The 69,341-nt window shown below is 39.6% G+C and overlaps 1 protein-coding gene across 1 annotated transcript; it reads right to left on the bottom strand.

Moving 5' to 3' along the window:
• Positions 1-14,066: 14,066 nt before the first annotated feature.
• On the bottom strand, positions 14,067-52,124 carry SMC3 (structural maintenance of chromosomes 3). Its single transcript, XM_065923304.1, has 29 exons — positions 51,982-52,124; positions 50,926-51,001; positions 45,137-45,175; positions 43,568-43,635; positions 39,215-39,286; positions 38,539-38,618; positions 38,199-38,277; positions 36,942-37,059; positions 35,779-35,954; positions 35,198-35,278; positions 34,808-34,972; positions 34,385-34,506; positions 33,045-33,258; positions 26,889-26,992; positions 26,324-26,423; positions 25,542-25,702; positions 25,075-25,216; positions 23,345-23,495; positions 21,442-21,594; positions 20,053-20,204; positions 19,160-19,318; positions 18,439-18,546; positions 17,820-17,928; positions 16,932-17,179; positions 16,634-16,846; positions 16,165-16,356; positions 15,833-16,010; positions 15,111-15,217; positions 14,067-14,474 (listed from the first exon to the last, which is right to left on the bottom strand). The coding sequence occupies exons 1-29, from the start codon at positions 51,994-51,996 to the stop codon at positions 14,403-14,405; spliced, it is 3,654 nt and encodes a 1,217-aa protein (XP_065779376.1). The 5' UTR covers positions 51,997-52,124; the 3' UTR covers positions 14,067-14,402.
• Positions 52,125-69,341: the final 17,217 nt, after the last annotated feature.

Here is a 69,341-nt window from a genome sequence, read left to right as displayed (position 1 = left end):
CCTGCTCAAAAGTCCAATGAACATCTCTGTGGACTACTCAAAATGAGCCTGAAAACCAAAAATTTTAAGCACATCAAGAAATCTAACACTAAAAAAGCTAATAAAATCAAATAATAGAAATGAAATTTTCATACAGATTAAATGAAAATAATAGGCTTTTCTGACATAAAATTTCAAATGATACATTTAGATTGTATTTTTCTCATTGCATCTTAACAAGTGGTGTGTGGTTTCATTTTGCCTTATTAACAATGATGTTCACTTTGGTCACTTCATTCTCCAGGCTTCTCTACTGTACAGCGGATGTGAAGAAGAGGGAACTATTGTATAGGGTTGGTGGGAATGTAAATTGGTGCAGCCACTAAAGAAGACAATATGAGGATTCCTCAAAAAATTGAAACAAACTACCATATGATCCAGCACTTCCACTCGTGGGTACTTATCCAAAGAAAACAAAAACACTAATTAGAAGACATATACACCCCTGTGTTCACTGCGGCATTGTTTACAATAGCCAAGCTATGGAAGCAGCCTAAGTTCCTATCAATAGATGAATAAATAAAACAGCCTTAAACTGAACCTGGGAAGGGCTTGAGCTGGTGGGGAGCAGACAGGGACTCAAATCCTTTCTCTGCTGCTTAGCTGTGGATTCTCAGGCTAGCTACCTTCCCTGGCCTTGGCTCAGCCAGTTCACTTCTCTGCTAAATGGGAATACATGAGGTCCAGCTTAAAGAGTTGTCAGAATTAAGTAAGAGAGCATGCAAAGCGCCTGGCACCTGCCTAGCACAGAGGACAAACCCTCCATTCAAGGTACTTCTGCTCTCTCTCCAAATGACGTGTGTGCAGGTGTGCGTGTAACAGGTGTTAATACATGTGTGTGCGTGTGAGTGGGAGGAGGCAGGGCCGGCTGGGGGATACAGCACACAGTTGGCTCAATTACTCATGGCCTCGAAATAAAAAAGCTGCTCCAAGCAATTATAGGCCCCAGGATGATTGTAAATCCTACAGCCCTGGCCCCAGGCCAGAATAGTGCTAGCCCCCGCTCCCCCACCTCCTCCACTGGTGGCCAGAGCTCTGCTGCCTTCCTCTCTCTCCAGATGGCCTGGTCCATGCGTGCCCAAGGCCCCGGGAAGCCATGGGGCATCAGAGGTGCCATCCAGGGTGGTCCTGAAGGGTCCGGGACTTTTTGGAGACCCTGGACTCTCCAGGGACCTCTCCAGGTGAGGAGATCCATCTAGAACCAGGGAAGGGAGCGATGCACAGCCTGGACCTCTCCCCCTTACAATTTGGCTCCGCCAGGGGTGCGAGTCCTCAGTCCCTCCCGCCTGGGAGTTGGCCAAGCAGGTGGGGCATGCTGGCCTCCATGTCTCTGAGCAGGAACCAGGAATCCCTTTCCTGTTCTGGAGCTTCGGGGGAGCTAGCCATCGAAGGACTCCTGCTGGGACTCTTTGTAAACCGAAGGCTGCCTCCTCCCTGTTGAACTCCATAAAGCTGTTTTTCTGTGACTTTGCAGAAGGTCGAGAGGCACACAGGTGGCTCTGGAAGGTCAGTGTGAAGCCAGCAGCCCTGTCCCCCCCCCCCCCGACCTGTCATTCCAGTTAGCCCTGGGAGTGTTGGTGGGAGTTGGGGCTCTGGGGAAGTGTTCAGTCAGTGGGCAGAAAGACCAGCCTCCTTCGCATTCCCCTGGACAGGAAGGTCGGGGACAGGACTGGCCTGAGATCACCCACAGTACAAGCAGGTGCAGGCTGAGCGCTAGAACCCAGGAGTACTCTCCCATCCACCTCTGTGCTCCCAGAGCCAGATCTGAGGTCCCATGAGTAACAGGGGTTCAAAGTGATGGTGGGCTGGACTCCAGCCTAGGGTTCCTGGTGGCGAGACTCTGCCTGCTCCCCCAAGTGGCTACTGCTAGAGTTCCACATAAAGAAACATTCTGTAAGCGCCTACTTAGAAAAGGGTAACTGCAGCAGATTAGAGATGGCCACAAAAGCTTGGTGATCCCTCCATGGAGAGGTGGGGCCCAATTCCCCTCACCTTGGAACTGAGCTGGGCTTCGTGGATTCATGACTTGCTTGACAAATGAATGATGTGAGAGTGACGCTCTGGGACATCCATGGCTAGTTTCTCTCAACCTCCTACCGGATACAGGAATGAAGCAGCCTTGAAGTCACCCAGGTGAGCCCATCTTCCAGCTGAATCCTATTCAGGTGACCGCCAATGATGTTATGTGGAGCAAAGAATCACCTCGCTGAGCCCTGCCGGGATTCTTAACCCACAAAACCATGAGATATAATAAAATGGTGGTTGTTTTCATCTACTGAGTTTTGCTGTCATCTCTTAACACAGCAATAGATCACTATGCGGTAACTTTCCATCTTGAACATACCAGAGAACAGAGCAGCTGGCTGCAGACTCCTTTCTAAAGCAAGTACACACACCCCTGAATTGTATACACCATTTAAGCTCGGATGTCTTTTGAGATTTCATAAAGCTGATCTGGGCCCCAAATATTATAAATGTAACTTGGAAACCAACCGGCATAAAAAAATTAAACCGAATTCTTCTGGTGCAATGACTGTGTGCACAGTCCTCTGTTCTCATTTAATTCAAGAGCCGCCTTTTAGGGTAGTTTCATGCAGTATCGCCATTTTTACCAGAGAGGACGTGGAAACAGAGGTTAAGGAGCTTGCCTAAGACCATACAACTCGCAAATGCCAGGGCTGGGATTCAGATAGCCTCTCTCCACGGAGGGTGCTTCCCAGGGGCCCTCCCGACGTCTGAGAGGACACACCTGATACGCCGTGTTGGTGACACGAGGGGCCGCGGGCGGACGCTGGAGCGGGGGTCCCGGGGCCCCAGGAAAGCTGCCTCCAGGCTGACGAAGGAGCACAAACCCCAGGCCCAGCCTCGCGCCACCTGCCCACGCCCCCTCCTCAGGCCCCTGGCGCAGCTGTCACCATCACGGGCCTCCGATCCGGTTACAGACCCCAGAACCCCTCCTCCTCCTGCCCGTGCGCAGGACGGAAGGCAGAGCCCCGTCCGGCCTGGGAACAGCGCTGACGGCGGAGGACCAAACCGGCCAAGGCGCTGCCAGCTGCCGTCACCGCCGCGCCCCCGCCCGCTGAGCTCATTCTCCGGGGTCTTCGGCTGCTGGTGCTGAAGGCGGACAGGAGTGCGCGCCCTGCGGTGGGCTGTGAGGAACCCTGCAGTTGGCTTTGTTGAGACGGGTGATGCCGCACGGGGCCGGGCTCCGCACCTGCTGCCGGAGGAGGTCCCCTCCTACCTTGCCCCAGAGTGTGTGCAAGCGCACACGCACGCACACAGGGGAAGCCGCCTCCCACCCAGGGGCTCCCACAGAAGGCCCAGGCCTGGATTAACTCTGGGCTGCACCGGTTGCTCATCTAAGCTTCAGTTTCCTCACCTGTAAAATGGGTTCATTTAGCACCTACCTTATAGGTTTTATATCTCAGGTCCTCACCAAAGTCTTGTTGAGTAAAACCAACAAGCAACCAACAAAACCAACAACCCCACATCCATGCAACCATCCATTCCCTGTGGAGCAGGTCCCAGACTCTCCCCTCCTCCTCGCTGCCTGCCTTCCTGTCAGCCCCACCCTTGCTCAACCGGGCTTGACCCAAGGCTCTTAACTAGGCCTCCCCCTGCCAACCCTGCAAGACGGTGAGCTCCTCTCCTCTGGGTCACACCTCTGAGGGCTGGAGTGTGTATTCTGAGAAGCTTCAGGCCTTTAGCAAATGTATCCAGTTCTTGGGGATACTGCGACAAGCCTACTAAATGCCCTTTCAAAGTCACACTAGAGCAGTGGCCAGCAGGCCCCCCTCGGGCCATCCGACTTTCTAAGGGAAGTCATTTGTTTGACGCACTGTCTTCCACGGATCAGGGCATAGATTCTAAGTTAGATGTTAACTTACAGAGAAATGGAGGAAGTTAACGTACAAAGAAATAGATTCTGCTAAGTTAGATGTTAACTTACAGAGAAATGAAGCTTCCCCCAATCGGGAAGTTGGAAGGGATTCTTGTCAGCTAGAAAAATAACCCCAAAAGATTATGGTTTTATTGACCTATCAAGTTTCTGTCATCCTGCAGGTTCTGTCATTAATGAGATAATGGTGCTCGTGGTAAACAACCCACCTGCCAGTGCAGGAGATTCAGGAGACCTGAATTCGATCCCAGGTCAGGAAGATCCCCTGGGGAGGGCATAGCAACCCACTCCAGGGTTGTTGCCTGAAGAATCCATGGACAGTGGCACGGAGGGAAGTGGTCCCTCTTCCTAAGCCTGAAAGAGGAGGTAGATGAGAAAATCCCTCTCCATCAAAATTACTTCAACAGTGAGAGACCTCAGCGGGAATCATCAGGAGGTAATGGAAGGTTTCAGGTGTTAAGACTGAGGCTGAAGGTTTCAGAAGCCTTCGTGATATAAGAGGGTGGGGAGAAGGTGGGGCAGGTATGGAAGGAAGATGGCCGGCTGGCCCAGCAACGAGCGCAGCGGGAGGTTCCGTCTGGAAGGAAGCAGGGTCATAGTGATGCCCGTGACGGGCTGGGCAGGCCGGGGGCTTCAACCAGAGCAGGGCCTGGTGCAGCTCTGGGGTCAGAAATGTCCCAAGTTTTGGGGGTTTTCCCCTTGGCCAGACTCACTGACTGGGCACGAGGAAACCCTGAGCTGGTCACACTGAGCTCTTAGCTTCCAACAGAAGCCTCCGAGAAACTTCAGGTGTGCAAGGGAGGTATTGGGGTGACAGGGAGCCGCTGTCAGGCTCTTCAGTTGCCCACACTGTGACACTGGGCCTGTGATTATGCTCCGAATCTCTGCTCAGAGCTGCTGGCGGCAGGCACAGACCCTCAGCTGGCAGCTGCCAGGTCCCGTCTACCGAGGAGGCCCCGAAGTCAAGCTGGTGAGTTTGAACTACTCTCCCCTCAAGATAAGAATTAGCTTGAAGCCCCCAAGCCAAACGGGGGAGTGGCCCAGTCCTCTGGCTGGTGGGACGGGGGTAGTTCTGGTTGGCTCACTTCTGTCATCCCAACTCTCCAGTCCGGAGGCCTTGGGAAAGTTCTGCCAGTCACAGGGACCACCCTCCCTCCCACCCCACTGCATCCAGCTGCCGCCCACTGTTTACCTCGGTTCAAGCGAAAGTTTCACTGTCTCCTTCAGATAAAGCAAACCAAAAAAGCCTGCTTCTTTTCTTTGCCTAGATATCTCAGAAAGGATTCCTCCCAAGTTCATGGGCCACTCTTTGTTCCAAAGGTGAAGAGTTTCAACAGCCTGAGCCTTCTCTTTAAGGCCCATAGATTTTCCCAGTTAACAGGCAGGGCCTGTGACCTTCCTGGGCCTTGCCTCAGACCTGCTGATTTAGAATCTCCAGGGGGAAAGACTGGTGAAACGGCAGCTTTAAAAATGACTTCAGGGGCTTCTTTGGAGGTCTAGTAGTTAAGACTCCGCCTTGCAGTGCAGAGGACATGGGTTCAGTCCCTGGTCTGGGAAGATCCCACATGCCACGGAACAACTACGCCCGTGTGCCACACTATTGAGCCCTGGCTCTGGATGCCTCGAGCCACAACTACTGAGCCCATGTGCCCTAGAGCCCGTGCTCTGCAACACGAGAGGCCGCCGCAGTGAGAAGCCCGCACACCACTGCTAGAGAGTAGCCCCCGCTGGCCTTAACTAGAGAAAGCCTGTTAAGGCTTTGAAACAATGAAGACCCAGCAAGTCCAAAAATAAATAAATATGAAAACCATTCCAGGGCACCTCCCTGGTGGTCCAGTGGTTAAGAATCTGCCCTGCAACACAAGGGACATGGGTTTGATCCCTGGTCAGGGAACTAAGATCCCACATGCCTCAGGGCAACTAAGCCCATGTGCCACAACTACTGAGCCTGCACACCTAAGCCCCGACATAGCTAAATAAGTAAATAAATACTTAAACACCACTCCAAGTGGGGAGTTCCCTGATGGTCTAGTGGTTAGGATGACGGGCTTTCACTGCCGTGGCCCAGGTTCAGTCCTTGGCCAGGGAACTGAGATCTGCAAGCTGAGCAGCATGGCATGGCCCCCAAAGAGGACTAAAAACAAAATAAACAACACTCCAAGTGAATATGATGGTGAGACAAGGCTGGGTGACACAGGTTTAGATTAGAACTCCTCCAGGATATGGGGTATTTGTACATTTCTCACCAAACTTCTAGCTGAATTATTCCTGATTCTTCCCTAGCTACCAAGTTCAGCCCTAGAGTGGGCCAGGGTGGCCGCACAGAACATAGCTATCTCAAGCATCCACGGCCCCTTCTGTATGGGGGAACCCAGTCAAAGGGAATCATGGCAACGATAGAAATAGACCATGGGAGAATTCAGAGGGGAGCAGCAGCCTGGGATGTCCCAGGTCACTGCCCGTGGGCAGGTGGAAGGTTCATGGACAGGGAGGCACCACACGGGCATGTGGACCTCAGAGGAGGACTGACCTGAGCTGGGTCTGCCAACCCCACTTAGAGCTGTGTGGCTGGGGGTTGAGGTGGGGAAATAACCCATTTGAGGTTCAGTCACGTTTTTTGGACAACAGTTCCCTTCTCAGAGTGGTGGTGAGGCTTGTCTGCCCTTGTCATAGAGAATATAAGTCGCTGAGCACAGAGCCTGGCACGTAGTAAATGATCAGTAAGTGCCAGCTGCTATTATTGATTATTCATTCATTCCACAAACACTTTCTGGATAAAAATGGCAAAAATAAACAGCAAAACAGAAAATTAGATGTGGTGTCAATGCTCATAGTGCATACGGGATGGAGGGCTTTAAAGGGATTTTACTCTAAATTCATACAAACAAAAGGTTACTGTTTTTCAAGTGACAGAAGAGAAGAACTTGGGGGAAAAGCACAGGTTCAACTCAGATGAGAGTTCCGCCCTGGCTGCTGCTTCAGATTCAGTCTATTGGTGCAAGAGTAGATTGTGGAGATCCCAGAAAGGTGGCCCGACTTCCTGAGACTAGAGAATCTTTTCAGCCTTGAAGAACAAATAAAACTGTTACCCCCGTACCCTGCCCTTGCACTAGTGAGTGTAAAATCTTGGTGATCTAGAACTATTCTTAGTTCCCTCCACTTCCAAGACCTCCTCTACCTCAAATGTCTCATATTACTGCTTTAAAAACCCTCTTATACCTACAAACTACAAAGTAAAGAATAACTAGGTGGATTTGAGAACCAAGAGAAAAGGGACAGTGTGGGGAGGGGCGTGGAATCAGTCCTACTCTTTGAGATGCACAAGGTTGAACCCAGGCTCTCCTCCAGGAAAGCTGAGCTCTCAGAGGCATGGGCAGTGAAGAGGGCTAGTGGTGGTGGCAGAACTCAATGTGCAATCTTTGCCTTTTTAGTACTGGGAGCTGAGAATAGGGTTGGGGGACTTGAGAGGAATTGACAGTTAACTGCTAGAGAATTCCAGAATCAAAAGCACTCAGCCAGTATGCTCCTCTGCAAAAGATGCATGTGTGATACAGATCGGCGGGGGGGGGGGGGCGGGGGGAAGAGTTTTGGATCTGGTTTTGGATCTGCAATTGCTTGCCGGGGACCATCTGAAGCTAGGGCCTGCAGAACCCAGGACTGCGTTTCAACAAAGCTTTTTGCTTTTGTGACCTGGCCTCCCTGGGGGATGGGTTGGGGGTGCGGAACGTAGCTGCAGAAAAAAAAAGAAAAGCTCCAGGAATACACCTCAGATTTGTAGACAGTTCAGAAACCAACTGGTCCAGAGGTGCTTTCACACTGCTTTGTGGCAGGTCATTCTGCCAGTGTTGGTACCAACTTTGAGTTTTAAAAAGGGAGTCAGAGAGATCTAGTGAAATAGGAGACAGCAGGGCTCTCTACTCTCAGCCTCACCACTTTCTTTCTCTTTTTTTAAATATTTATTTATTTGGCTGCATCAGGTCTTAGTTGCAGCTTGCAAACTCTTAATTGCGGCATGTGGTATCTAGTTCCCTGACCACAGATTGAACCCAGGCCCCCTGCTTTGAAAGCACAGTCTTGGCCGCTAGACCACCAGAGAACTCACCCCACCTCTTTCTAACAGGAATTTCTCAACAAGTTATTTCACCCTCATGGAAGCTTCCTTTTGTGCAGACTAGTTAACACCACCCACCTCAAATTTGTTGCCCTTAAGTGAGATGATAAAAGGGTCTGTCTGGTATTTGTTGTTATTTAGTCGCTAAGTCGTGTCTGCCTCTTTTTTGCAACCTCATGAACTGTAGCCCACCAGGCTCCTCTGTCCATGCGACTTCCCAGGCAAGAATACTGGGGTGTTCTTGTATTTCTTCCTCCCGGGGATCTTCCAGACCTAGGGATTGAACCTGTGTCTCCTGCATTAGTAGGTGAATTCTTTACCACTGAGCCACCAGGGAAACCCCTGTCTAGTATTTAGTAGGAATTAGTTACTATTAACTCACACAAAGTTAAACTGTATAAATTCGATACATGGCAAAGATGCCTCTGTCCCAAGGGATCAAGATGACCACCTGAAATCACTTTTACCTCCCCCCCACTGCATTGCTTGCAGGATCTTAGTTCCCTGACCAGAGATTGAACCCAGGGCCCCGGCAGTGAAAGTACCGAGTCCTAACTACTGGACCTCCTGGTAAGTCCCCAAACATTTCTTTTTAATATCCAGCCAAGGACAGAGGTTAGACAACAGACACTCCAGGAGTGTGCCCACAAAAAAAAAAAAAAAAAATGCAAAAGGTCACTGGAAAGATCTTGTTGGCATGCAGCTTCAGTAGCTTCTCTTTCTTGAAGCTTCCAGAGCTTTAATCTCACATCTAAGATGAAAGGCATTCTTACCTCAGAATTGAAAGACCATGTTGCTTATTTCTCTACATATACCTTAAAAACTCCAGGCCAAGAAAAAAAAAAAAACAAAAAAACACTCCAGGCCATTGTAAGGCCACACTCGGTGCTGGTTATTTGCATCAGGGGCATAGATGTAGCTTTAGGGGGGCCAAGATTAAGGTCCCTGACTCCAGCTGAGGAACAGAAGGCAGGGCCGTGCGTGTCACAAGCAGGCACACATGCTCCTTCACACCTGCTTCCCAAGAGGATGAACACTTTATTCTTCAGCAGTATGGAAACTGGACTTCTGGGAAAATCCTTAAGAGGGATAACAGTACTTTCTCCAAGGCTACCGGAGTGCTAAGAAGGTTTCTTAGGAAACCAACCAGCAAGTATTGTCATCGTTCTGTGAGAGAATGTAAGAGGCCCTGACTCTGACCCAGAGTTGTGTTGGAGAGATGATGAAATGGCGAGCTAAAATGCAATGTCACAGGTGAAGCTGTTTACATTCAGGGGTGCAAGGTAAAAAGTCAGGAAGAGAAAACAGGGAAAACGAAGACCATCTCTTCTGGGTCCACAGGATTCAGAAGTCACAGGCAGAAAAAAAAAAAAAAAAAAAAGCTGCTCTGAGGAGAAACAAGGAGGGCTATTGCAAGAAGGAGTTGCCGTTTTAACAAGATTCTATTAAACAGCTGCAGCATAGCTTTCTAAATAGCAACAATACAACCTGTTGCAAGCACTGGCCACCTTGGCTGAAAGCATCCAATTTATGACTGACCTGCAAGTAGTTAACACTTAGCTTGAACTTCTGCAACAGGGAAATCTTAAAAATATCACACCTCAACCTTCTCATTGCTCCTGAAACTCTACTAATAAGGAACTAGAGAGGAAACTAGTTGGAAAACTATAGACTGAAAATAGGAGGGGTTGGCATGTGGGAAGGGCCCCCTCTAGTGGGTCTGGAAATAAAGGAACTAATTTGGGATTTAGTATATCAGGAGCAAGGCACAGCTGCAGCAAACCTCAATCTTACCAAAATCTTACGCAATCATTTATTTCTAATTCTGAGGTGGCATGACAGATTCCTATTTTAAAAAGAAAACCTCTCCTAGCAGGTTTCTGCCTTAGAAGCAACATGATTCTTTCACAATGTTACACAATAACCGCTTCTGTGGCCTTCAGTTCAGTTCAGTCGCTCAGTCGTGTCCGACTCTCTGTGACCCCATGAACTGCAGCATGCCAGGTCTCCCTGTCCATCACCAACTGCCGGAGCCTACCCAAACTCATGTCCATTGAGTTGGTGATGCCATCCAACCATCTCATCCTCTGTTGTCCCCTTCTCCTCCTGCCCTCAATCTTTCCCAGCATCAGGGTGTTTTCCAATGAGTCAGCTCCTTGCATCAGGTGGCCTTAGTTCCAAATGATTTGGTCTCACATCCATATTCTTCACATTCAACTCTCTAATGTTCTTTTTTTCTCTCTCACCTATATGTACTTCTCTTTAACCAGTCTATATAACCATTGTTCTTAATGAACGAAAAATTTCATACTTAGGAGACTAGGGCTGGATTTGATATCACCACACACTTGACTGTGTATTACATAAGCAACATGCCAGGCACTGGTCTGAACCATACAGAATCCATAAAAGATAACGTTCAAATGCTAACAGACTTATACCAGCCAGTGTGATGACTTGGGAGAGTAAATATATCCACGTTCTCCTTGAAAACCTAATCTCTGTGCCGCCTCATGTCCCTGTGCAGTTACTGGCTGCTACAAGGGCTGTTACACCCAGGAGACTCTGTCTCTAGGAAGGGGAGACCAAGTGCCACAAGGTGGCAGATTTATGGAGCAACGCTGGCATCTTCAATGCAGAAGACTGGCAGCCAGGAGTAACCCAGCCCCCTAGGACATTCGGGGAGACAGAGATCAGAGTGTACCCAAATAGGTGAGGGCTAAAGAAAAGGGGAGAAGGGTAGGGAGGGAAAAGGTTTTGATTAAACAAAAGATGGTGGTGACTCACCCTTTGAAATCTGTTAGTGGGTGTAATGTGGAGGACCAACAAACACTGTATAAAATAGCTCCCCTATTTTCAGTTAACCAGGGAGCACAAAGAGCTAATCATTCCATAGTTCATGTATTTAAAAAAAGGTGCAAAAATTAAACAAAAAGCTTTCTCTCTTGAGAAAATTAATTTGCAGGGTTCTGGGTAAAAATGCTCATTTTGGGGGTTTTGTTTATGGCACTGTTGCTGAAACAATCTAAGCATCCAATAGGAGATATTTAAGTAAATTAGGCTACTTCTGACAGAATTTTGTGGCTATTTAAATTTTGTTTCTGAAGAGATTCAAGAGGAATATTTCATATTGTATTACTAACTGAAAAGTTCAGGATATAAAATTATATACCCAGTATAAACCTAACTGTAAAATTTTGCATGAAAATTTGAAGGAAATGCCTGAAACTGTTAATTGTGGAAGTCTGGCTGGTAAGGTGACCTTCTGCTGTTAGTATCCTATAATAATGTAACCTATAATAAGAATACGAGTTAACAGAATTTAAACACGGGCAAAAGATGTGAATAGACATTTCACCAAAGATGACACATAAATGACCAGTAAGTACATAAAAAGGTGCTTAACATCACTAGTCATCAGGAAAATGCAAATTAAAACCACAGTAAGATACCACTTCACACAAGAATGGCTATAACAAAAAGAGATTAAGTGTTGGTGAGGATATGGAAAAATCAGAACCCTCATAAATTACTGGTAGAAATATAAAATGGTACAGTTCCTTTGGAAAAGTTTGGAAGTTCCTCAAAATATTAAACATACCACATGACCCAACAATTCCAATCCTAGGTAAATACCCAAAATGAAAACACATAAAAACTTGTTCATAGATGTTCGAAGAGGCATTATTTACAATAGCCAAAATGTAGAAACCCAAATGTCCAACTAATGATTAAACAACACAGTATACAGTTGACCTCTGAAAAACATAAAGGTTAGGGGTGCTGACTTCCCCTTAGAGCTGAAAATTCAAGTAATGCTATCTTTGCCTCAAAAACAAAGGAAATGATAAATGACTCACTCAAGAGCAGGAAACTGAAACAGTTTGGATAGAATGAGGACTCAAACTCTAGATCTTTTGATTCCATATATTATGAACACAAACTTTATCCTCATACTTAAAGATCCATAAAGTGAAAATACAGGTAACTATATTGAAAAAATACCCAAGTATAAGTGGACCTGACCAGTTCAAACAAATGTTCATGAGTCAAACTGTATAATCATACAATGGGATATTATTCAGCAATAAAATGGAATCAAATACTGGTATGTGCTACACCATAAATGAACCTTGAAAACATGCTAAATAAAGGAAGCTAGTCACAAAAGGTCCTATATTGTATAATTCCATTTACATGAAATGTCCAGAATAGGCAAATCCATAGTATGAAACATAAATCTGTGGTTGCCAGGGGAATAAGAGGAAAGGGAGACGTAGAGTGACTGCTGATTGGTACAGTGCTACTTTTGGGGTAACTGAAATGCTCTAAATTTTTTTTTTCATCCAAAGCAATAATTTACTTTATAAAAGTACAAAGTACCAACCAAGAAAGCAGATCTTCCTCATTAGAGTTTTTAATCTAATAAATTTTGCCTCCTTCCTCACTGCAAAAACATTAAATTTCACTCCATTTTCCCAAGTAATAGTAATTAGTAACTAAGTCAAAGTTTTTTTTTTTTTTTTCATTTATTTTTATTAGTTGGAGGCTAATTACTTTACAAAATTGTAGTGGTTTTTGCCATACATTGACATGAATCAGCCATGGATTTACATGTGTTCCCCATCCTGAACCCCCTCCCACTTCTCTCCCCATCCCATCCAAGTCATCCCAGTGCACCAGCCCTGAGCACTTGTCTCAAGCATCCAACCTGGACTGGCGATCTGTTTCACACTTGATAGCATACATGTTTCGATGCTGTTCTCTCAGATCATCCCACCCTCACCTTCTCCCAGAGTCCAAAAGTCTGTTCTATACATCTGTGTCTCTTTTTGTCTTGCAAATAGGGTTATCATTACCATCTTTCTAAATTCCATATATATGCATTAGTATACTGTATTTGTGTTTTATCTTTCTGGCTTACTTCACTCTGTATAATGGGCTCCAGTTTCATCCATCTCATTAGAAATGATTCAAATATATTCTTTTTAATGGCTGAGTAATATTGCATTGTGTATATGTACCACAGCTTTCCTATCCATTCGTCTGCCGATGGACATCTAGGTTGCTTCCATGTCCTGGCTATTATAAACAGTGCTGCGATGAACATTGGGGTGCACGTGTCTCTTTCAGATCTGTTTTCCTCAGTGTGTATGCCCAGCAGTGGGAATGCTGGGTCGTATGGTAGTTCTATTTCCAGTTTTTTAAGGAATCTCCACACTGTTCTCCATAGTGTCTGTACTAGTTTGCACTCCCATCAACAGTGTAAGAGGGTTCCCTTTTCTCCACCCCCTCTCCAGCATTTATTGCTTGTAGACTTTTGGATAGCAGCCATCCTGACTGGCATGTAATGGTACCTCGTTGTGGTTTTGATTTGAAATGCTCTAAAATTTGATTGTACAGATGGCTGCACAATTCTGTGAATAAACTAAAATGCACTGAATTGCTCTATACTACTTTGAAGGCTGAATGTTATGGTGTGTGAATTACCTCAATAAGCAATTTAAAAACACAATAAACAACAAAGCTCTCCTTTGGAAAAGACTGATGTTTCAATAACAAGGTTTTCCAAACTATTTACTTATCTGGAGGAACAACTTTTACAGGTCAATTTCTTGGATACTCTTCCTAACTTCTATTAAACACACTGCCATTTTAAATTAAAAATACTTTTTAAAGGACAGTTACATTGAGTTATAGCAGGGTTTCTAATCCTCACTGAGGGTCAGGATCACCTTATAAAACTTTAGAATTAACATTGACCAAGACTCTATTCCTTAGAGATTTGGATTCAAGTGGTCTAGGAAAAGACTCAAGCAGTGTTACATTTTTAAAAGTTCCCTCCATGGATTTAAAGCCAGGATTGGGAATCATGTTGCAATTCAACAGAATATTAAACCATATTTTAAAAATCTTTTAGGTGAAGGCAGACCTTTTCTTAAGCAAAACAAAAAGCAGATATTTAAGAAAAATTTGTTTCCAATCATACAACTATAAATAAAAAGCCACATAAAACAGTTAGTCATAAAACCAATTTAATTGAAGCTATAAAAAGAGGCAATACACTTGATAAAATAATTAGGAAAGAACATTTAGCACATTTTAAAAGATTTAAAACAGGAGAACACTTTACAAAAAGTTCTGTGGGAAATAAAATCCTTAAACTATGAATAGAAATGTAACATTACAGAGTATGTTATAAAATACAATGACAGAAATATAAAAGGACTATGTATACTCTAAGTCTGAAAACTATTAATAACGACCAGATATTTAGGCTTAAATTTACAGTTCCTGGGTAAAAGGATCATATTACTATACACATCTTCCAGACCAATGGGCAGTATTTTCCAATTAACCATGAGTGGTATCATCTTCTACAAAGTCTTTGGCCATCTCTGCTGTGATCACATCAATATGACTAACCTGAAGAATATACATTAAAAACAATCTGTTAAATTGTAAAGAAATTTATCAGTGTTTCCACTGGATATGGTAATATTTTAAAAATACAGCCAATTACCTATAAATTTCATATTTCAAGTCAACTGACTAAAACAGTGACTGATAAAACCCATATTTTAATGCTGTTTGTTCAACACATGAGTTTAAAAAATATTCTGCATTTTAATGCTCTGAAATACAGATAAGTACTAACATCTAAATATCTGAACCACATTTTTGTTCAGTTTTTATTACTTTGCTATTTCAAAGAATTTTAAGGCTGAAAACATCTGGAAGAGCTGTGTGGTCTAACCAAATATAAATCAATGTATGTAAATGTTAAAGACTGTGCATTAAATAAGCACTAAATAGACTAGAGAGGAGGATAATGTCTCTTAATGCCAATGAAAATAAAACTGCAATAAATGCAAAAAAAAAAAAACACCCTGATAAGCTTCATAAACATTTTAAGTTTTTCTTCACAAAGACATCATCATCAGATAAGCAATAAGTTTCTGAATTTTTTTCTCATGACTTAAGTAACAACAAAAAAAGAATTCAACAGATACAATGGATTAAATACTATATGAACTTAAACTTCATGTAAAAAAATCTTACCTTATTTCTGAACTTCACACCATAGAATTTGTCAGCTGACTCAAGCAGCTCAGGCCTAAAAGTAGTTGTAATGAATTGAGCATGTACAGCAAGCTCCATAATCATATCTGTAAAAAGAAAGATTAATTTAATAAAACCATTTTCTCAGCAGAACTAAAAAGTTTAAAAACAACGATCTTTACTCTTACCTAAAATTTAAAACTGCCTGTTTGCATACATCTACAGAAAGCATCAACTTGTTTCTTAAGGGATAAATCTTTAACACTGATATCTTAGTTATAGAATATAAAAGCAGCATTTTCTAACATAGGATTAGAAATAATGTCAGAGCAAAGTAAATTTTTCTCATCCAGAAAAACCAAAAGCAACCTTTTCCTGGCTACCCACTCCCCCAAGATCTTTTGAACTACTAAAGATCAGGTATAGATTATTTAAACACAGAATCAAATCTGTTTATGACAAACAAGTTTTAAAAGGATAGACGTTTGTATAAAAGCTTAACTGGGGTTGGATTTTCAATTATTTCATGTTTCTCATAAAACCAAACTTTGTAGTCTAATTATTAAATTTAAAAAACTTTGTTGAAAGAGAAATTATTTTGTTTATTGAATAACACCCTGTCTAGTCTCCCCAGGTACCTCAGGCAGAAAGAAATAAATGGTAAAAGAGGCAAGCTATCATTTCTAGTAAGTTACTATGAAGCTATGAAACCAAAACTGTACCTGACACAGCCTTTCTGTGCTGAGCATCCAGAGCCTGGTCAATCTCATCAAACAAGTAAAAAGGAGCTGGGTCACATTTCTGAATGGCAAAAATCAGAGCAAGAGCTACCAAGGATTTCTGTCCACCCGAAAGCTGTTGCATTTCTCTCATTTCACCTTGTTTTCCTGTAAATGACACCTGAGAAAATATTTAATTAGAGTTAATATTTCAAAGGGGTAAAATCACCATCGTCTCTTAAAATTAAATTGCATACAGTGCACCAATTTAAGATTTGCAAAATATTCCACTATGACAATGTTCTCGGGAAAATCTGGATATAAAATTATTTTACCCTAATTCCAACTCCAGTGAACTGGTCAACTGATGGAACGCTGCTTTGTGATCCAGAGCCCCTCTCACTTTCACCGCTCCCTTCTCCTTCATCCTGAGACTGACTGCCTTCCACATCTCCTTTCTTCATCACCAAAGTAGCTTTGCCACCAGGGACCAACTTCTGGAATACTTCACTAAAGTTTTTGGATACCTTAAAATGAATAATATATAAACAGGTGTCAAATGGAATATGTACTTTTTAAAACAAAGACAAAAATTATTTAAAAGCCATCAAAAATATTTTTATTTTTTAATCAAAGAACAAGAATAACAGATTGGATCCTTTTAAGAGTTGTGTATACACTGGATATCTGTAAGTATCAGAATAATTATCAGTGGAAAAAAAGCTTTAAAACCTTTACAAATTGAATGATAAACTGAGTATCTGAATATTTTAGCTTGTGTATTAACTACAAACAGAAACATACCTGTTTGAAAGTTAACTGAATAGCTTCGTATTTTCGAAGTTCAAGTACATTCATCAGTTCCATGATTGATTTGTACCCCCTGTCCAACTCTTCTTGTCGCTTTATTAACTTTTCTTTCTGTTCTGAGAAATTTACAAACTGATCTAAAGCTTTTTTGTTAACATGGCTGTACTTCTTCAATTCTGTGTTGCACTGTTCAAGTTTTCGAAACAACTATAAAGAGAAAAAAAAACATAAATAAACTCACATGTAGGGAAATTTGCAATGAGATTTCATACTTAAAATCAACTAGATTTACCTGTTTGAGGCTCAGTGTTTGGTATTTTTCAAATGCTTCCTGAGGAAGTGATCCAAGTTCTCGAATTTTCTTCATACACTCTTCTTTCTTCTTCAGCAGCATGCCTTGTCTATTTGTCATCTTTTCTAGTTCTTTAGTATCATGATTTATAGCATCCATGTGTTCTTTTTCCATATTTTTCCAGCGCTCCATACTCTTTTGCAACTCCTTAATCCCAGCTTCCGTTTTATCGATGGAATTGTCCAAATCTAAAATGGGGGGAACACCAAATCAGGTCATAATACTTATTTTATTTTGGCTGAGCCATGCGGCTTGCTGGATCTTAGTTCCCCGATCAGGGATTGAACCTAGATCCTTGGCATGAAAGCAGGGAGTCCTAACCACTGGATCGCCAGGGAATTCTCCATAACACCTATTTTTAAGGCCAGACTGTTATCTGATCAATGATTTAATGGTCAAATCTATCAAAATAAACAGGTTTAAATTTTCCTGTGAAAATTTATGAAAGAATTCAGAATAAAATTGGGAGTGTACACAAACAATTCGATTCATATATAAAGTTTTTATTATTCAATGTTTATAAAAACCTAAAATAATTTTCTTCTCAGCAATTAAGTGTCATTTATTTGATTCAGCTAGTCCATGTTTTTGTCAATGAAACTAATAATGTATGGTCTCTTAAAAACTGTCACAAACATTTCAATAAAATGAAGGCGACTATTTATAATCAACACCCTAAACTGTTCACTAGAAACTGTTTATGACAAAAACGTCTGGTACATGCTTTTGTCTATTTGGGTATTTCATTTTTTAATACACAGTCTTATAAAATGAATAAGCTAGATTTAACTAGATACCAAAAAACATTTTTACAAAGTAAAAATTTACCTTCTGATCGTGCCATGGTATCTTTCACCCTTTTATTGATGGCTTCAAGTTCTGAGGTTGTAGCGGTGAGAACAGTACCCCCTTCTGTCTCTCTCAGTTCATTGAGTTCCTATAACACAAAAGGAATACAGGAGCATTAAGCCATAAAAATATAAATTTTGTTAGTTTCAAAATGTTATGACTGCCAATGTTTACATAGCTGTTGATATATTTGAATAAACACTTAAGGAAACCAAAAAAATACTTCAAGTAGTTGCAAATACTTAAGGCACCCATTAAGCAGGAAAAAAATGATTAATGACTAAAAAATTTCTTAGCATCTGACCACTACTGAGAAAATATTCGTAATTAATATTTACTGAGTACCTAGAATGTGCCCGATAATCACACAAAACATACTGCTAAGCTTATTTTACAGAAGAGGAAACTGGAGCTTAGAAACATCACATGACTTGACCAACACAGCACACTAGGTGGCAGTGTGAGGTCTCCGAGCCACGGCAGGTAGTCAGGCTGCTCGTCTCTCTGTGCCCAGAGTCCATACTCTTAAATCAGAGCCTCTCACATTAGCATTTTCAAAAGGCTATGCTCATCAAGAAACCATCCAAAGAGAACATACCTGTTCTACTTGGTCCAAGCGTTTTCTCAAATTCTCATTGAGGTAAGTCTCTACTCGAGTAATAATACCTTCTAATTTAATTCTTTCATTCAGTAGTTGTCTGTTTTCCTAGAAGAAAAAAGAAAAAAAATTGTTCGTCTACATAGGCATGCACATTTCACATACAGGAATGCAGTTAATCTGTTGTTGTCTTCATTACTTGTGTTCAAATAAGCTGAAACAAGAGTTTTATACCTTTCCAAAAAGACCTTTATTTTCTTCATCTACTCTCTTATCTATCCAGAAGGCTATTTTTGTGCCTGATTCTTTTCATAAGGCATACTACCAAAAATATTTTTCTTTTCTGCTTTTCATGTTTTGAATTTCGTGTTAATTATTTACATCTATATTTAAGAATCAAATGTTATTAAAATATTTAATCAAAACAATATTTTTAAATATGTAAAGGTGGTCAGATCAATAAATACAGCAAAGTTAACAAGATCAATTTTACTAATGACAAACACGCATTAAATAAGATGAAAGAAAATAAAGATTTCTTATACAATTCTATCATAAGGTTTAGAAAAACTTACTAAAATCTCATTTACTTTAATGGATACTGGAAGTCTAATAAGTCTTATATTATCTCAATTATCTCTTTCACACTCCTTTACTAGCAAGAAAGACCCTCTGCACAACAGCTGATTACCACATTTTTTCTTCTGTCAACTGTACTTGCCTGCTGAAGCTGACGAATTTCATCATTCAGTGCATCTACTCTCTTCTGATCTTCCAGACTAAGTTGAGAAAGCAAATCAGTTCCCAGTTCTGCTTTCAGTGATTCTCTGGTGGACTCCATAGCATGCAAACTTGCCTCCAAACTTTGTAAGCTACGTTGCTATATGACAGATTTTCCATTTATTAGTAACGGTATTAGTGTATCACTTAGAGTAGTGAAAAATTAAAGACCATCTTTATTTGATATTAAAGTGAGCTTAAATAATATTATCTCAATTAAATAGATGCCCATTACATTTGATAATTAGAACTATGCAGCAACAAGAAAAACGTTTATGATGCAATGTTAAGCAGGATGTGTGGAATACATCATATTCCATGGTCAAACTATATAGAAGTTGCTAGAATGTTAGGGTGGTCTAATTGTGGGTATATATACTACATTTTTAACTTTGTTGTTTTAGTATAGTTGATGTATAAAATTAGTAGTTTTCGTCAAAACTCATGTTTATGAGACCAATGGATATTATCATTTGTAATAGCAGTAACAGTTCACTTTCTAACTCATTTCAATATAATCTGGACAAAATGCAGTCAAATAAATCCTTAAGTAGCATTTACAGACACAAATGGTACCTGACTGACTATTGGACAATACTCTTATGCCATGGTTCAAAATGCCTACTTGCTTAATGAAGTTGGAAAATCTGAATTTGGCCTACCAAAATAGACTCTTGAGTACTCATGAATAAAAGTGTGATAAAGATACATGCAGATACCCAAAGTATGGGCCTAAATGAAAATGGAACATAATGTATATATTATATAACGTACACAATATATAGTCTACCCCAAATCTATATAATTATATTTTAAAAAAGCATACTTACGAACCTTGGGCATAAAGGTTTTCTCTGACTGCTGCCTCTTCTCTTTTAACATCTTCATTTCTGATAATATGCTATCTCGAGATGCTTTAAATTTCCTTTGCTGAGTCTCTATTTGCTGCATTTGGTTCATCAGCTGATCAATTTCATTATTAATCCATATACAAGGCTAAGGAAAATTCTCTTCAGTGCCTATTAACTTGTATCCCCTTCCTTTTCTTTATCCCTAGATTAAGCTATTTCCCCAAATTTAAGTACCATAACAACACAGAATTAAATAATATGTCAAGTCTGTTTAGTCATAAAAGAAGCTTTAAACATTTTAACCCACTTCTCTCTCAAAATAACATACAATTTTACCAACTGCTATACCAAATAAGTAAATAAACAGAACCAGGGGAAAGTCCTAAAGGAAGCTAAATGATACACATATATTTTTTTCATTCAACAAGTATTTACTATATAAGCTATTATGCTTAAAGCACTACATAAGAGTCAGACGTGAAGAGGAGGCTTCATGTATTTTCCCAGGCTCTGTGCTCAAATCTTGCCAAATTTGGGCAGATCTCAAAGTATGCAAAGTCAAAGCTAAGATGTTTATTTGCCTTCTTCTCTGTGCTCTTGCTTCCAACTGATGACAAAGAAGCTATATACTCACGATTTTTTAAATGCCAGTTTCACTAAAAATATCCTAACGAAGCAGTAAAAATAATTACTTTCACTGCTTGAGCACCTGTATTTAATACTGTGTGACATGATGCAAGGTATATACACAAAGCCCTTTCGCCTCATACCGTGGGTATTTTAAGAAAATGGACATGCACAACTGTTTTAGTTGTGAGCCGAACTAGTCACTTTTCACAGAACACCATTTTTATATGAAAGAACGGAAAGAACCATGGTTACTAAGACTTGCATTTTGATGGACATTACCTCCACTAATACTAAATCTGAAACTCAAGATAATAACCCCTAATAGACATTTTTCAATCCTTATATATTTAACTTCTATGTAATATGTGGCATTCCTGATACTGCCCACTCTTCTTCCACTGAAACCCTATCCTGGTTTTCTTCCTATAATTGTCGGACAAACCCTCCTCAGCTTCCTTTACGATCTTAAATTTCCGTGTTCCTCAGGTTCTTTTCTCTCAGAAATACATTCATTGCCATTAACTATGTAACAGCTAAGCAAAGGCTATTACTATGGTTTTTAGTTTTCTCCCTGTTTTCGGAAGTTAAACAGACATACTACACAAGCTTAAATAAAAGTCAAACTAAAGCACATGGGATATTTTCCCCCACTATATATGAAAATACATCTCACACTCAAAAGATTCTATATTCCAAACAAAACACAGTTCTTTCTCTACAGCAACAAAAGACTAAAAGATATTTTCAATATTTCTGCGCAGATTTTCATTGAGCTTCGCTTCAAGCTCACCAAGTTCTTCTTCTGCTTTTCTAACATCTTTTTGTAATTCAAGTCTAGACTTCCTTGTATCATAATAGCCTCCAGTCAAAGCACCTCGATGACTAACTTGGTCACCTGTTAATAAAACATAAGAAAATTAGTAATTCTGTATTCAACAATAAATTGATTCATAATCAAACAACTAGATTAATCTAAAGGTTTTACCTATTTAATAAGAACTTAAAAGTTGAGTTTAAGCCACCTCGGAAAAAATGCTGTTTTACAATATTAACACTTGCACTTAAAAAATATACCTTCCAGGTAAACCTGAACATTTGCCAGAAAGGAAAGAAGTGTTAAAGACTAACAGGAACATGTCAACAGGACACAGAACCTAGCTTGAAATTCCCAATGGCCATAACTGGGGACATATGAAAATCAAAAATAGCAATGGCAATTTGGTTACACAATGAATAAAAAAAAATCCTTGAATCACAGCAATACACAAAAAGGAAAAAAGGAAGGGGCTTTTCTTTACAGAAAAGTGACAGCTAATAAATATAGAAGCAATCATGGAATTTTAGAATGATCATTTTGAAACCCTCAATGTATTAAACCAAGTCAGGCAAGGGTCCCCAAAGGACGCTAAGCCACTGGCAAAGAAACTTTTGGGGGAACCTGATATTCACGTGGCCTTAAAGGATAACCCCACATATCAGTTATTACTTACAAAGGGAAAAAGGTACCTTTACAACCAAGATACGCTAGTGGTCAAACCTGGTGTCACTACAGTGGGACACAAAGTGATGCAGTAAGATGTACACATCACTCATGCCAAGAATGCTTGACCTAACCTAGTAAAGAGGAAGCAGTAAGACAAATCCAGAACACTAAAGATTTTTGAGAGGGTAGACAGAAGTAGCAAGAAGGACCACAGTCTCGCAGCAGCTAAAACCAAAACCACATGACAGAAAGTTAACCAGGATGAAAAAAGCAGAGGGTTTTGTCTCAGAGGAAGGGGCAAGAATAAAACCCCAGAAAAACAACCAAATGAAGTGGAGAGAGGCAATCTTCCAGAAGAACTCAGAATGATAGTCAAGATGATCCAGAATCTCAGAAACAGAACAGAGGCAAAGATTGAGAAGATGCAGAAATGTTTACCAGAGACATAGAAAAACTAAAGAACAAACAAGATGAACAATACACTAAAAAGGAATCAACAGCAGAATAACTGATGCAGAAGAATGAATAAGTGACCTGGAGGACAGGATGCTGGAAATCACTGCTGCAAATAAAATAGAAAAAAGAATGAAAAAAAATGATGACAGAACACAAGAATTTCTTTGAAAAAGTAAATTTCTGGGGGTGGGAGGAAAACAGAACTGTGCTATACTGAAACTGTTTATGCTTCCCTGCAAACATATAGGGGGAAAAAAACAACAGAAAATGAGGACAAGTGAACCCATATACCAGAGGTTCTTAACCTTCACTCAAAATAAAATTCAGGAGGTCCACTGCTAAATCTCATTTTTTAATATCTTAAAGAATAAATTACTATGTCATATTTCTAGAAATACTCCGATAACCATGCCAACTGGTTTCTTTGCTGATTCAAAGATTTTGTTTTATACATTTAAAAAATCTTTGAGAAAAGTGCCAGAGGCTTCACCAAACCAAGTCCATGGTGCCAAAAAGGTTAAGAAATTCTACTATGCATTAAATGATTATACTTATGAGACATCAATTAAACATAAAGTGTTGACCTTGTTGAAATTCTGACTTGAATAAACCAACAGGATTTAAAAATGAGAAGTAACTGCACATGAATTTCAAACACTTTTAAAGGAATTTATTTGTTCAAAGCAAATAATTACTTATCACGAACCTTCCAAGGTAATGCAGTCCATAGTGAAAGCACGGGCCAGCTGGGTTGAAACTTCCATACTACGACAAATCAGTGTTTTTCCAAATACATGTTTGAAAGCTTTGTCAAATCTGGGATTGTACCTCAATTTACTTATCATAGGAATAGCATCCTAAAAATGAGTATGTTGTTAGCAAGCAAAGAACTCACAATACAATTAGTTAAAACATTATCCTAATTGTAAATTACATTTTTCTGAAATACAAATAAACAAAATGCCTTAACGTTTCAAAACTGCTGATTTTTATACTGAACAAGTGAGAAAACTCATTCTACTGAAATATCCTGGAAATTGTACTCATGTAAGTCATCCAGGTTTTCTATAGTATAGAGGTTTTCAGAGTACAGTGATAAAGAGCTCAGTGGCTCTGGAGCCTGACTGCTCAAGTTCAAGTCTCAGTTCTGCTTCTCAGATGTGTGCTCTGGACAAGTTGCTTAACTTCTGTACTCATCTACAGAACTACAATAACAACAGTACCTTCCTCACAAAGTTAAATCTAGGCAAGTTATAAATGTGAAACATTTAGTGTAGCATCTGTCACACAGAAGGGACAAATATAAACTAGTAGTATATTCTCAAAATATTTTCACTTTATTTACATCTAATAATCTACACACATATAACCTTTCAGATAAAATTTATTTTCCCTTTTTTCTCTCAACTGGCATAGTCAAATTTTTACATTAGGAAATACATCCTAATACAGAAAAAAGCAATAAATATGTCAAGCTTAAATTAATAATTACAAAGCAAACACCAATATAACCACCATGTAGGAAAAGAAACAAAATACTACCATAAAACCCAGAAGTTGTAAGTGTAGCCCTCTTCTAATCATAGTGGCTATCTCCATTGGTTACCTGCTGGTGATGACTACTATTATAATTTTGTGGTAATCACTTCCTTGCACTTGTAGTTCTATCATCTAAGATTACTTTTGTTCAGGTATTGTAAAGGGAACAACACCATATGCATTCTTTCGTGACTTGCTTCACTCACACATCACATTTATGACTCAATTTCTCCTCCTCAAAACTTCAGAGATAATTTGTAGATTTAAAAGAAAAAGCTAGACCACTTAAATAGCCTGTAAGATTCTCACTGTTCCTCTTCAACTGTAGATCATTCTCCCAGGGTTTTAGCTTCAACCTTAAAAAACAGTGAAATAACTGCTACTACCATCAACATTCTGAAGCCAAACACCTCAAAGCAATTACATTTTTATCAAGGATGATGTCTAGGTAATATTTTTAATCTGTTAAAAAGCATATCAGCTAATAACAAGAGCAATGTTATGCTTTCAGAGCCTATCATATTGTTAGATATTTTTAATCTAATTTATAAACCATTTAAAAGAATATTCAGAAATCTTATTTACTTGAAATGATACTTCCTCAGGGAATTCTCCAATTATTAAATCTTAATTTTTGTCTCCTTGAGTTACATTCTCAGAATATCCTGTACTGATGTATTTTAACACTTTGCACATTTTGCAATGGTTTATGTCACGGCTGTGACCTCTGTCTTCCTTCCTTTCCTCATCCAGCATTAACTATCCTCTACGGTAAGAAAGGAAAGCTTACCTCACAGACCATGTGAACCACAATGTATAGTGCCTATTGTGCACTAACATGTGCTAAATCAAGAAAAAAACTTATTGAAAGTCAGACTTTAACACACATCAACTCACATTGGTTTCAGGATAGGCAGTATCCCTTACATCTAACTTGTTAAGAGGCAGGAAAGTAACCTCTCCAGGAAGATTCATTTTATTAAACTCCATCAAAATCTTCGTGCTGACTTCATCTGAATCAACAATGTGATAAAATAACCTACATGTAAAGAGAATGAGACAGGTCCAAAGTGCTTTAAACATTTAAGCAAACAAGTTACTTTTTTCTATGCAATCCAATTTGTATGGGGAGGGTTACTCAGAAAATTCCAATGGAGGAAGAGGAAGTACAAAAAGGAGAAGTTCTAGTTTCTACAACTAGGAACAAACACTTAGCATTGACATCTTTAATTGGAACGTTAAATAAAAGGATTGGAATATTAAATAAAAGAGGATATATTTAAACTACAAAAAGTTGTTTCTTAGGTTATTCTTATTCCCTTTTTTCTTTAAAAACTCAAAATATTAAGCAAAAAAAATCTCACCTATTTCCAGCAGTGACTTCCACACATGTGTAGAAGGCAGGCTCACATTCAAAGTTATTCATCACAATACCATGATAGCCATTTTGAACATGCTGGTTTATTCCTTTTCGACGGAAGTGGTCTAGCACTTTATTTATGCTATCGATTCCATTTAAAATGGCCTGTTCAAAAGCAAAAAATTGTAAAATAATACTAATGGCACTCCTGCTGATATAAAATGCCCCCATTACTCTATACATTAAAAAAATATACCAAATTGGGAGATTGGGTTTGACATATACACAACTATCTATAAAACAAACAACTAATAACAACCTACTGTACAGTACAAGGAACTCTACTCAATACTCAGTAACGCCCTATATGAAAAAAGAATCTAAAAAAAAGAGTGGATATACTTATATGTGTAACTGATTCACTTTGCTGAACACCTGAAACTAATAGCAACTCTGTAAATAAACTATATGCCAATAAAAATTTTAAAAAATAAAAAATATACCACAGATTAAACACCCTCTCCAACAATAGGTCAACTACCTTGAAATATGCCAACTACGTGCAACACCTTGTATTATGGATTCTGTTCCATGATATTAGCATTAAAAATGGACCCTTCATCTAGAAATCACAAGTGCTATTTTTAATAGCATGGGTGCTTAAATGATATCCAGTATTTCATATTTATAAGATAAGTAATTTGCACTCTTCTTGAAAGCTAATAAATTCTTGTGCAATAATAATTGACTCAATGCAAACTGAGGTAATGAAAAGAACCTACCCACCTTTCCTGTTGCAGCTCTAAGAAGTTGCTGTTTCTTTTCAAGATCTTCTCTTTTAGCAGCAAGTGCCTGCTGTTCTGCATTCTCTTCTCTCCACAAGTAACTAATCAAAAAAAAAACAGACTGTCTTTAATTTTAAAATTAAGACAATATGCTAACAGTATACAATTTTGAGGGAAGACTGAAATTAAACTTCTGTAGTTAATTTATAACTTCAGTTCAGTTCAGTTCAGTCGCTCAGTCATGTCCGACTCTTTGCGACCCCAAGAATCGCAGCACGCCAGGCCTCCCTGTCCATCACAAACTCCCGGAGTTTACTCAAACTCATGCCCATTGAGTAGGTGATGCCATCCAGTCATCTCATCCTCTGTCGTCCCCTTCTCCTCCTGCCCCCAATCCCTCCCAGCATCAGGGTCTTTTCCAATGAGTCAACTCTTCGTGTGAGGTGGCCAAAGTATTGGAGTTTCAGCTTCAGTATCAGTCCTTCCAATGAACACGTAAAGACCATTTAACAGCCAGTAACTAGCATTACTCAAAAATATTAAGGCATACTTTAGTCTATACTAACTTTCTTTCACTTTGTAATTCATCTTTCTTATTTTTTACTTCATAGTATTTTCTGTCCAGTTCTTCAACTCGAGCTTTGACTTCATTAAGATCCTGATCCAGTTTCTATGGAAATAAAAATAATTCAAATTTAAAATATAATTTCATACAAACTAATCCCTAGTAACAGAAAGCAGGTCAGTTGTTATCAGGGGATGGAAGTGGCCAGAAAAGGAAGAAGGGAGGAATTACCAACGGGTATGGGAAAAATTTTGGGGTGATCAATAGGCTTGTTATCTTAATTGTGGTGATGGTTTAACAAGCACATACATGTATCAAAACAATTAATTTGTTCATTAATAACCTTACTACTTCTATAAAGTATACTCTAGAATTTTATAAGAAAAAAATTTATTAATAAATTCTCAAAACACTGAAATGCATACTTTTCACATGGCCCCCTCTACCCACACACAAACACACTAGAACACAAGAGATTTAGGAACATACTAAGAAGCAAAAGGCTCTTTTGTACAATGTAATTAGCACTGTAAAATCATCTCTATCCAGAATAAAGAACAGAGTTCACCCTCACAAGTGGTCATTTTGATACACTTAAATGACTGAAATATTGAAAAATAATTTCAAACTTAAAAAAGAATGAATAAAACCTCTCACTGCAAGGTTCTGTTTTAGCACCAAGCTTTTTCAAAAAGGGCATCTGTTGAGGTTGATATTTCCATGAACTCAAGACAAAAATGCCTTTTATTTCAAGACAGGACTGTAGCTATCTCAACTGAAACTGAAACAATACTAACAAATTCCCAAATAACTGACTACCTCATTCAACCTGTTTTCCATTCCTGACCAAAGTCCAAAGCACATTGGCCAGTAGTCTATTACTCCTGGTCACTTGTCCTACCAGCTGAGCTGTTTATGGTTACAGAACCAGTTCTGTTTGCTCCCCAGTATGTTTTTGTTTTTAGGTGACTGATTACATTAAACATTAGATAAACTGATGATGAGTACAAGGAAAAGTTCTTTCTTTACAAAACTGATTTAGTGTTGAACACACTCAAAGATGAGTCACTAAAAATTGGATTAAATGGGCAAAACAACTCTAATATATAATACATAAGTGCATATGGTAATAGATAATATGTACTTTATAATGGACTTCTCAGGTAGCTCTGTAGAAATGGAGTAGCCATCATAGTCAACAAGAGTCCTAAAAGCAGTACTTGGATGCAATCTCAAAACAACAGAATGACCTCTGTTTTCAAGGCAAACCATTCAGTATCACGGTAATCCAAGTCTATGCCCTGATCAGTAACGCTGAAGAAGCTTAAGTTGAACAGTTCTATGAAGATCTACAAGGCCTTCTAGAACTAACACCCAAAAAAGATGTCCTTTTCATTACAGGGGACTAGAATGCAAAAGTAGGAAGTCAAGAAATACCTTGAAAAACAGGCAAATTTGGCCTTGGAGTACAGAATGAAGCAGGGCAGAGGATAATAAAGTTTTGCCAAGAGAACACACTGGTCATAGCAAACACCCTCTTCCAACAACATAAGAGAAGACTCTACACATGGACATCACCAGATGGTCAATACAGAAATCAGATTACATTCTTTGCAGCCAAAGATGGAGAAGCTCTATACAGTCAGCAAAAACAAGACTGGGAGCTGTGGCCAGATCATGAACTCCTTATTGAAAATTCAGACTTAAATTGAAGAAAGTAGGGAAAACCACTAGACCATTCAGGTCTGACCTGAATCAAATCCCTTATGATTATACAGTTCAATTCAGTTCAGTTGCTCAGTCGTGTCTGACTCTTTGCAACCCCATGGACTGCAGCACGCCAGGCCTTCCTGTCCATCACCAACTCCCAGAGTCCACCCAAACCCATGTCCATTGTGTCGGTGAAGCCATCCAACCATCTCATCCTCTGTCGTCCCCTTCTCCTCCTGCCCTCAATCCCTCCCAGCATCAGGGTCTTTTCCAATGAGTCAACTCTTCACATGAGATGGCCAAAGTATTGGAGTTTCAGCTTCAATATCAGCCCTTCCAATGAACACCCAGGACTGATCTCCTTTAGGATGGACTGGTTGGGATCTCCTGGCAGTCCAAGGGACTCTCAAGAGTCTTCTCCAACACCACAGTTCAAAAGCATCATATCTTCTGTGCTCAGCTTTCTTTATAGTCCAACTCTCACATCCATACATGACTACTTGAAAAACCATAGCCTTGACTAGATAGACCTTTGTTGGCAAAGTAATGTCTCTGCTTTTTAATATGCTGGCTAGGTTGGTCAGAACTTTCCTTCCAAGGAGCAAGCGTCTTTTAATTTCATGGTTGCAGTCACCATCTGCAGTGATTTTGGAGCCCAGAAAGATAAAGTCAGACACTGTTTCCCCATCTATTTGCCATGAAGTGATGGGACCAGATGCCATGATCTTAGTTTTCTGAATGTTGAGCTTTAAACCAACTTGTTCACTCTCCTCTTTCACTTTCACTTTCTGCCATAAGGGTGGTGTCATCTGTATGTCTGAAGTTATTGATTATTTCTCCCAGCAATCTTGATTCCAACTTGTGCTTCCTCCAGCCCACCGTTTCTCATGATGTACTCCACATATAAGTTAAATAAGCAGGGTGACAATATAGAGTTTTGACATACTCCTTTTCCTATTTAGACAATATACAGCCTTGACGTACTCATTATCCTATTTGGAACCAGTCTGTTGTTCCAGGTCCAGTTCTAACTGTTGCTTCCTGACCTGTATACAGGTTTCTCAAGAGGCAGGTCAGGTGGTCTGGTATTCCCATCTCTTTCAGAATTTTCCACAGTTTATTATGATCCACACAGTCAAAGGCTTTGGCATAGTCAATAAAGCAGAAATGATGTTTTTCTGGAACTCTCTTGCTTTTTGACGATTCAGAGGATGCTGGCAATTTGATCTCTGGTTTCTCTGCCTTTTCTAAAACTAGCTTGAACATCTGGAAGTTCACAGTTCACATACTGCTGAAGCCTGGCTTGGAGAATTTATACAGTGGAAGTGACAAATAGATTCAAGGGATTAGATCTGATAGAGTGCCTTAAGAACTATATAAACGACAGAAATGGTACAGACCTAACAGAAGCAGAAAATATTAAGAGGTGGTAAGAATACACAGAAGAACTATATAATAAAGATCTTCACAACCCATATAATCACGATGGTGTGATCACTCACCTAGAGCCAGACATCCTGAAATGTAAACTCAAGTGAGTCCTAGGAAGCATCACTATGAACAAAGCTAGTGGAGGTGATAGAATTCCAGGTGAGCTATTTCAAATCCTAAAAGATGATGCTGTGAAAGTGCTGCACTCAATATGCCAGCAAATTTGGAAAACTCAGCAGTGGCCACAGGACTGGAAAAGGTCAGTTTTCATTCCAATCCCAAAGAAAGGCAATGCCAAGGAATGCTCAAACTACCGCACAATTGCAGTCATCTCACACGCTAGCAAAGTAATGCTCAATATTCTCCAAGGGAGGCTTCAACAGTACATGAACCATGAACTTCCAGATGTTCCAGCTGGATTTAGAAAGGGCAGAGGAACCAAAGATCAAATTGGCAACATCCGTTGGATTGCTGAAAAAGCAAGAGAGTTCCAGAAAAACATCTATTTCTGCTTTACTGACTATGCCAAAGCCTTTGATTATGTGGATCACAACAAACTGGAAAATTCTTAGAGAGATGGGAATACCAGACCACCTTACCTGCCTCCTGAGAATTCTGTATGCAGGTCAAGAAGCAACAGTTAGAACTGGACATGGAACAACAGACTGGTTCCAAATAGGATAATGAGTACGTCAAGGCTGTATATTGTCATCCTGCTTATTTAACTTATATGCAGAGTACATCACAAGAAACACTGGGCTGGATGAAGCACAAGCTGGAATCAAGATTGTTAGGAGAAATACCAATAACCTCAGATATGGAGATGACACCACCCTTATGGCAGAAAGTGAAGAGGAACTAAAGAGCCTCTTGATGAAAGTGAAAGAGAGTGAAAAAGTTGGCTTTAAACTCAACATTCAGTAAACTAAGATCATGGCATCTGGCCTCATCACTTCATGGCAAACAGATGGGGAAACAGTGGCTGACTTTATTTTTGGGGGCTCCAAAATCACTGCAGATGATGACTGCAGCCATGAAATTAAAAGACACTTGCTCCTTGGAAGGAAAGTTATGATCAACCTAGACAACATATTAAAAAGCAGAGACATTACCTTGCTAACAAAGGTCCATTTAGTCAAGGCTATGGTTTTCCAGTAGTCATGCATGAAAGTGAGAGTTGGACTATAAAGAAAGCTGAGTGCTGAAGAATTGATGTTTTTGAACTGTGGTGTTGGAGAAGACTCTTGAGAGTCCCTTGGACAGTTAGGAGATCCAACCAGTTCATTCTAAAGGAAATCAGTCCTGAATATTCATTGGAAGGACTGATGCTGAAGCTGAAACTCCAACACTTTGGCCACCTGATGTGTAGAACGGACTCATTTGAAAAGACCCTGATGCTGGGAAAGATTCAATGTGGGAGAAGGGGACGACAGAAGATGAGATGGTTGGATGGCATCACTGACTCAGTGGACATGAGTTTGAGGAGTTGGTAATGGACAGGGAAGCCTGGCGTACTGCACTCCATGCAGTTGCAAAGACTTGGACATGACTGAGCGACTGAACTGAACTGAACTGAACTGATGGCTCAGTGGTAAAGAATCTGCCTATGAAGGCAGGAGACCACGGTTCGACCCCTGGGCGGGGAAGATCCCCTGGAAGAGGAAATGTTAACTGACTCCGGCACTCATGCCTGAAAAATCCCATGAACAGAGGAGTCTGGTGGGCCACAGTCCATGGGGTTGCAGATTTGGACACAACTGAGGGACTGAGCACACAAGCACATACTTTATAACAGTAATTCAAAATGTCAAGTCACAAAGTCAAGGAAAGACTGAGGAGCTGATGCAGATTAAAGCAGATAACAGAAACATGACAACTAAATGCAATATATGATCTTATACTGAATCCTGAATTGTTTTCATCTGACTTTAAGGAGAACTGTATTTACATGTGTGGCTCATAATACAAAAGTCCCCTTGGAATGCCAATCACTACTCATATTCATAAGAAATACCTTGGGTTCTACATCAAGATTGGTATACACTCTGGTGGAGAATGCTGATAAAGAAGGCTATTCAGGTGTGGGGGTAGGCAATATATGGGAAATCTCTATACGTTCCTCTCAATTTTGCTGTGAACCCAAAGATGCTCTTTAAAAAATGTCTAAAAATAAAGACTGGTACATAAGCATACACTTATCTTTAAATATTTATATATAAATACATGTAAATATTATATATGAAATGTATGTATATATATATATATACATATTTAAGATTTTATGTTTTCAGTGACTTTTCTGATAAACTGACCATACCAAAGGTGAAGACCTTGTAAGGTAAAAAGGTTCCTTCTAGGCATGTGTATATATAAATATATATATATATATATATATATTCTTACCCTACACCTGTCCTACACACTCCCTTCTTACCACTTCGATCATCTTCCAATCACTATATCTACAAGTAGAATTTAAGAAAGCATTTTTCTCTCTAATTTTAAGTAATTTAAAATCTTTCTCAAAGTAATGATTTCATCTTCTACTTCAATTTGTAAGAAAATGCTAACTAAACATGCAGAGTGAATGTTTAATTCATTTAGAAAGTGTTATAAAATCACCAATGTGTTAACAAAATATATTCTGCAGTAAGTTATTACATTGATAGAATATTACATTATTATATAAAAATGGAAAAATTTTAAATTACTAGTCATTTTATATTTGTATGGTATCACTTACAGTTAAGTGTACAGTCCAAGTACATGTTACTGACTCATAAAAAATATATTTTAAAATATATTTAATCTATATGGACACTCACTGATATGGTAAAAAAATCTTTAAAAAAAGAACTACCGTATGTATAATATTAAACTGTACTGGTCTTATCTAATTAAGTATCTGTCTTGTGTATTTTATGATAAACTATTTACAAATAAAACCTAAAGAAACAGGTAAACCTGCACACGTTCACAAGCAATGATTTCACAAAGTAGCTATGAAAGTTCTTACATTATATTGCTCCAAATTTTTCTCTTTATTTGCCTCAGTGTCCTCCAAATCCTTATGTATAGCAGCAATCTGTCTTTTCTTGTCATTAATAGCTTGATCCAAAGACTTGAGTTCCTTTTTAATCCACTTATCCCTTTCTTCTTTTGATGTAAACTGGCTTCCTCGACCTTGCTTTGCATAAAGGTCTGTTCTTTCCTGGGTAGCTTGGGCCAGTCTACACAAGATAGAAGAGAATGGATTGAAAAGGGGAACAGAAAATAACCAAGTTTAATTGCAATCAATACCTCAAGAGTAGAGAGAGACAATAACCATTTTTATAATTCCATAAAAGAAGGAAAGAAGGGGAATTCCCTGGTGGTCCACTGATTAGGACTCCATGCTCTCTCTGCTGAGGGCCTGGCTTTGACAGTCAGGGAACTAAGACCCCACAAGACACATGGGGGAAAAAAAAGAATTAAGTATAAAAAGCAACTGTTATCTAATAGAGCTTCTAGGACTAGCTCTATATAACATTAATTTAACTTCAAAATCACAGTGAAATTCAAGTAAAACAGCCCATCCTCTAAGGATTTAAGGTCGTTCCTGGTCTGGGTTAATCAGTAAACCTAGACAAATCTAGCACCCTACCTCAGGGATTTTCAAAAATGCTCCAACTATATTTAACTATTTAAATATTTTCAACACCTTACAATGAAAGACATTATAAAAGTTACAAGGCAAGAGAAAACACATACAACATACAGGACAAATGTTAATGCCCAGATAATATAAAACAATGCTATCAAACAGTAAGAAAAAAAAAAAATCAGGAAAAAAATGGAGAAAAGAATATAAACAGGAAATTCACTAAAATGAACATATGTGGCATAAAAACACAATAATGTACTAAATTGTGAAGTCAGCAAACACTGGCAAGTCTAATCTACAGACAGAAACTAAAATGTCTAGATGTTAAAAGACATCAAGTATGAAAAGAAAGTGGCAGAATGAACACACAGCAGGATACAATTTGGGTAAAAGAAAGAACAATCATCATTCATGTTTTTAAAAGTCCAAAATTTAGCTAAATTATTATGGGCAAGTTACTGAACTTCCCAGAGCCTTAAATCTGTCAAATTTATAGTAAGGATACTGTGGATCTCCTAGGGCTTCTAAACAGGCAATATGCATACACTAATACTGGCCCACAGTATTGGCTGTTACTTTGAAAAGGGCATTTAACTTTTTGCCCTTAATTACTTTTTGCCTTTAATTACTAACTTCTTAACCTATAATTCTTTATATAAGGTTCTATAGAGGAACCATGTAGAAAATTAGAGTTGGTGAAAAAAGTCCCAGACCTAGCAATTCCTCGCTCTTCTTTTTCTTTTACACTGTTGAATTTAGGTTCTGTTTCTGCCAGTTCTTTCTGCTTTTCTTCTATTTTTTCAAGCAGCTTCTGCCTTTCTTTTAATAAGCGTTTCTGTAAATAAAGCAAGATAAGTAAAAATGCAATCTGTTTAAAAACTTTTCTTATTTATAAGTCTAGCATAAGATACTTTCTCATGAAAAGAATTCATGAGAAAACTGACCCTGCAACATAAAACTAATTTTTAAATGTAAGTAACTGATAGTAGTCAGTTGCAACTTGAATGCAAATTATTTTAATGTGCCAAATTTTTTACAAAAATTCAAGCATGCACCCCTGTCACAGAAGGGACTGTCCTCTGCAGTTCCCACTCACCTGAACACTTGTGTCTCTCATTTTCAGCATTTTAACTTACCCTCTGTTCACTATTGCCTGCCAATTCATCTTGTAAATCCTTGGCTTTAAGCTCCAACTTAGTTCTCTGCTTAATCTGTTCCTGTCTTTCAGCACTGAGCTGTTCCTTTTCTTCTTTCATAGCTGAAATTTTTGTTTTCAGTTCTCTAACTTGGCGCTCAATATCCTATTCAAAAAGTATCAAATAGAAACAAGTTAGACAACTAGAAATACAAAAGCAAAATCAGGACACCATTGGTTTGTCTCTTCTTTTTCTCTCATTTAAACTTTCAGTACTACTCTCTTTCCAATACTCAATCCCAGTGACACACCTACTTGAAGTTACCATTCCATAATTCTGGTATAAAAAGTTTAACTTACAAGTTAACCGAACCCAAGTTTATAACCTTACCTCCATTTTATCTCTTGCATCCTGCTGAGCATCTCTTAATTGTCGGGATTTTTCTCCACTTGTCTCTCGCTTAGCAGAAAGCTGGGAAAAAAACCAAGCTATGATTTCTAACCCATTTTAAGTTTGTTCAATATTTTATAACATCTAGCAAAAATCTTTAAATATCTCTTAAAACAAGCATTCACTTACAAAATTTTTTCCCCAAATATAACTGTAGTGGTTTAAATAGAAAATGCCTGTAGTTTTCAGCATTACCTAAAACACATTTTTGTACAAAATGTCAGCAATACTAATTACAAAATACACTTTAAAAAGCCAAGAAAGAAATTCGTGAAACCGTAAAAATTATTTTCTTCTCATCCTGGTCTGCCTGACACCACCACCTAATTATATGTTAGATACAACTACAGCAAGGACCACATGGGTCATTTTCCTTAGAGTAAACTCAAAGAGTACATCTGCTGAGTAATGAATTCACTAAGACATTTTAAAATTTTGAGGCCTGTATTTAAAAATCATTGAAAAGTATAAATATATTCATAAAAATAAAATTAAACAAGTGGCAAAGGTAAGTATTTTACCTCATCAAGTTTAGCACGAGTTTCATTAAGTTCCTGATTGTAAATGGTATATTCCAGGGCTCGTCTCATCTTATCCCACTTTTGATACTGAGCTAGTTCTTCCTTTTCTTCCTCTAATGTATGTAATCTCTCTTCAATGTATTTTAACAACTCATTGATTTTTTCCCGTTTTCCCTCTTAAAAAAAATGGGAGAAGGGTGAAGGAGTTGAATAAAATTTGTATTAATATCAATTCTCAAATATACTGTGTCAATCTTAAACATGTTAGCATTATTTCTTTGATGTTAGGTGATAACCAAATCTAAGATACTAAAATGGCAATTAAAATGCTTTATTATGGCAAGTATAAGACAATAAACTTATACACGGTGACACTGATTCTTATATTACATGTGGTACAGGCCTCTGTTTAAGCTTCCTTTAAAAGTTAATGTGCCTCCCCATGACATTAGGAAAAACAAAAGCAAAACCTTAATATCGCTGGTATCACTGATTCTCAATTCTTATAACAGTATTATCTATATAGTTGCCATATACTGAATACTTACTATATTCCAATCATGGTGCTACTCTGCTCCTCTATGCGCCACTACAAACTATAAAAAAGGACTTCACAAATGGGAAAGCTTTGGACCAGAGAGGTCGAGTCTAAAGTCTCAATATCAGGTAACTATTATCTAGATTTTGAATGTAAGGGTTTCTGACTCTTAAGCCATGAAAGGGCACAGCACTTGAAAGGCAAAGCTGAGTTTCCATAATGAACATATTAAGAAAGAGTCCAAGTTCAAAGTTTAAGTTTTACATTTACTTGCTTCTGAATAAATTAAAACCTAATGCCAACTGATATTTCAGCATTTTTTTTCCCTGAGGAATACATCCAAATGTCTTATCCTCACTAATAATGAGAAAGACTTTAAAGGCACAAAGCAGCTGACCTAGAATGGCACTATTATCTCACAGTAACAATTCTTTATTCAAAGAGACAAATTGTTAGAATTCTCAAACTTTCAACTGCCTAACACTAATTTTCTTTCCAATCCGTCCACAGGCAAATTATTATACAATATTCTCCTGAGAATAGACAACTTCTCTCAAGTATCATAACACAATGAAAAAGCAATTCACAGAATAGAAGAAATAAGATAGAATAACATTTATTTTACCTGTTTCCTTCATTAAAGATATGCTTTCTTCTTTTCGTTCATCATACACTCTAGTACCAGCCACTTCTCTTAATAGTTTTAGTCTCTGAGAATCTGGTGCTGTTGCCATCTGGTTAATCTAAAAATTTTAGAACAGTAATTATTTACAGAGATAGATTGCTCTTTAAGAACTCTACCTTGAAAGGTATTCACATGCCAAGTTTTAAGTACTGAGTTCACAATGGGAGAACAGCAATGAACAGAAAAGATCTTACCCTCAAAAAACCCACATTCTAGTGGGAAAAAAACCAGGAAGTATACATACCATTACACTATAAATACCAAAAACAGAACAAAATAAGAAGTTATAGCATAAAGAGTTAGGGTGATGGCAGTGTTCTAATAGAAGAGGCAGACAACATAAATGGCTTCTATGAAATGACCTATGAGCGGACACTGAAATAATACAAAGGGACCTATGCAGCATGCATGCAGGAAGTCTCAGGTAATTGCTTTCAAATCAGCCTCCTTTTAAAGAAACTTCTTATAAAGACAGTCTTTTCAAAAATTTGCTCTTAAAAGTGAAACACATATTCTTCCTAATCCCTTTTCCTGAATGCTAGCTTTCCAACACATAGCTAAAAACATCTCCAACATGAAATAAGAAGTGGACATCTTAAAAGGATTCTCCCCTAGTCCAAAATAGCACAACAGAAAACTATTAGGACCCTGCAGGATATGTTGTAAGAAAAATAGATTATTTTAGATAAATATAGTTAAAATATATGAGGAAATAGCAGAACAATCAGCAAAAGTATATAACTCCTAAAAACTGTAAAAAAAAAATCCCATTTTGATTAAGGAAAAATAATATGTAGCATTATGGCAGATTTCTGGTAATGTAAGCTTTCTAGTGTGTTACACTAACAGAGTATTAATTTCAGAAAGTAACTTTTTTCAAATGTGATTTTTATAAAGTTTCTACAATACTCTTAACTTCTACAAACCAAAAATATCTTCAGATCACTAAGAAAACACAATCCACTTAAATAATTCTGCTGAAATACTTTTATCACACTGTGCAATGGATCTATTTTGCACTTTATGGCCACAAAAAAGGTACTTTAATACAAACTTCAGTGCAAAATAAATCAATGAAAACAGAACACAGTAAGGTCCATTTTCACCCGAATTTAACCACTAGAATGAAATCAAATTTATCATTCAATGAATATAGTCAGAAAACAAATTCCATTTAAAAAGATATACATTTTTTACCTTTCCTTGTTTAACAATATAATAAGGATTGCTTCGAGAAAAACCAGCACTTTCAAGGAGGTTCATCACATCATTTTTCCTGTTGATAAACAATTAAAAAAAATTTTCAAATATATAACAATAAGCAAAGAATACACTAACCCTTGAGTTAAGGAGCATGAAGAAGTATATAGAACAGTCATTAAATTATCTTTTATATCAGCCTCAGGGAATCTTCTGATTCTTATGCTTGAGCGCTAAATAATGATTTGCTGAACCTGAGGCAAAAGCACCTCATATACGAGCCAAGAAAAATACTTTTACTCTTTTGTATAAAAATTATAAGCATAAAAATGCTTACGTGACCATTTTCTTGTCTAAGAAATACTGATCCTTTTTGGCACCGATAACTCTTCGAAGTGAAACTTCCTCTTTGTCGATCTAAGAAAAAAACATAAAAGCTCAAACATAAATCTAATAGTAAATGTTTTGGAAACATTTCAGTTAATAGGGTCATTTTAGAGTCCCTCACCATAGCAGTTATTTTGAAACTTCAATTATCTCACTAAAGATATGCTATTGAATACTCAATTCTACAACAAAGACCTTTTTTTTTTTTTACAACAGCTTGCACATTCCCACTTGTTTACCAGAATATTCAAAATTTTAAGATAAAATTAGTATGTAAGCTATAATTATTTTAGTATAAACTAAATCATAAAAGCCTTCCTGGGTAGCTAAAACAGTAAAGAATCTGCCTGCAATGCAAGAAACCTGGGTTTGATCCCTGTGTTGGAAAGATCCCCTGGAGAAGGGCATGGCAACCACTCAGAGCCTGGGGAATTCCATGGACAGAGGAGCCTGGAGGGCTACAGTCCAGGGACTCACAAAGAGTTGGACATGACTGAGTGACTAACACATACAAATCACAAAAGCATAAGTACAGCTATAAATAAAAGTTTCAAAGCATGAAAAAAGTCAGCTGCATCAATAAAATTCTCAACGTTATTACTGAAAAGAAAAAAACAGTTACTCACGGGTAACCGGTTGTCTGAATTGTCAAAAATAATCTCCACAAAAGCAGAAATAACACGAGGACCAGTACCCTCCTAAAACACAAGAAAAAATTAATGTCACTTAAGTGTATTTTCACATTCTTTAAATATTTTTAAAGTTTAGTGCAGGTAATAAGCCCGATTCAAGGAAAATTTCTATCAGACTAGAATATCACAGCAATCCAGTCTATGCCCCAACCACTCATGCCAAAGAAGCTCAAGTTATATGATTCTATGAAGACCTACAAGACCTTCTAGAACTAACACCCAAAAAAGATGTTCGCTTCATTACAGGGGACTGGAATGCAAAGGTAGGAAGTCAAGAGATACCTGAAGTAACAGAAAAGTTTGACCTTGCAAGTACAAAATGAAGCTGGGCAAAGACTAACAGAGTTTTGCCAAGAGAACACACTGGTCATAGCAAACACCCTCTTCCAACAACCCAAGAGAAGACTCTACACATGGACATCATCAGATATCAACACCGAAATCAGATGGATTATATTTTTTGCAACAGAAGATGGAGAAGTTCTATACAGTCAGCAAAAACAAGAGCGGGAGCTGACTGTGGCTCAGATCATGAACCCCTTATTGAAAATTCAGACTTAAATTGACGAAAGTAGGGAAAACCACCAGACCATTCATGTCTGACTTAAATCAAATCCCTTACAATTATACAGTGGAAGAGACAAATAGATTCAAGGGATTAGATTTGATAGACAGAGTGCCTTAAGAACTATGGAGGTTCATGACATTGTACAGGAGGCAGGGATCAAGATCATCCCCAAGAAGAAATGCAAAAAGGCAAAAATAATTGTCTGCAGAGGCCTTACATATAGCTGAGAAAAGAAAAGAAGGGAAATGAAAGGCAAAGGAGAAAAGGAAATATATACCCATCTGAATGCAGAGTTCTAAAAATAGCAAGGAGAGATAAGAAAGTCTTCCTAAGTGATCAATGCAAAGAAATAAAGGAAAACAATAGAATGGGAAAGACTAGAGATCTTGTCAAGAAAATTAGCGATACCAAGGGAACTTTTCATGCAAAGATGGGCACATTAAGGACAGAAATGGTATGGACCTAACAAAAGCAAAAGATATAAGAGGTGGCAAGAATACACAAAAGAACTATACAAAAAAGATTTTCATGAGCCAGATAACCATGATGGTGTGCTCACTCACCCAGAGCCAGACATCCTGGAGTTCAAACTCAAGTGAGCCTTAGGAAGCATCACTATGAACAAAGCTAGTGGAGGTGATGGAATTCCAGTTGAGCTATTTCAAATCCTAAAAGATGATGCTGTGAAAGTGTTGCACTCAATATGTCAGCAAATTTGGAAAACTCAGCAGTGGCCACAGGACTGGAAAAGGTCAGTTTTCATTCCAATCCCAAAGAAAGGCAATGCCAAAGAATGCTCAAAATACTGCACAATTGCACTCATCTCACACGCTAGCAAAGCAACGCTCAAAATTCTCCAAGCGAGGCTTCAACAGTACGTGAACCATGAACTTCCAAATGTTCAAGTTGAATTTAGAAAAGGCAGAGAAATTAGAGATCATATCGCCAACATCCACTGGATCATAGAAAAAGCAAGAGAGCTCCAGAAAAACATTCTACTTCTGCTTTATTCATTACTCCAAAGCCTTTAACTATGTGGATCACAAGAAACTGTGGAAAATTCTTAGAGAGATGGGAATACCAGACCACCTGACCTGCCTCCTGAGGAATCTGTATGCAGGTCAAGAAGCAACAGTTAGAACCGGACACGGAACAACAGACTGGTTCCAAATCAGGAAAGGAGTATGTCAAGGCTGTATATTGTCACCCTGCTTATTTTACTTGTGTGCAGAGTACATCATGTGTAATGCTGGACTGGATGAAGCACAAGCTGGAATCAAGATTGCTGGGAGAAATATCAATAACCTCAGACACACAGATGACACCACACTTATGGCAGAAAGCGAAGAAGAGCTAAAGAGCCTCATGATGAAAGTGAAAGAGGAGAGTGAAAAAGTTGGCTTAAAACTCAACATTCAAAAAACTAAGATCATGGCATCCAGTCCCATCACTTCATGGGAAATAGATGGGAAAACAATGGAAACAGTGAGAGACTTTATTTTCTTGGACTCCAAAATCACTGCAGATGGTGACTGTGGCCATGAAATTAAAAGACACTTGCACCTTGGAAGAAAAGCTATGACCAACCTAGACAGCATATTAAAAAGCAGAGACAGAAGTTTGATAACAAAGGTCCACCTAGTCAAAGCTATAGTTTTTCCAGTAGTCATATATGGATGTGAGAGTTGGACTACCAAGAAAGCTGACCGCTGAAGAATTGATGCTTTTGAACTGTGGGGTTGGAGAAGACTCTCAAGAGTCCCTTGGACTGCAAAGATATCAAACCAGTCAATCCTAAAGGAAATCAGTCCTGAATATTCATTGGAAGGACTGATACTGAAGCTGAAATACCAATACTTTGACCACCTGATGCAAAGAACTCACTCTTTAGAAAAGGCCCTGATGCTGGGCAAGACTGAAGGCAGGAGAAGGGGATGACAGAGGATGAGATGGTTGGATGGCATCACCATCTCGATGGACCTGAGTTTGAGCAAGTTCTGGGAGCTGGTGATAGACAGGGAAGCCTGGTGTGCTGCAGTCCATGGGCTTGCAAAGAGCTGGATATGACTGAGCGACTTAACTGTACTGAGAAAATCCTCTTGCCAAAGCAGCAGACGCTGGATTAGGATAACAATACTCAGCCACAAACCTTTTTTTCCCTCCCCCAAATAGACTTTGACTCTGAATTAAAAAAATGAGAACTATGCAAAAGATGTCAAAGTTAGATATACATAGGCTTTGTTCTACATACCATTTCATTTGAGCACAAGACCCCAGAGCCACCCAATTTTACCTATTTGCTAATATACAAAACACCTTGAGGCTTTTCTCTTAATAGATTCATCTTAATGTTAGAAAGGAACCCTAACAAAGCATATAATTACTGGAACTGTCTTTTTAAACGTTTGAGATATTCTATATAGTTTTAAATCTGCTACAAAAACATTCACATTTAAAACGTCACGTTTCGATCGGTTTGTGACCCAGCTACTTAACAAGCCCAGATAATTTCTAGATTGTGAAAACTGTTACGAAGTTTGTTCAATACAATAAAGGGTAATACCTAAACAAATTATTCTTTTAATGCTAATCTGAGAAACCTAAACAGAGATTTTCTTACATGGAATCAACCCTGAGTACAGACTAAAAATTCAAATTAAAAAAAAATTTTTAATTAAAATTTAAGAGTGGGAAGAAGGAATTCCTTGCCAGTCCAGTGGTTAGGACGTAGTGCTTTCACTACTGTGGCCTTGGTTCAATCCCTGGTTGAGGAATTAAGATCCCGCAAGCCACATGGCACAACCGGAAAAAAAAAAAAGAGAGGGCAGGGGTGGTGGGGGGTGGGGGATAATGGTTAGAAAAAAACTTTAAGTCTGAGAGACACTGTGTAGATACACTGAAGAATCTTGCTTTCTGGTCTTAAAAGTAATTATAAGCCATATTTAAATAAGACAGATGAGATACATCATTTTATCATAGATTTTTATACTTTCTTAACCTAAAAGTGCTTATTATTTATAATTTAATGAAAACATTCTAACAATTTTCATTACTATAAACACACTTTCTTATTGGAAAATGTTACCATTTAAGTACCAATATGGCTAAAAATAATTTTATGTGGTTAAGTTTGTAATGGTTGCTTTTCTGTGGCTCCATATTAACTTCTGACTTCCCTGGTGGCTCAGACGGTAGAGCGTCTGCCTACAATGCAGGAGACCCGGGTCTAATCCCTGGGTTGGGAAGATCTCCTGGAGAAGGAAACGGCAACCCACTCCAGTATTCTTGACTGGAAAATTCTATGGACGGTGGAACCTGGCAGGCTATAGCCCATGGGGTCGCAAAAAGTCGGACAGGACTGAGCAACTTCACTTTCTGAGTCTTATTAAAGTTTCTAATTCTCAACCTAACTCTTTTTTCTCCTCAGCAAGCCAGATTCCAGAGTCCTTATTTAAAGTATAAAGAATTTATATGTATATGGAACATATATCCATTCATAGGGAACTCCTACAATTTTTTTAACCATTATATAAAAATTAAGTCTTCATCCTGCATTAATATAGTACACTAAATTTCATAGCAGAACATATACATAAGAAATATATTGTGTCATGTTCACAAAAGATCAAAACTTGAAAAAATAATTTTGTTTAGTAGCACTGACAATGTATTTTTAGAAGTACTTAAAACCTGTAATGTTTTAAAGCAGTCTCACTCACATGTAGCAAAGCCAATCGCTGTTCCGGACGAAGATGACTAAACTCATCACTGAGAACAAACTGAATTGCTAGAAAAATAAAAACAACTATTAGTACAATCTAAAAAAGATTTGTGCTTTAGTTATAATCTCCCATACCTTCAGAGAATACAGTGTATCTATCAGGTATTGAACAACACAGATAAAGTAGATTAACTATTTCATATAGACAAAAGGAATGCAGAAAATTTGCCTGTACAGACTAATCAACTACAAAATGATGATATTAGAAAAATATTAACAAGCTTTCACGGAAACATTTAAGGTAAGAAAATAAAAAGAAAACACTGAAATACACAAAAAGACAAGTGGAACTAAGGTATAACTCTTGATCAAAGTAAACGTGTTTAGGTTTCATGCTATATTTGCTTTTATCCACTACATATAAATGATATAATTTAAAATATTTAACAAAATAGGATATATTCCTATAATATCCTTAATTGGATACTTTGTCAAAAGAAACAGAACTATGTAGGAAATACTGGGAAATGCTTCAGATTTCTACTCTGTTGCAGTACTTACATGCCCTTTGTCTTCTATAAATAAGGTATCATTCATGCCACTTCCACAGAATGCGTAACTGGACCACCCTCTCCTAGAAATGGAACTCTTCACTCAACTGTTGTATTCCCAGTCCATCTGAGAGACTTTTGACACTCTAAAAGAGTGAGTGTGTGTATATGAATGTGTATGCTGGGGGTGATGGTGGGGATTGGCTTTCTTTTATAATCACCTTGGAGGGGACAAATTCAAACTCTTAGAGAAATACTTCCACTCCAATCCTACCCTTCTCACCATCCCCAAATTAAAACTACTGATGGGATACAGAGTGCCCTTTAAAGCGTGAGCAGAGAAGGGACAAAACTTCTGCTATTACTAATGCTCCCTTTTCCTCAAGCACCACTCAACTAAGATGTTTAAAAATTTTTCAACCTACTCCTTATATAGTCCAAATCTGTTAAAATATTTTTCTCCCCAAAAAATTTAACACAGGCAGTACTATTCTTAAATGCATTTTATCTTCAGAGATAGTTTTCAAAGCTCTATTTACTACCTTCTGACAACTCTTTGTTGAGTCTATACAGTTTTTTATACTACTCCATCTTTTATTAAAATAATTGATTTAGATGAAACAGATAAGCTATTTCCCATAACAATATTAACTATTCTACTGCACTTAATTCCTTCTCTCTATCTCTGCATTTACAACATTTATATATGGCACTGAAGTTTAAAAAGCACTCCTAGACATATAATCTCATTTGATTCTCACAACTCATCTAAGGTAAGCAGGGTAAATACCTGTTTTTAAAGTGAAAGACTACTTTGAGAAGTTGTTCTGCGTAATCTCACATGGCTAATGAGCCACTAGCGTAGAGCACAGATTCTTACACTCTAAACCCTCTACATTAAATTGCAATCGTGTTTGAAGAAGTATTTCTTCTGTTTCATGCAGACATAACCTCAGATAAACTACCTTAAGATATCTAGGTCTTATTATATTTAGAATTAAAAATACAATACCTACCATAAAAAAAGTTACTTTTTCCAGATCCATTTCTGCCCACTATAAAATTTCAAAAAGTATATGTTATTTTGTATAAAAAACAGTAAAATTTTATACTGAAAGTATTCAAAGATATAAAATCTTATTTTCTAACAAAACATCTTAAAACTTAAATACAACAGAATAGTGAACAGCAAATAATAAAACAGCTTTAATTACCAAATAAGTACAGTTTTTGTATACTGTTCAGTTTTTTTCTTAAAGCAATTTATTTCATTGTTTACTTTTTTGCTCTTTCTCCATAGTTTAAAATTAACAGGAATAACTAAACGTACTACCTGGTCTTCATAATTTATAATCATTACAATGGACATGTAATTTTATTTTAATTGCATATAATACTTTTAACAATTTAAAGATTCACATGCTAAAATTTTAAAATACTTAAACAGTCATTAAAATTTCGCAAACCATTTCCATGTTAAACAGTTTTCTGATCAGCCCTATACATCAAGTATAGTCTCAGAATCCCAAAAATACAGACAACTATAAGGCACTTGTTTTACTACCTGAATTCAGAAATAAGCAATTCTATACATAAGAGAAAATCAAATGCATCAGATATAATGAATTCATTTGAACTTTTCTGTTCAGCAGAATTTTCATTGTTTAGAGTCATGAATAACTGTCACTCTCTCTCAATCTTGACCAATATCCTGAACAAATTAGCCTCAAAGTCATTATCTTTAATCCAAAGTAAATTCTAAAGAGATCAGAAAGTAATGAAGTGCTTTAAAAAAAAAAAAGGCATGTAACAAGACACAGGCCACCTTGAAGGGACGGGGCTTCTACTAGGGAAATCTAGGACAATTTGAGCACCAAAATAATTCGATGAATTATAAATTTGGGCTTGGGTGGAAGTGGAGGAGAATAATTTGTAAGTCCACACTGAAAATAAAAAGATAAATAAACAGATAAGGAGAAAGGATGCTTGATTACAGTCGAACAACAAAGGGTAAATGTGCAAGGAGTGCTGGAAATAGATCATCATCCTGTAACTACCAGAATAAAGGCAAGAATTATTGATGAATACTAAATCTAAGGGGGAATTTTGATAAGGAATATAGTATTTGCATGGTCTCAAAATCTCTCCACATTATTTATCAGTTGCAAAGGAAAAAACACTAACTATAGTGGGAAAATGACACAACCTTTACCGACAAAAGTATCATCATCAATAAGAAGCAGATAGATATCATGTGCCTCCACATGGAACACCCTGAAAAGGACACATCATTTACATAATATTTCTCAAAACTAACAATGTAAAACACAAAGGCTGTGGAAATGACCCAGATTAAATGAGAATAAAGAGACATGACAACTAAATGCAATGCCTGATCGTAAATTAAATCCTGTACTAGAGGGAGGGAATGCTAGAGGGGGGGAATGTTATAAAGAACATTTCTGGGTCAATCAACATAACTAGAAAATAAAAATAAAAGATTACTGTATTGATGCTAAATTTACTGACATTGATAACTATACTGTGATTATATAAGATGGCTACACAAAATCTGTCTGGAAGTTATCCAATGCGACCGCAAACCAGATTTATCTGCTTTATAAAGGTATGACCACTTCTCCCCTCACTCTTGCCCTCAAACTGCACTCTCCCATTAAAGCCTCAGCAGCTAAGCAGGCCTAGAGCTCTGTTTTCCAGGAAAGCAGGACTAACTCAAGTATAAAGTATAGATCATTAACAGTAAGAATAGCTATCTCTGGGTAGAATGACTACAGTTTAATTTTTTTTCCTTTTAGCTTCTGTGCTCTTTATGTTCTACAAAGACACGTATATTTCTTTTGTTAGAAGGATAGGAAAAAAGATAACTTCAAAAACATTTATGGTTATTACATTTAAACATCAAATAAGTATCAGCACACGGGGTATCTCCCTGCCTTCAAATCATTATTTTTACAAGGGTCAAAAATCATTAAACAAAGCTTTCAAAAGATATGTTTAGGATCAATCTCAGTGTATATTACTTTTGGTCTTTTTTACATGATTAAGGGACTTGTTTTTAAAATACATTAAACAATATCATGGGGTTTTTTTTTTCAGTTAAACAAAAGAACATTTAGATAATTTCCTTTGTAACTGTGGCTATTAACAATCCTAATGTTGCAACCAAAGTAGTAAAATAGCTACCTGATATGAGGCCCTACAGATATAATTTAATCATTCTAGGTAATGATGGCCATCATCTTACAGTTCATTTATAAAATTACAGTCAGTCCTCCAAATTCCAAATTTCTGGGTTCCAAACCTAAGGATTTAATCAACCACAGACAGGGGGCAGGGGGCGGTTTCAGAAAGTTCTAAAAACAAACCAGAATTTGCCACAAGCTGGCAACTATTTACACATGATGTACATTGTATTTATAGCTATTTACATAGCATTTACATTATATTACAAGTAATCTAGGGATATGCTTAGGTTATATGCATAGATTTGATAACAAGACTATGATTTGATAACAAGTTTTAGTCATGCATCCAAGATACCAAGGAAAAACTATAACTGTATAAAACTGATATTAAGATATTTAACCACTTTTAAGTTATAAGTTAAGGAAATAATCTATATCTAGTAATTACTCACTTTTCTCCATTTCTAAAGATTTTCTGATTGATGAAAATCAGAAGACACTTATAATCAAAATGTTAAGTAAAACTCCAGTACAATCAATCTGTTCTTATAGCACACCAATTAATGATTTTTCAGTAGGTTAAGGCAGAAGGAAAAGTATGTTTTTATTACCAACTACAAAGCTGCAACTCATGCTTCAAAGGCAGGCTTTCTCTTGCCCTCAATTTTTAAATTTTATTATGTATTTCAAAATAAAATAGATTCTCAAAAGTTTCTCTGGGAACATCAGTATTCACTGTTCACCCTTAACTTATTTCTGTATTGTCAACTAAACTGGCACTTGCCAAGAGCATTTGCCAGCAACAGAACAACAAGGGCATTTGCCATTTGCCTCTGCAAAGATGGAACCCCATGCTGCTGCAGCTGCTGACCTTCAACACCCCGAGCTGAATTCAGGGCGGAAAGTCAGGCACTCTCTGCTCACTCTCACTTTCCCACTAGGGAAACTGGTGCAACAGGTCTTCAGATTGATATTTTCAGGAACTGATTTCACGATCCCAATCCCTGCATCTCTTCATATCTAGAAAATAGCTAAATCTCTTCATGATGACATCCGCTCCTCTTGACTAGCAGAAAACTTTGTGTCAAATAAGCGCTGGCAAAGTAATGTTCAAAATTCTCCAAGAGAGGCTTCAGTTCTCCTGAACGGATAACTCCCAGATGTTCAAGCTGGATTTAGAAAAGGCAGAGGAACCAGAGATCAAATTGCCAACATCCACTGGATCAAAGAAAAGCAAGAGTTCCAGAAAAATATCCACCTCTGTTTCACAGGCTAAGCTAAAGCCTTTGACTGTGTGGATCACAACAAACTGGAAAATTCTTCAAGAGTTGAGAATACCAGACCACCTTACCTGACTCCAGAGAAACCTGTTAGAACAGTTAGAACTCAACATGGAACAATGGACTGGTTCAAAATAGGGAAAGTAGTGCGTCAAGGCTGTATATTGTCACCCTGCTTATTTAATTTATATGCAGAGTACATCAAGCGAAATGCCCAGCTGGATGAAGCACAAGCTGGAATAAAGATTGCTGGGAGAAATATCAATAACCTCAGATATGCATGTGACACCCTTATGGCAGAAAGTGAAGAGGAACTGAAGAGCCTCTTGCTGAAGGTGAAAGTGGAGAGTGAAAAAGCTGGCTTAATACTCAACATTCAAAAAATGATGACCATGGCATCTGGTCCCATCTTTTCATGGCAAATAGATGGGGAAACAATGGAAACAGTGACAGACTTTATTTTGGGGGGCTCCAAAATCACTGCAGACGGTGACTTCAGTCATGAAATTAAAAGACGTTTGCTTCTTGGAAGAAAAGCTATGACCAACCTAGACAGCATATTAAAAAGCAGACATTACTTTGCCTACAAAGGTCTGCCTAGTCAAAGCTATGGTTTTCCCAGTAGTCATCTATGGATCTGAGAGTTGGACCATAAAGGCTGAGCACCAAAGAATTGATCCTTTGAACTGTGGTGTTGGAGAAGACTCTTGAGAGTCCCTTGTACTGCAAGATCAAACCAGTCAATCCTAAAGAAAATCAATCCATTGAATTCAAATTCCAGTGAATATTCATATTCACTTTAAGGACTAATGTTGAAGCTGAAGCTCAACACTTTGGCCATATGATGCGAATGGCCAACTTATTATACAAGACCACGATGCTGGGAAAGATTGAAGGCAGGAGGAGAATGGGGTGACAGAGATGAGATGGTTGGATCACATCACCAACTCGATGGACATGAGTCGGAGCAAACTCCGGGAGACAGTGAAGGACAGGGAAGGCTGGTATGCTGCAGTCCATGGGGTCACAAAAAGTCAGACACGACTCAGTGACTGAATAACAACCAAAGGGCTTGAATGCACTGAACTTCCCCTTCACCAAAATCTTATAGACTGACCTTCTCCCACGGCCTCTGTGGAGCAGTCTCTCAGAGTTATCTGAGGTGCTGTCTCCTGGGCTGCAGTCCTCATTTTGCCCCAAATAAAACTTAATTCCCAACTCGTGCTTTTTTTTTTTAGTCAACAGTATGAATCTTACCTCACCTCAAGCTACGGACTCCATGGTACACACTCTCCCTGATCCCCAATTCATATGTTAAAGCCCTAACCCCACTATATGAAGCTTTTTGGAGATGAGGGGGGTCTTTGGGAGGTAATTTACATGAGGTTAGGAGTGAGGCCTTTATGGTAGGACTACTGCTCTTTCAAGAGGGAGAGGTTCAAACGAAGGTTCTCCAGAGCAGTGAAAAAAATAAATACCTGTTGTTTAAGCCATCTAGTCTACGATATTTTGTGGTGGCAGACCAAACCAACTAGGACAGTGTACAGCTGAAATCTATGTTGATAGCAATTCTATGCTTTTCTGGTGTCTAGAAGCACTCATTTCATCTAGTCTTTAAAAACTCAGCAGATGATCAGAAAACACTTGCTGTCTGTATCACTATCACCTGTAGAACCTATACATTAACTATTATATTGAAGGACAATCATCATTAGCCCCCTTATACTCACATAATTGCTTTCTCATTTAATCTTCCCAACAGCCCTAAGAAACATGTATCATTATTTCCACTTCACAAGTGAGAAAACTGAAGCATCAGGAAGTCTGAAGAATACGTGGCAGAACTGGGATTTGAATCCCACTCTGCCATGATCCAAAGTTTATGCTTTTACCACCCAGCTGCATGGTCTATCCTTGGACATTATAATATAAAAAAAAAATCTTAGAACAACCTAATTTGTGAATAAAGAATGGTCATCTTTGAAATAAGGTAATAGTGACCATTTTAAAAGTAGGAAATGACATACCAAAGAATAGCTGAAATGCTAAATTTAGTGCCATTCACTATAAACTTAAACCTATTAAGAGACATAAATACAAGGCTACCAAATAAAAATTAATACTTTGACTGTCTTATCCAAGTATTTTAAACATAAAAAGGAAGCAACTTCATCAGTGCAGATAAAAGTATTCATACAGAAAAAATATATATATATTTATGTAATATTCAAGACAAATCCTGTCTCCTTAAGCCTAATATAGGCAAATTTAAACGACTATATAGACATAAAACCGACAGAGTAAACCATGAACACTTACCAATAACATTATGTTTTGAACTGAACGGATCTACGATTGTTTGATCTCTATAACTTCGAAAACCCTGGATAATAACCTAACAAACAGAAGAGAGATTTTTTTCAGAAAGAAAGAACACACCCTAAAAGAAATAACTTCTAAGCTAATATTTTCCTTTAGCCCTCCTTCCCTTTCTGGTTTCCCATTTAATGCCAAATAGAAAAACTTCCATGTCAGAGAAGAAAAATTTATTTTGGAAAATGATTTAAAAATCTCAAAACTGCCGTATATCAGTAATCATTGCCAGTGTTCTTTAGAAGTTATAATTAGTTGCCTATTAGGGAGCGCTCAAAATCAAATACACTGTATAAGGCTGGCTGGAACACTAACCATCACAGGACCGGATAAAAGTCTATCAAGCATGCAGGGGGGCTCAGCGGTCCTGGGCGCCCCTTTCAGTCACACTCTGGCCAAAACAGAGCCGCCCATCCAGGACAGGGCTGCTCAGAGTCCAACACATCCAGCCGAAAAATTTCTCCTAAGGCGTGTGAATGGGCTCATCTTCGGGGTGGCCTCCAGCGCGGGAAGACCATTTTGACAGAAAGTAAACAACGGAATGAGGAGGCGCTCCACATTCTGCAGGAAGGAGGGACTCTTTCACGTCTCCGGTAACTCGGGGAGAAGCGAGGTCCCTAGCTAAGCTGACATCCCGGCTTGGACCCCACAGGCCGGGGACACCCTCTCTCCACACACACCACGCAAAAAGCTCGCGAGGGGGCTGGCCAGCCCCGCAGGACCAAGCTGCTTCTCGTCCACCCGGGAGGGCCCGGTTCCCTCCAAAAGGCCCGCCTCGCCAGCCCCTCTAGCTCTCTCCGCGAGAGCCCGCCTCCCTCAGGCAAGCGCCCTGTGGAGAGGCTCGGGCTGCAAAGGGGCGCCCCGATTCTCCGCGGGCGCCCCGAGCTGCACCCCTCCCCCACAGTCTCTGTCCAGCCCCGCGCCACCCTGCAAGCAACACCCCCGACAGAAGGAGCGGTCCCCACGAGCGCCTGAGGGGCGGGAGGAACGCACAGGCCTCACCTGCTTTATGTACATGGTTCCGCGCCCCTAGCCGGGGAGAAGCGCTCCCCCTCAAGAAGCAGCAACTCGGCCTCGGGGTTAGGTGAGGCGCCTGAGAGACCCCTCCCCCCAAAGCGCCGCTTGCACCCCTCTAGCCAAACAAAATGGCGGCGCCCAGGGAGGCGGAGTCCCCGCCTTGGACGGAACCACCCTCGCAGCTTCCCTCGGAGCGTGGGGGAATCAGAGTCAGATCTGCTCTGTCTTTTTAGCAGAAGATCCTTCTACGATGTCGTTAGCTGAATTTCATGTGACTCCTCAATTTTTAGGTGAATTTTTCCTGAGAATTAGTCGGAAACTTCATTCGGAAAAGCCTTGGTCGTGAGATTGACCTGTATTCCCTCCGAGCGCGCAGCCAATGGTTGCGGCCACAAGGTGGAGAAAGGTTCGGCGCCAAAGCTGAGAGGGTGTCCAAGCGCCAGTAGCGGTGCGAGTTGATGGCCCCGTGGTCTCGCGCTGTTTGAAAATAGCGAGCAGCGGCGGGCGGCGCGGCTGCCCGAACCTGTAGAGTGCAGGACCGGGGGAGAAACTCGGTGGGCAGAATCCCTGGTCCTCTATTATTCTCTCTTTTGTATAAATTTTGAATGGCTCCCACTGGCTCTGGACTCCCCACTGTCAGGATAGCCCCAAATGGACTTGACGCTAGAAAATTAATTTTAATATTGTCATAGTTATTAATATCCCGGAGCTGTTACTGCTCTGTCAGTTGCTATAAATCTAGGCAGACTGGACGACTGCAACGCAAAGATTTAGTTAAGATTAAAACCCCTCCCCCGCCTTTTTTCCTAAGAGCCTAAAAGCTTGGAGGTGCTAGTGGCAACCCTGGGCGTATCTGATCTGCCTCAATCGCAGGAGAAAAACTCGGATCTCTGGGCCGCTGTAAAATTACCTGCCACTCGGCAGTCACTCAAATTGGTCGGTCCTCGCCACCCGTCCCGCTACGGCGGGCAGTTCTAACGCTGATTGTTTCTACGTTGAACTATTTCAAATGACTAACTTCATCCCTGTCAACACCTCTTGGTGCTGGAAGAAGACTTTATGTACCTTTTAAATAGATGAAAAGGACAAGGACACTTAAGGGAAAACAAATGACTTATTAGAAGGGGGCAAGGGAAAGAGAAAGAGCACTTCAGGGAAAACACGACTTTTAGGAAAGTCAAACCGGCCCTTAGGAGAAGAGATGGAAGTCGCTAGTAGTAATATTTTGAGTATTACTTCAGTGATGAGTCAGACTTCCCCGTGTATTCCCAGGGAGAGGATTTATGGCAAGTGTGTTATTTTAAGCTCTTTTTTTTTTTTTTTTAAGCTCTTTTGAAAGGCAGATAAGAGATTTCAGAAACTCATACTTTCAGCCTTAAATAATGTTTATGCCACAATAGTGGATTCTGGATCCTTTCCAGAGAGTATCCAGAGTATACCTGTCAGGTCCTCCTTCCCAGATATGAGAAGCTTGATATCAATATAGGGGACCAGCATCATAATCTGCTCAGTGATAAGAGAATTAACGACTCCAGACTATATTATGAGGGCTCTCTGTTGGCTCAACAGTAAAGAATACACTTGTAATGCAGGAAACCACCTGTAATGCAGGAGTCCCCGGTTCCCTGGGTGAGGAAGATCCCCTGGAGAAGGAAATGGCTACCCACTCTGTTGCCAAAATCTTGGCTCTTTGTGCACCAATGCCAAACAGAAATATGAGACAGAATTATGGAGGAGAAAGAAAGAATGGCTTTATTACTTGCCAGGCAAAGAAGGAACACGATAGGCTAGTGCCTCAAGAACTGTGACACTCTCCCTACCCCTCAACCCACCCACCCTGAGTATGGAAAGGTTACATAGTCAGACTGGTTTAAAATTGGGAAAGGAGTACTCAAGGCTGTATATTGTCACCCTGCTTATTTAACTTATATACAGAGTACATCATGCAAAATGCTGGACTGGATGAAAGGCAAGTTGGGAGTCAATATTGCCAGGAGAAATATCAATAACCTCAAATATGACATCACCCTTTGGCAGAGAGGGAAGAGGAAATAAAGAGCCTCTTGATGAAGGTGAAGAGGAGAGTGAAAAAGCTGGCTTAAAACTCAACATGCAAAAAAAGAAGATCGTAGCATCTGGTCTCATCACTTCATGACAAATAGATGGGGAAACAATGGAAACAGTGACAGACTTTATTTTCTTGGACTCCAAAACACTGCTTAATTAAAATGAAATTAAAAGACCCTTGCTCCTTGGAAGAAAAGCTATGACAAATTTAGACAGTATATTAAAAAGCAGAGACATTCCTTTGCCTACAAAAGTCCATCTAGTCAAAGCTATGGTTTTTCCAGTAGTCATATGTGGATGTGAGAGGTAGACCATAAAGAAGACTGAGTGATAACGAATTAAACTGTGGTGTTGGAAAAGACTCTTGAGAGTCCCTTGGACTGCAAGGCGATCACACCAGTCAATCCTAAAGGAAATCGGTCCTGAATATTCACTGGAAGGACTGATGCTGAAACTGAAACTCCAATACTTTGGCCACCTGATATGAAGAACTGACTCATTGGAAAAGCCCCTGATGCTGGGAAAGATTGAAGGCAGGAGGAGAAGGGGATGACAGAGGATGAGATGGTAGGATGGTATCACTGACTTGATGGACATGAGTTTGAGCAAGCTTTGGGGGTTGGTGATGGGCAGGGTAGCCTGGCATGCTGCAGTCCATGGGGGTCACAGAGTGCCGTACACAACTGAGCGACTGAACTGAAGCTGAGGGTGTATGTATATTCATGAAGGAGTTGGGTGGTGGTTGCATATTCATTAAGAGGCTTGAGCAGGGGAGAATTCAGCGTAGAACTAGGGTAAGGTAGACAGAGTCAAAGCTTTGGTTGGTTGAAGTCACAAGGGTCAGGAAAAGTCAACATCATCATCCCTTAGGTTCCAGTTGATCTGGTGGTTGAGCGCTTTGCATGTGTGCATGCTAAGTCACTTCAGTCATATTTGACTCATTGCAACCCTGTGGACTGTAGCCTTCCAGGACTCCTCTGTCCATGGAGATTCTTCAGGCACGAATACTGGAGTGAATTGCCATGCCCTCCTCCAGGGGATCTTCCCAACCCAGGGATCGAACCCATGTCTCTTATGTCTCCTGCATTGGCAAGTGGATTCTTTATGAATAGCGCCAGCTGGGAAGCCCTGAGCCCTGCAAGGAGGATTTACATTTTGCAAAACAGTTTAAGAAATTTCTTCAGGCTAGTCTTTACTGTGGAAACAGAACTGAGGGTTTACAACTGATTTATTGTCTTTGCTATTGTTACTTCTCTTGCATGTTAACAGTTTGTTCTTTCGTTCCCTTAAGATCATTATTACTAAGACCTGTTCAAGGGCAAGCATTGTGGTCAGGCTTAGGTCACAAAATGGTTTAGGACTAAAATGGCTTGTCTGATGTCCAAAAGCTATATCCAGTTCTTTCCCTCCAGGGACCCCCTACCCTAGTTGCTTACAGCATTTGTCGATTGTTAATAACATCTATTGTGATTGTGCATGCATGGACCAGGAAAATGACCACAGCGGTGAGTTTTTTTGGATCCATTGCAACCCATATGAAACAAACAAGGACCAGAACTTCATTTTTCAACTGGCCTCTGCACACCTCCAGTCTGTCAGGACCCAGAAACATGTTTGAGCTCCCCTGGCATCAGTGTCAGTACAGATCTTGTCTTGTTGAATAGTGTTGTTGAATATAGTGCTGTTGAACCCAAGTTCGTGTGCCTTGATGCACAGTGAGGCCAAACTGAAATGCTTTAGTTTGAAGCAGAGAAAGGTTTATTGCGAGGAGAATGGGGCAGCTTGTGCTCAAAAAGCGCAAACTACCCAATGGTTTTCTGGGAAGAGTTTTTATAGGCAAATTTTGGAGGAAGGGCTACAGAGGTGTGTGACCTTCTGGTACAATAACAGGGTGGTATTCCAGGAATTTCAATGATCAACCCTCTTGTTCCAGCCAGTCTGGGGTCCACATGCGTGTGCTCAGCCTTCAGTTAGCGTTCTTGATCTGGTTGGGGGACTTAGTGCCTGTAGAAGAACTCAAGAGATGTCTGTCAGATTGTAGTGTGTGGACCTTGAGAAAGAACCAGGACCCCTCCCCGTCACTGCTCTATTGTCTCTTGCCTCCTTTTAATTTCTTTCTACATTCCCTCCCTCCCCTAGTTAGTAACTTTGAATATGCCCTTTGGAATTCAGGGAAAGTCTAGGAGGCTGAAGCCTTTTTGCTACAAACAAGAAATGGTCGACACAGAAAGGCTTTTGGTATGTGGCAGGGCCCCCAGGGTCCTGCCTGGGTTCAGTAATACTCAAAAATCTGACTGCTTCCTTTCTCCCATGGGTCAGTTACTCTGATAAGTTTCAGGGTCAGATTGGAGGAATAAATATACTGAATATACTTGCAGGAGGAATATGCCTTGCTCAGGACCCAGCCTTCTATTCAACTTATGGGCTGTGGTGTGGGATCTGGCTAAAGTCTAGAAATTGGATGAGGGGTTGTGATTTTTCTGCTGTGTGACTGACATCAGCCTCCACTCACCCAAGCCTAATCTAATGTGGTGTGTAAATGAACCTCTACCACAACTGGCTGCCTGTTTCACTCTTAGGAACAACATGGTCTTAGCTGTAGCCATAGACTCCTTAAATGTAAGGGCTAAAAATAGAAAATCTTAGATGATAATATAGGAGTAAATCTTTGTGACTATAGATTCGGCAATGGTTTCTTAAACATGACACTAAAAGCACAAGTGATGAAAGAAACATAATTTATACTCTATCAAAACTTTTGTGCAGGGATTTCGCTGATGGTCCAGTGGTTAAGAATCTATCTGCCAGTGCAGGGGACAGCAGTTCAATCCCTGGTCTGGGAAGATCCCACATGTCGTGGAGCAATTAAGCCCGTATGCCACAACTACTGAGCCTGTATTCTAGAGCCTGCAAGCCATAGCTATTGAAACCTGAGCACTCTAGGGCCCGCGCTTCTCAACAAAAGAAGCCACCACAATGAGAAGCCCTGTAGTGCAAGGAAGAGTAGCAACTTCCCCCAATCCCCGCCACCACCGCCCTCTGCAACTGGAGAGAAAAGCGAAAAGCTGTGCACAGCAACAAAGACTCAGCACAGCTGAGTTTTTTTTTATTTATAAATAAATAAATAAATAAATAAAATTTTAAAACTTTTATGCATCTAAAGAAATAAAACAAGAAGGAAATATTTGTGAATTTTATTGATATATTTGAAAAGGGACTTGTTTCTGAAATATATAAGAACTCTTACAATAACAATAACAATAAAAAGACAACTTGGTTTAAAAATGGGTAAAAGATTTGAATACAAGTTTTCCCAAGTGGTCAGTAAACTTATAAAAAGATGCTCACCATCATTAGCTACAGTCAGCTACCACTTCATGTGCACTAGGATAGCTAAAATAAAAAAGGCAGACAATGATAGGTGTTAACTTGGATATGGAGAAATTGGAACTGTCTTACTGCTGCTGGGATTGTCAAATGATGCAGCCACTTTGTTCCTCGAAAAGTTAGATATATAATTACCACATGACTCACAATTTCATTTCTAGGTATATATGCAAGAGTAAAGAAAACTTCCACACAAAAATGTGTATATGAATGTCCATAGCAGCATTATTCTTAACAGCTAAAAGGTAGAAATAAATGTCCATCAACTGATAGATGGGTAAAATGTGCTCAATCCATACAATAAAGTATGTTTCAGCAATAAAGAGTGATACCGATACACGCTGAAGACTGTACTGACACATACACTTAAGAGTACCAAGGGAGTTCCCTGGTGGCCTAGTAGTTAGGATTCTGGGCTTTCATTGCTGTGGCTTGGATTCAAGCCCTGGTCGGGGAACTCATGCAATGCAGCCAAGAGGAAAAAAAAAAGGATGAATCTTTCAAACGTAAGCTAAGTGAAAAAATCTAGTCACAAAAGAGCACATATTGTATGATTCCATTTATATGAAATGTCCAAAACAGACAAATTCATAGACACATAAAATAGATTAGTAGTTGCCTGGGGTTACAGATTGGGTGGGAAGATTGGGAAGTAGATTTGAGGAAAGTTTTTTCTTTTTTTGATCTGTCTCATAAAGTAAAGGGAAAAAAAAGCAAAAATAAACAAATAGGACCTAAATACACTTAAAAGTTTTTGCACAGCAAAGGAAACCACCAACAAAACAAAAAGACAGCATACTGAATGGGAGAAAATATTTGCAAATGGTTTGACAAATAAGGAATTATTATCCAACATATGTAAACAGCTCTTGCAATGCAATATCAAAACATAAACAACATAAAAACTGGACAGAAGAACTGAATAGACATTTTTCCAGAGAAGAAATGCAGGTGGCTAACAGGGACATGAAAAGATACTCAACATCATTAAATCATCAGGGAAATGTGAATCAAAAACCACATCACACCTGTCAGAATGGCTATCATCAAAAAGAGCACAAAGAACAAATGTTGGCAAGGATGCAGTGAAAAGGGAACCCTCCAACACTCTTCGGTGGGGATGTAAATTGGTGCAGCCACTGTGGAAAAAAGCATGAAGGTTTCTCAAAATACTAAAATTGGAACGACTGTATGGCCCAGAAGGTCCACTCCGGGCTATATAGATGTATGTAAAAAAATCCCACCAAAACCACCAAATCAAAAATACACGTGCACTACAATGTTCATAGCATTATAAGCAACCTAAGTGTCCAACAACAAGTGAACAGCTAAAGATGCGGTGTGTATATATGTATGTATATGTGCGTAAACACACATACACAATGGAATACTACTCAGCCGTAAAAAAGAATGAAACTTTGCCATATGCCACAATATGCAGGGACTTAGAGGGCGTTATTGCCTGCCAGTACCGAAGATGTAGGTTTGGTTGGCAAGATCCCCTGGAGGAGGAAACTGCAAACCACTCCAGTTGTGCTTGCCTGGGAAATCCCATGGACAGAGGAGCCTGGCAGGCTATGGTCCATAGGGTCTCAGAAGAGTCAGGACTTAACAACTAAACACACACACGACACACACAACATACTAAGTGAAACGTCAAAGACAATGGATGATATAACTTATGCGTGAGATCTAAAAAATACAACAAACTAGTGAATGTAATAAAAAGGAAACAGATTCACAGATAAAGAGAACAAACTAGTGTTTACTGATGAGGAAATGAGGAAAGGGCAATATAAAGGTGGGGTAGTAGAAGGTACAGGGTGCAAAATAGGCTACAAGCTATATTGTACAACGTGGGGAATGTAGCCAGTGTTTTGTAATAATATAAGTGAAGTGTAGCCTGTAAAAATTGTGTAAATAAATAAACATCAAATTTAGGTAGCATTTACAAAGAAGACAAAAGAATAAGTTCAAAACTTAAAGAGCACTCTGAAAGATTATTGAATTTTTAAAAGTTGATAGACGTGGAGGTTGAAAATTTCCCATATAAGCATTGTTCCTTGTGCCTAATAAAGTAGCACTTTGGGATGCTAAGATTTAAAAAATAGTGCAAAACTCTCAATAATCTTGGAAATTATGGGTGAATTGTGTCTAAGTGGGTAGATCAAATATCATTCTTCATAGTTGGACAAATTCAACAACTAGCTCAAGACGGTGACAGGTTAACTCACACACAAAAATACAGGTAGCAAGGTATTTTTGCTTTTTCTTCATTTCAAATTGTTGAACGCACACATACTGCTAACATGACAATTAATTTGAAATATGTATATGCAATTTGGGGCTTCCCAAGTGGCACCAGTGGTAAAGAACACGCCTATCAATGCAGAAGACTAGGGTTTAATCCCTGGGTGAAGATCTCCTGGAGGAAGGCATGGTAATCCACTCCAGTAATCTTGCCTGGAGAATCCCATAGACAGAGGAGCCTTGTGGGCCACAGTCCATAGGTCACAAAGAGTCAGACACAACTGAAGCAACTTAGCATGCATGCATATGCAATTTGAACACAGTAGAGATACAAGGAAGAATTTTTTTCAGCTTCATTGATGACAAACACAACTAAATCTGAACCACATAAAACTGCGAAGGATTACACTCTTAAGGAATGTGGTTTAAATTTAGTATAGGAATATGTTCTAACGGTGCAGCTGCGTTGACAGAAAAACATTCTGAAGTCATTACCCAAATTAAAGAGCTTGCATGAGCGTATAATTCAACATACAGCTTCCTTCATCAAGATAGCTTCGCACTGAAAAAATTTTACCTGAACTAAACAGTGTTAAGTTTCACAGTAAAAAATTGTGAATTATGCAAAAACCACTGTATTATGTTTGAGATTTTCTCTTTATTATGTGATAACATGCAAACACCTATTGTTGCATATGGTAGGAGGCATGAGATTCCATGCTGACTGAAGCGGTGACTGAAGTGGAACATTCTATTAGCAATGTCTTAATGTGAAACAAATTTGCAGTGTTCCTTGAAAGTGAAAAACACTTTCATAAGGTCTCTGCCTTGTAAAAATGTGGTTTGGATGACAGATTTGTTTATTTGTGTGATATTTTGGGCATTTTTGATGATCTTTCTACTTCTAAGCAAGGAAAGATTGTGATATGATTTAAAATGGCAGGTAGGATCGAAGAGCAAAAATGAAAGCGAGAAGCTTGGAAAAAGAGGGTTTCCACAGACTATATAATATGCTCCTTAATTTAACAACAATTATCAGTAAAGTAGGTGATGATCTTGATATTGCACATGTGGGAAGTGTTATGGCCAAATGCCTTACAGATTTGACAGAACTGTTTACATTTTATATCCATCAAAAGAAGACCCATGCATGGGAAATTTACAGATCCAGAAACCATTGCTTTCCTTGAAAGGTAACTTTTCAACTTTATAAACTTAAAGAATAAATTGGTGGAAATGCCAATGGATTGCAGATTTTGAACATCGAATCACTTGTTTTATTTTCGATAAAAGTGAAAGATGAAAATCTTGAGCTTCCAGGAATAGCTTTAAAATTTCTTCTTCTATTCCTGTTAACAAACCTCTGTAATACTGGTTTCTCCACTAGAGCTTTTATTAAAACAAAACATAAAAACAGTTTCAATAGTCATTGTACCTTGTAAGTAGCATTATTCTGCCTGCTTTAGCTAAACAAGCCCTTATAAGCATATTGGTCCACTAAAAACAATATTGATATGAATAGTATTCATTTATATTTTACTTATAATTTTATAAGTAAAATAATATTATATTTTACTTACAATTTTTGTTTAGTTATGCCTGAAGAGTGACAAAAAATTATTAGTCTACAAGTAGTTCTCTCTATTCATCTCTCATAACATGTACATTCAATGAACAACACATACAAATTTTGTAATTATTTTACTTTTTCCCTATGTTATGTTTGTTCTGATTATGTTTATTGAAATGTAATATTGTCTATTGAATCCGATAATAACAATTAGGTTTTTATTTTGTATGTCTTTGGTTTTCAATGTAAATTATTCTGTAATTCATTTTTATTGAATTTTACAAATGGAATGATTCACAACAGATCAAGAAAATATGAAAACTGGCCCTTCACCACATTTAGTTTGAGAAGCACCATTCTACACATCAGGTTCATATATAACATGAGGATAAACTACTAACTTTGGATAGATCACAATTTTGTTTTTCTTTTTGGCTTAAGCATGGAAAAGTATTTATTGGCTCTTGTAAATCAAGTAATTCAAAGACATCAGCTTCAGATATGACTTGACTCAGGGCCCAAACCATATTTCCAAAATTTAGTTTTCTCTTTACATTTCTCAGCTGTGTTGCCTTGACGTTGTCTCCATTCTTGGCAGTTCCCTTCTTAAGCGTGAAAGATGAAGTCATCAGCTCCTGGAGTAGCATCCTTCTATGCTGAAATTCAGTGAAAGATAGTGAACATCTTTATCCTAGCATTTCCAGAAAACATTCTGGGGTCCACTCTGATTGGAGTATGTCAGTCCATGATCTCATCTTTGATTTGATTACTACTGATGTCATCAAGATGCAGGACTTTGGCCAAGTCAGAATCATTCATCCCACTATTATCTTTTTTGCTGAAGTATTGGTGATTTACAATATTGAGTTAGTTTCAGATGTACAGCAAAGTCATTCAGTTATGTGCTTGGTTGCTCAGTCAGAACTATAGCCTGCCAGACTCCTCTGTCCATGAAATTTTCCAGACAAGAACATGGAGCAGGTTGCCATCTCTTACTCCAGAGGATCTTCCCGATCCAGGGATTGGTCAGTTATAAATATATACATTTTTTTTTTCAGATTCTTTTCCATTATAGGTTATACAATATGTTTAATATAGTTCCCTGTGGTTATCTAAATCATTGTTGTTTATCTATTTTACACATTTGGTGGTGTGTAGGATTGATTACAGTGTTGAGTAATGTGAAGTCCTGTGAGTTAAGGAAAAAAAGGGCCACTTTTTTCTAGCAGGAAAGATGTACATTGTTCTGAGTTTCACTTCTTCACCATTCCCACTAGAGGGCAGTCAAGAAGTACTTACAATTGTTCAGTTCAGTTCTGTGGCTCAGTGGTGTCCGACTCTGCGACCCCATGGACTGCAGCACAGACAGGCTTCCCTGTCCATCACCAACTCCCAAAGCTTACTCAAACTCATCTCTATCGAATTGGTGATGCCATCCAACCATCTCATCCTCAGTCGTCCCCTTCTCCTCCTGCCTTCAATCTTGCCCAGCATCAGGGTCTTTTCTAAGGAGTCAGTTCTTCGCATCAGGTGGCCAAAGTACTGGCACTTCAGCTTCAGTATCAGTCCTTCCAATGAATATTCAGGACCAATTTCCTTTAGGATTGACTAGTTGGATCTCCTTGCAGTCCAAGGGACTCTCAAGAGTCTTCTCCAACCCCACAGTTCAAAGGCATCAATTCTTCAGTGCTCAGCTTTCTTTATAGTCCAACTCTCACATCCATACATGACTACTGGAGAAACCATAGCTTTGAATAGATGGACCTTTGTTGGCAAAGTAATGTCTCTGCTTTTTAATATGCTGTCTAGGTTAGTCATAGCTTTTCTTACAAGGAGCAAGCATCTTTTAATTTCATGGTTGCAGTTACTGTCTGCAGTGATTTTGGAGCCCAAGAAAATAAAGTCTCTCACTGTTTCCATTGTTTCCCCATCTATTTGCCATGAAGTGATGCAACCAGATGCCATGATCTTAGTTTTTTGAATGTTGAGTTTTAAGCCAACTTTTTCACTCTCCTCTTTCACTTTCATCAAGAGGCTCTTTAGTTCTTTTTAGCTTTCTGCCATAAAGGTGGTGTCATTTGCATATCTGAGGTTATTGAGATTTCTCCCAGCAATCTTGATTCCAGCTTGTGCTTCATCCAGCCCGGCATTTTGCATATAATTGTTGGGTGTGTCAAAAAGCCAAACTTGCTCTTAAACTACAAGAATGAAGTATAGCAAAAAAATAAAGCAGAGCAAGATCAATTACCGGGTGAACATTTATTGGTACCAATACTGTACTATATACCACAGTAAGACTCAATGAAGAGTTCGAAGTCCAGTGTCTTTGTATTTACAGCTGAAACCCAAGATGTGTGTGTATGTGCTTAGTTGCTCAGCCATGTCTGACTCTTTGTGACCCCATCGACTGTAACCCTCCAGGCTCCTCTGTCCGTGGGATTCTCCAGGCAAGAATACTGGAGTGAGTTTCCATGCCCTCCTCTAAGGATCTTCCCAACCCAGGCATTGAACCCAGGTCTCCCACATTGCAGGCAGATTCTTTACCATCTGTGCCACCAGGGAAGCCCAAGAATGCTGGAGTGGGTAGCCTATCCCTTCTCCAGGGGAACTTCCAGACCCAGGAATTGAACCAGGGTCTCCTGCATTGCTGGTGGATTCTTTACCAGTTGAGCTACCAGGGAAGCCCAAATCCCAAGATAGTAGGTAAAAATGGAACAACTCAAGGCTAAAGGGACAGATTGGAAGATGCTGTATGTTGTTCTACACTATGTGTATTTTACCAAGAGAGAGAGGTTGATTCATTCCTCAGGTCAGAAGCCTGGGTGGGCAGGAAGTGTCTACACTGACAGCTCTAGTTCACAAGATGTGGAGGAGAAGTGGACAGACACGGTGGTGTCTCCCCTCATCACAGGGGTTGCTGAACTGTTGCTCTGGGGTACATGCACATACACTCCTGTACTTTTATTCCAATCGTCACTACAACTCTTAGCCCATCTCTCTATCCCAGTTTTCTAGCTGACTTCTTTAGGGAATTCTTTTCATAAATGGGCTTCTGTTGTGGCTCAGCTGGTGAAGAATCTGCCTGCAATGTAGGAGGCCTGGGTTCGATCCCTGGGTTTGGAAGATCCCATGGAGAAGGGAAAGGCTACCATTCCAGTATTCTGGCCTAGAGAATTCCATGGACTATATAGTCCATGGGGTTGCAAAGAGTTGAACACGACTGAGCAACTTTCACTTTCACTTTTCATTATTAGTTCCTTCAACATTTGCTGAGTACCACCTTGTTCCTGGCAACTTGTAAGGCTCTGGGTACAGCTGTGAATCAGCTTCTGCAATGAAAGTGTGTAAAGAATATAGTTTTTTCTATTTGAGGCCTTGAAGGTCCTGGGAACTGTTTTTATTTCAAGTCAGCATCTTCTTCAATCAGTAACAATTGAGCCACTTAGAGCTGCCATCTCTCAAGTATTCTCTTGAAAAGGTGGAAGAACAAGAAAGAAAAAGAGGGGATAACTATAGAACCACAGAGTGATCCAGAGTTGCCTTAACAACCAGCCATTGAGGTGCCAGAACTGGACTCAGACTTGGCCAACTGTCTGTGGAAGGATGTCACCTTTTGACTTTAACAGAACTTCACTGAAGTGAGCCTTTGAAATCCAAAGGAAGAGGGGCTCACACATCAAGGAACTCACCCCACGCCTACCTTAGGCTTGTTTCGATTCTGTAGGGACACAGGATGTTCTCATTCCAAAGGCTGTCTGGAACTGCTGGAGGCAGTATAGCATGTGGGTAAGAGCCTGAATTAAGAGACAAGCAAGCCTCAGTTGGAACTCAGGCTGGACCCTGTAGTAGCTGCGCAACTTTGGACATTATCTTTGTGTCTGAGCTCTCACTTCTTCACTTAATAATACTAGTCACTCCTCGGAAGATATTGTGAGGTTGAAACCATATAAAGTAAGTGAAGTTCTTAACTGGGCAACTCCCCAGTATATGTTAACCCAGGGCATTGAGATAAATACTCAGTTTCCATCATGTAAGTAGATCAAGGAAAGGGATGTGCCTAAATTGATTTTATTTTTAATTCTGTTCTATTCTGCCACGTGCTTGGCAGGAAGAAGTCATTTTGTTGATACAGACTGTATCCAAGGCCACAGGGAACCACCCAGGTCACTCTCTGTGCCAGCAGCTGCCTTTCCTCTCCTGTTGGGTCAAACATTGCCCAGGTGACTGAGAAACGATCAAGGCATTAGTATCTTCTGGAGACCTGCACTGTATCCTGTTATCTGAAATGACTAAAGGGAAGGTGGCGGGAACAAACAACTATTGAGTGCCTGCCTGCCATCAGTATTCTGCTGTTTCCAATATTTATTCATTCAACAAATAACAGCTAGACCTTGCCAGGAATAAACAGGTAAAAAGAATGCCATATAAGGAGTTTCTTACTTAAAGCATAGAATTAAGTTTTCTTGTTTGGTTTAAAATTATTGTACAGTAGATTCTGCTAGTATACAGTCCTATGCGTTTTAAAAACATTTAGATCCATGCTGATAGCATCACAATCAGAACACAGAATGTAGTGTAGGAATTTTAATTTCTAAAATTGGATGTTGTGCAACTGCGTCCCAGAGAGTTTGAGCAATTCTCCAAGGTCAAGGTGTCCAGTGCTTATCTACACAGATGATAGAAGAAAATGCAGATTTTCACCTTGGAGTAAGCTGGAGGTCAAGGAAGGGCTCTGTGGCCAGCATTGGTCCTTGAGGTGGAAATCCCCTTTTTCATGGACGATGTCAGTGAAAATCTTCTTGGTGCAGTGAAATAAACTCTGTAGACTTTAAGGAAGCTTTCTGAGAATTTAGAATTTAGCTGGGTTCACCAGTTTACTCTCAAGGCACAGCTTGTCTGGAATAACTGATTTTAACAAGAAAGTATTATGACTCACTTTAAACAGAGACTACAGGGACTTACCTGGCGGTTCAGTGGTTAAGACTCAGTGCTTCCACTGCAGGGGGTAGGTTCCATTACTGGTTGGGGAACTAAGGCCCCACATGCCATGGGGTGTGGCCCCCCAACTTTTTTTTACTACAACGTAATCTTTTGCCAGTAACTCCTGGTCATTTTGGTGGCTGTTGATTGAGGTACCCTTGTTCAGACTCCTCTCCTGGGGAAAGTAGCCTGCCCTCACCACAAACCCACTTTTAACTCGATGGGTTTAATGAGCTCTATCCTGGACAAGAAACATTTCAGTGTTGTGAAAATTATAAATTGAAAGTCAATAAAGTTGAGTAAAAGGACGAGCGCCCCTTCTAGGGAGGGTCGCACACCTACAACATTCAATATGTCTTTCCACCTCTTAAACCACCTGCCGTAGTTGCTGAAAGCACTTTGGAAAATTTTTAAGCCAGCGTTTCTATGTTAGTTTATGTAGCTAATAATTGCACAAGATAAAAATAATATTAAGTGACCAAGAGTCTCCCTCCCACCCCCAGACCTCACCCGTTGGTCTCCCATTCCAGGGGCAAATGCCATGACAAGTTTTCTGTGTATCCTTTGCAAAGTCACTAAACAATCAGAAGGCATTTTATTTATTGTCTGTAGAATGTGCATTTATGTACACAGCCTAAAAGAAATATGCCACCCCATTTCTTCTGACTCTAGTCATTCAATTAATTTAACTGGAAGCTGGTACCAGGCATGTAGTGAAAGTGAAAGTTGTTCAGTTGTGTCCGACTCTTTGCCACCCTATGGACTGCTGCCTGCCAGGCTCCTCTGTCCATGGGATTCTCCAGGCAAGAATACTGGAGTGGGTTGCCATGCCCTTCTCCAGGGGACTTTCCTGACCCAGAGATTGAAGCTGGGTCTCCCCCATTGCAGATTCTTTACCGTCTGAGCCACCAGGGAAGCCTTGGTGCCAGGCATACAAGGACCCAATAAAGCAGCTGTGACTTTCAAGGAGATCTTATGAATCAGAAGGACTTGGGGCAGCATTTGCCTACATTAAACACAGAGAGCTTGGATTGGTGGCCCAGATGCCCCGTAGTCCCGCCTATTTGGTCCTGGCACACCCCCCACCAGTGCCATCTGGCGGCAGTGGTTGGTTTTCCAGGTGCTCCTGCAGGGTTGGTCCCAAAGCTTCCAAGGCAAGTCTAAGCTTGCCTTCCTTGTGGGAAGAGAAATTCTTCTCCTCAAAGTCCCCAGTAGGACCTCAGAGGCCAACCCACAGCTGGGTTGGCCACTAGTCTGGAGCAAGTCTCATGAATGCTTTCTTTCCAAGGTGCTAGGAATTCCCACCCTAGCATCACTGGACTGGGAGGGACCTTAGAGTACCCTTCCCAGACTCCCTCTCCCACACCACCCATCCTCGTCATGGGGACTTCTGACCTCGTGGGGGTGTGAACACACCAAGGACCAGGCGCTCCTTTCCTGGGCAGCCCACTCAGTGGTCATACAACACACATGGTGAGAATGTTCTTCCCTCTACTTGACGACGCATGTGGCCCAGGGACACCCGTCCTCTGTTCCCAAGGCAGGATTATCCAACAGGCCGACCATCAGGGCTGCTGGAACAGCAAAGTGGGGGCGTCTGAAAGCATAAAAACAATTTCAAGGGACACTGATATGTGATAACTATTTTTAAAAAGAGAAGGGAAAAAAGCACTAAAGTGGTTCATGAGAAAACTCAGAACTGTATTGGACTTCTTTATACTCGTTTTTAGGAATTAGATGCTTAATTTTGTATTACCTTTGGGGGGAGGGTGGGCAAGAAATACCTTTAGAGGCTTAAGACTTCAAAAGATCTTAAACAATGTTCCTGGGTTCCTTTACCCAGAGGAAGTGTCCCCCACCAGACAGCCTCTCAAATATCTGATGACTTCTTCCGCTCTCACACTCAACCTTCCTTGCAATTTGTCAACCTCCAGGAAGCCCGTTCTGAGCAACTGGGAGAGGACTGGGGCTTCCCCCAAGACACCCAACCCCATCTGTGTTTATCTTTCCACACAGATTCCTGACCCCTGGGCTCAGAGACAGCAGTATGCCTTGAGTGGGTGCCCACGAGGTGCCCACGGGGTCAGTGACTACTCCTTGCTTCATGACTGAGGCTTGAACGTCCGCCCACCTGTCCCCATCATTCTTACATCACCCGTCTGGAGGGATGGGGTCCTGGTTTGCCTCCTTACCCAGCCCCAGGACAACCAGGGTCCCAATTGGGCTCTCTGTAGCTGGGGTGTGGAACAGGGTGGAAGCTGAGGGCTTGCACCCCTCAGCCTGGTAGGCTAAGGGCATAGGAAGGGGTGACTAAGTCTCCTTAGCATCGGGGAGTGGTGGTGGGGGGGTCATACATACCATGGCTCTTATTACTAAGCAGGGCACGGCAGAGTGAGGGCTCCGGAGCACAGGGGACCCTGAATGAAACAGGAAGTGGTCACTGTGATTCAACCACGGAGCTTTTTCCTGAGTGTCATCTGTTGGGAGTGACACAGCTTTGGGGAAAAGTCACTATGCTGAGGTGGGGGGTGTGGGTGGGCAGGGGGATGTTCAAGGTATGGGCCAGGGCTGCCACAGAAACTGGGTGGTGAAACCCGGGAGGACAGCAGACTCCTTCCTGTAGCATTGTCGCCTCCAGTGAGCCAGCCAACACCAATCCCAGCCATGTGGGGAAAAGTTTCTCTGTAGAGGGGATGGCTCCCAGGAGACAGCATCTCTCTGCCTTCCTGGAGTCTGAGACCCTATTTACTAAAGCTACCATTGGTACAGGTTACTTGACTTCTCTGAGCCTCTATTTCCTTAACAAATAATGGGAATAATAATGAAGTCCACTAAGCTTTGTTACTTATTACCACTAACAACTTTGTCCTGGGACTGCAAGGAGATCCAACCAGACCATTCTAAAGGAAATCAGTCCTGAATATTCATTGGAAGGACTGATGCTGAAGCTGAAACTCCAATACTTTGGCCACCTGATGCACAGAACTGACTCATCTGAAAAGACTCTGATGCTGGGAAAGATTGAAGGCAGGAGGAGAAGGGGACGACAGAGGATGAGACGGTTGGATGGCATCACCCACTCAATGGACAT

This window comes from Muntiacus reevesi, chromosome 2 (assembly GCF_963930625.1).
Source record: "Muntiacus reevesi chromosome 2, mMunRee1.1, whole genome shotgun sequence".
NCBI classification, from domain to species: domain Eukaryota; kingdom Metazoa; phylum Chordata; class Mammalia; order Artiodactyla; family Cervidae; genus Muntiacus; species Muntiacus reevesi.
The sequence above is the reverse complement of the archived record's forward strand: the minus strand, read 5'-3'. Positions and strand labels throughout refer to the sequence as shown.

Excerpts from the sequence above, each read along its gene's own strand:
- SMC3 (XM_065923304.1), bottom strand. Across the intron at positions 43,636-45,136 it reads AAAAAGTAACTTTTTTTATG|CAATTCAGTTTGTTCTCAGT; the intron begins GTAGGTATTGTA and ends TTATTTTTCTAG. Across the intron at positions 39,287-43,567 it reads AGCGATTGGCTTTGCTACAT|GAGGGTACTGGTCCTCGTGT; the intron begins GTGAGTGAGACT and ends CTTGTGTTTTAG.